The 72,089-nt window shown below is 42.6% G+C and overlaps 4 long non-coding RNA genes across 5 annotated transcripts; 2 read left to right on the plus strand and 2 right to left on the minus strand.

Annotated features, from left to right (window-relative positions):
• Positions 1-15,220: 15,220 nt before the first annotated feature.
• On the minus strand, positions 15,221-25,957 carry LOC118350472 (uncharacterized). Of its 2 annotated transcripts, none has more exons than XR_004804334.2 (3): positions 25,926-25,957; positions 16,534-16,651; positions 15,221-15,798 (listed from the first exon to the last, which is right to left on the minus strand). It is a non-coding gene; the product is annotated as an uncharacterized LOC118350472 (long non-coding RNA). The 2 variants fall into 2 exon arrangements; XR_007401510.1 differs by lacking the exon at positions 25,926-25,957 and adding an exon at positions 23,448-23,613.
• Positions 25,958-32,781: 6,824 nt separating this feature from the next.
• Positions 32,782-34,273, minus strand: LOC118350473 (uncharacterized). Its single transcript, XR_004804336.2, has 3 exons — positions 34,113-34,273; positions 33,850-34,011; positions 32,782-32,955 (listed from the first exon to the last, which is right to left on the minus strand). It is a non-coding gene; the product is annotated as an uncharacterized LOC118350473 (long non-coding RNA).
• Positions 33,493-42,525, plus strand: LOC112658625 (uncharacterized). Its single transcript, XR_004804335.2, has 3 exons — positions 33,493-33,650; positions 35,795-35,864; positions 39,994-42,525. It is a non-coding gene; the product is annotated as an uncharacterized LOC112658625 (long non-coding RNA).
• A 3,276-nt stretch (positions 42,526-45,801) lies between these two features.
• Positions 45,802-50,211, plus strand: LOC125752281 (uncharacterized). Its single transcript, XR_007401397.1, has 2 exons — positions 45,802-45,970; positions 49,355-50,211. It is a non-coding gene; the product is annotated as an uncharacterized LOC125752281 (long non-coding RNA).
• The last annotated feature ends 21,878 nt before the right edge of the window (positions 50,212-72,089 follow it).

Consider the following 72,089-nt stretch of genomic DNA (forward strand, 5'->3'; position numbering starts at 1 on the left):
AATTGTTTTCCAAGTGGGAAAATTTTGTCTCTGGGATGACTTAAATGCAAACTTTCCCAGAACCAGAGGTAGACTAGATGGCCATGAAAGATCCCTTTCTGTCCTGTGATTTCATAATTTTGAAGTGTCAGATACTCACACTTCACTCACATTGTAGCTACGATCTCAAAGTCACAAATCCTACATTTGGGCGACATGAATGTGATCAATTGTTAAGCACAGCTCTGAGCGTATTTCAGAATTTATGCATAAACTTCAGAATTAAAAAGCCAATTACGAGTCTCAGAAATAAATGTCATTCAAATAGGGGTTCTGAACTGCCATTTCCCTCCTGGTGTGTGTGCAGATTTAAGCTAGATGATCCATTTTTTAGATAGTGTTTTATATGAGGCCAATAATATACCTTCCTTTAGGGCTTCTTCTTTTTTTTTTTTTATTTTTTATTTTTTTTTTTTATTTTTTACTTTAGGGCTTCTTAGGCCTGTGTTATAAACTAAAGAACGCAGTTTGTGCCAACGAGAAGCACTACGCAAAGCTGTCCGGTATAACTGATAGGTCTCAGAAGCTGGAGTTAAAAGACCTGAGTGTGAGTCCCAGCCCGCCCCCCCCACCTTCTTGAAAGTCATGTGATAAATGTTCGCTGTAACGTCCATCCTCGTCCATCCTCGAGGATCTGCGGGAGGCGTAACCAGACTAATCTGTCAGACAGTCAGGGCCGACAGCATTCTAAGGCTGGAGTGGTTCAGTGTTACAGATTTTGAATTTCGTCCTGCTTGGGGCACAGCGGAGATGCCGGTTAAGAGTTCCCCCGACCACTGTCAGAACCCAGTAGAGCAATCACAGCTCCAGGACTGAACTCATTGTTGGCTGCAATTTCGGGGTCCCATTTTTCTGGATATAAACATCTCCGGAGTCATGATGGTTTTGAGTTCCTTGGGATAGGCACCGGGACTGATGTCCTAACGAGAAGCAAAGTTGTTAGGCTAGACCCAAACGCTCTCAGTCCTGACTGCACATGGAATCACCTGGGGAGCTTTTAAAAAAATATATTTGTGCCTGGACCCCACGCTGGATGAATTAAGTCAGAATTTCTATGTGCGGAGTCATGGTGAATCTTTCCCAAGTGATGTCACTATGCACTCGGAAATAAGGATCCTTGTAATTAGACTTCTATTCGCCTTTAGCATATGAGGCAAAGAGTACCTTCACCTGTTGTCCCTCCATCTGCAGACACTGCAGCAAGGTTGGACTTTCTAAGTGAAATATCCTCTTATAAAGGACCTACCTAAAAAAAATAAAAATAAAAATAAAAAAAAAATAAAGGACCTACCTTATATGTACTATTCATCAATCCAAGCAAGAGGGCTGACTGCTTTGTGCCCTACATTTTATAGGGTTCGGCCTGGTCTTTCAACAGTGCTTCTGTTCTTGGCAAGAAGAGTCCACAGGGCCAAAGAGATAGTCCCACACTCATACACCCTCACGATGCTCTTTGGGTTCTCAGGACCCTTTTCAACCAGCCAGAGTCCATTTCCAGGATCTGTGTAAGGTTTCTTTCCTGGGTCTGTCCACCTAAGTACAAACTGAACACCTCTCTAGGCAAAGCAGTGGCCAGGGGTTGGCAGTTGGCATCAGTGGAATTTTGACGCATGGGGGAGAGTGACCTGCATGAGTCTGAGAGGCCACACACATTGCAGGTTTGAGCCAGACTATGAAGAGAAGAGGGTGGACCTGGGACCGAGGACTGTGCGCTGAGCAGTGAGAGGCCAGGTCTCACCGGCCATTGTGTCCCGGAATGGAACTCCAAGGAGTCAGAGAACCCCAAATGTGAACACAACATCTAAATTATCAATAAAAATATCATGGAGCAAAGATAGAACACATTTTATGTTTTACTTAAGGGTTTTCAAGCTTAAATCGTAACTTTTTAAGTATTTAAGCATGTGGCATGTGGGCCTCCATCTGCATGCTTACCCTGGGCCCCACGAGTGTTAGAGGCGAACCCAAAGGACACATCTTTGCCCTGCTTCCCTCCAGGATGTTTTCTTATTTGAAATCAGCAGCCATGGAAGCTTTCCAAGGCTGTTTAAATGCAACGAGAATGTGGTCCATCAAAAATGCTGTCTGGTTTTATTGCACACAAGGGGTTGTTAACTCTGGCAATCTCACCGAACTGGGCTATGTTCTCATTGTCTCTTCAGCCTCCCCAGCCAAATCCTAATGGGGGAATGAGTCCGTGCCTATGAGATTTGAGGGAGGGGCTGTGGAATATGCAATCAAGCAGATCACCAAGTGTTGAGCTGAAACAAAGTTCCTGCTCCTTTGACTTCATTTTCAATTCACTCCATTTAGGGTTTGTGTTTGTGTTTTGGTTTGCTTTTTTGGCAGCAGGAAAGAAAAAGAATGGTCTCTTCCTCTTACGAAACCTGGAGCAGGATAACTGCTCGGGTCCCACAGGAACCCTGTAAGGAGGCTCTTGGAGGACAGGGACTGGTTTACAGCCTCCACATGAAAATGTATAAGAACTCATCACCATCCCCTTCCGCCATTCGTCAATCTGACGGGATTTACTAGGGTCGTGGAAGGGAAGGGTGGCCCCGTCTTAAGAGAAGCTACAGTAGGGAGGTGGTGGGAGTTGGGCACAGCAGGCCAAAGGCAGAGGTCAATTCACCCTTTACGGACCCGGCACCGGGGTAGGTGAACTGCTTCATGAACTGGCCTACACCAGCCAAGGAGGAAACTCAGAACAAACCGAGGGTCGTTCTCAGGCCGTCACTTCTGCCGATGCATTGACCAGGAACCATGCAGGGGTAGGAAATTCCAGAATCCAGGCAAAGTCTATGGAGACCGTATGTCTACAGCTGCTGAGGCAGCTCATGGATACTGCGTGTCAGGGGGGTGGCGTGGCCCTGGGAGGAAACAAAAGTCCCGGAGCCCAAGCCTCTGCGGAGCTATGCACAGGCCTGAGGACAGCCAGGGGGCCAGGGCCCGGGGGGTGGGGGGGAGATCCAGTGGCCCTGAAATGGGGTGGTTGCTGGTATAAAGGGCTGGGGTTTCAGCTGCTTAGGGCAGCATGGCTGTTTCTCCCACTGGGCAGAGCAGGGTGCTCGGTGCCTACTAGATGCCCCATTGGGCAGGTGGGATGCGGGCTGCAGGCCAAGCGGCTGCCCTGGAGCCTTGATGTGCACTGGCTGAGGGCCCACCTGTGCCCCGGGTCGGGGCAGGTGAGCGAGGCGCTGGGCGGCAGGGGTGGGGTGTCCCTTGGTCCCGTCGGACGGAATCACCTGCCTGGAGCTGGCACTGGGCAGCTCGACTCGCACAAGCGGCCCAGATCCCGTTCGCTGGCAGCAGGAAACCTGTCTCAGCTCCGGGTCTCATCTAGTTTGGGGACCTACCTGGGGGGCGCGAGAGGCCTCTTCACTTTCCCACCTCACTGACACGGAACTTGGGTTGGTGGCCGGCAGCCAACCTGGAAATGGACCGATTGGCAACAGACTGAAGTGGGCAGAGTGTCTGTCGGACAAGGGTAGGGGAGAGCGGGGTGCGTGGGACCCTGTGGCCCTCCCGTCTGGGCCCAGGGACCACGGTGAGCATCCTGGACCCTGGAGACACGCTGATTTCCTAAAGCCTCAGTTGACAAGCACCAATGACCATGTAACCTGAGTCCAGGGCCTGGAAGGCCCGAGAGCATCCATCCTCATTTAAAATACACCCGGACCCAGGCCAACACGCAAGAATAATCCCTCACTCCTGTAGGCACTGGAGTCCACGAGGGGTAAAATCAACGTCTCAAGCGACAATTCTCAAGACCGGGAAGACGGCCAGGGAAGCCCGGACACCACCCGAGGTGGGTGGGCATCTGAGAGCTCTCCTGCGCCTCCCCCGGCCCAGGCTCGGTAGGCCCGAGGAGGCGTCCCATGCGCTTGGGCACCTTCTATGTCGCATCATCTGCAACATGTTCATGTGGCCACAGAGTCCCGTTAAGGGTGGAGACAATCAGCTAGGCAACTAATTATCACAAATCTATAAAAGCCACCCAAATGTCACGGGAATCAATGTGCATTGATCCCAGTCCCAACATGCTTCCGAGAAAGACGGAAAACACGCCCTGCCGGGCGACACTCTCACAGGTGAGGACCTTTGGGAGGTGGCAGGATAGTCTTCACCTGAAAGTCACCATCGAGGCTGAATTCCGGCAACGAAGAGCGCCCAGCACAACGCTCTTGAGAGGAAAGGTGCATTTTGTCAGCTAAATTCTAAACACTTTATTATGTCATCAACAAATTGAAGCTTGGGAAAAGCAGAGGGGGAAAAAAAGTAAAAAAAAAAAGAATCACTGAAGATTGAGAAAAGCGTTGCCAGTTTTTTTCAGCAGAATGTTCATATTGGACACCGAAGGGAACTAGTTGGTAAGAACCTGGTATATATATAATATTTAACAAAAGATTCATTTCTCTGCAATCCCAGTGTGATGAGCATTGGACTATTTTTTTAAATATTATTTTTAAAATATATTAAATCAGGCGCTGATTCAAGTTGCTTCAGATCCTATTCGGTCCTGCTGATGTTCCTTCCAAACAACAAAAAAAATTTTTCTACAATAAATAACTGAAAATCTACTGAAATTGTTCATGGGCCAAATATAGCAGAACCACTGTCCTAAAGACAGTAAAATAGACATTTCCCCTGGAAAGTACCTACTGATAAAAAATAGACTGAATCGCCGAATATATTCCAGTTTTCCTGGTGGTCTTAATTACTAAATTAATTTGATTATATGGTTAATCAAATTGACTGGATTAGTTTAAATGGCTGGGGTGATCCTTTTTCTGGGTCGTAGTTTGTGGCCAATAATCATGGTCTTTCCAAAGTATTTCAGTTGAATGAGATTCTGTATTACCCTTGAATAAATTTTTCCAATGATTAAATGCTTTAAAACTCAACGTAATTTTGTACATCTAATCTCAACTTTCTTGGTGTAAACCTGTTGTCTCTTTGCTCAAGATCACTTTTTTTTTTTTTTTAGGATTTTATTTATTCATGAGGGACATACACAGAGAGAGAGAGAGGCAGAGACACAGGCAGAGGGAGAAGCAGGCTCCATGCAGGGAGCCCGATGCGGGACTCGATCCCAGGACCCTGGGGTCACAACCAGAGCCGAAGACAGACACTCAACCGCTGAGCCACCCAGACGTCCCGATACCCCTATATTTTAAAAGCTACTCTACAATTGTTCAATTCTGTAACTTTCTCCACTTAACCTGTTTTTCGCCTCCTTCGCATTTCTTTTTCTTTGGAGAGCGGGTGAGACTACTAGTATGAGTGTGAGTGCAAGCGAGCCTGCGCCAGGGCAGAGGGAGAGGGAGAGAGAGAGAGAGAACCTCAAGCAGGCTCCATGCCCAGCATGCAGCTGGATGTGGGGCTGGATCTCACCCGAAATAGTGCCCTGAGCCAAAATCAAGAGTTGAGTAGCTTAACCGACTGAGCCAGCCGGGCGCCCCATAGCCTTCTTGTCCTCAAATATTTATATATCTATTGTATGTCTCCAGGTATAAGGTTTGTGAGCTCAGGGACGTTGTTTTTGTTCACTGGCAAATCCCCTACACCAATTATAGCTCTTTTATAAGTATTATTGAACATGTCTATGGGACGGACGCTGAGACATACCAAAATCAAAGTGTACCAAAAAGATGCAGAACCAGATGTTTCCAGGGAGAAGAGTAGGATGTCAAGGGGCCATACACTTACTTTGTGAGCCCTTCTCTCTTTTCTATTCTCCAGCAAAGATAAACAGCATAAACCTTTTCCTTCCTTCGTCTTTTCAGCTTTTTAACTACGTAAACGTCCTATTTTGATTGCTCTCGCACTTCTTAACGGTGTTTATCTTCAGACTCATTTCTTTCATTCATAAAATATATTTTTTTAACAGACTGAATTTTCTCTCACAAAAGGGTAAATCTTATGGGTGCAAAAAGGTGTGACGCATTTTGTGAATTAGTTGTTGTTGACTCATGCCTATAACCTGAAGTCGTAGTGTTCAGCAAGGTTAATTATAGACAAATTCAGGTAGTTTTAGAGCCTCAAACTGGTCCAGGCTCAGGAAAAATACTAGGAGCTAAAATATTTCTCTGATGCTCATGCTTAAGTGGAATGGCCACTATGAGTGCAAGCCCCCCCAGATGGCAGCGTGCTGGTCTTCCTCAGCACTGCGGGAGCCACCTGCCCCCTCACCGAGTGCCAGGTAGCGGTGAACCTGCTAGCGAGAATCGGTTCACTGTCGGATTCGATGTGCTCAGTCAGTGAACTTCATCCTGAGGTTCTTGGATGTCTTACTTTGTTTTAGCAACGTATCGTCTCCACCACCTACTCCCATAAAAACTGTGGTGCCATCTCCGTAGAGAGAAGTTAACACGGTATCTTCTCCAGTTGTGCTTTCATCGTGAGCCCCCCACCCTTAGTTCTCAGTATTTCTACTTCTCTTCCCACCCAAATGAATACCTCCTACAGACCTTGAAACAGAGGATGACGCTAACTCCTTTTGATTATCCACACCAACAGTTTGGGTTTCGCTTGAGACTTTGGCCAAGATTTAGGACAGTTCCTATGTTGTCAAACACGTTTAGCCAACCCAACGGGGAACTTTATTCTCCTGCTTTCTACACAGCGAGGAGAGAGAGAGAAGTGGTGGCAGGTTATGGGAAATAGGAGAAAGGCCTTTCTCTTACCTCTGGGGATTGTCGATGGTTGATATGGAAGATTACACTGGAACAAAGATTGCATTGCCAGCTTGTGTAGTTTATGCTCTACTTGTACTACATTATTATGGACTAGTTCTATTGTCTTGGGGGACAATAGAGGGTTTTATTTCAACATTATGTACAGAATGCCTGTATGGTCTCTTTCTTCCCTCCTCCAGATGCAGGAAGATATTTAGTATCAGGTTTCTGAAGGAGCCATGTCAAAATGAGGAGGTATAAACATTTCCTTTTTTTTTTTTTTTTCTTTTTTTTTCCCCCTTCTTCCCCCCTGTCAGCTTTCAAAGCCCAGGATTCTGTTGTTTGTGAGAGAAGACTAAGTCATAACCCATTAGAGTGCGGCCTTCTCGGGCAACTCTGCACGAACAAAAACGAGTTATATATAAAATGGGATCCTGAAAGAATGATTTTTATGCCAAACACCTGAGAGAGAAGTCTTTCAGCGATGTAAGGAAAAAATGCTCTAAGAACCACTACTCAGAAAACTCTGCTTTTAGGTAAAACTTCTTATCTTTCTTTCTCCTCCCTGTTCCTACCTCATCATATACATGTACAAAACCATAAATTCTATGTTCTCAGGTAGATACACAAATGCCCAACCAATGTACACTCGCAGCAATTGTTTCCAATAAACCGTGGCTTACTGGTGTCATGTGCCAGGCAGGATGTGCAATGGGTGATATCGTCAGAATCGTCAGAACTTGCATTCCACTGATCCTTATGTTCTTTCAGATGTGTTGATCCTCTCTTCCCATTGATGAGTCCGAGATTATTGTTAAATAGACAGTTTTAGGCAACCTGTAGATTGGGACATATGCAACGCAAAGTGAAGAATTAGCAGGTCTTTTTCTTTTTTAAGTTTGAGTAAGAGGCAACAATTACTCCAAATAACCCATGACGACAATCCCATGTCATTGTCCTAAATTTTCTAAATTATCCATGCCGGTCTCAGCAATTAAGGACAGTTCCTTGTTAGATGAGAAACCCTAGTCCTCCACTTATGCTCAACCTTAATTATTCCCAATTAGGCCGTTTCATCAAAAGTGTGGTCTGGTCAAATTATTTGGCTCTAAAGTAGTTGTCACCTAAAGATAGTCTGACCTGTCTCCCGCTAAAGGAAATCGGTGTAATGAGAATATTGCTTTTGGGTCACCTTGTATACTTAAACTTTCTGGGCTACGGTTTCCCCATCTCCAAAACAGAAGTGCTACATCATTCTCAGAGGGATGGAGCCCTTGCACTTGGAGAGTGTGGGCGCTGGAGGGTTGGAAAAAGAAGTGTATTGGGCTTAAGATGTTGATAATCACTGCCTATCATGTGACGTATGTCTTTTTAAAATCACTGATTGAGTGGGTTTCGTAAATAAATCATGGGCACGATTTCTGCAAAATAACTTGCTACATCTTTTGAAGGTTTACGAGCAGCATAACTGATTTTATGGCTTCACCGACCAACACAATCTCACTTCTCTGGGGAAATACAGTAACACTCATAGGTAACGTATCTTCTCTTCCTTTTATTCATACTGCTACCACCACCGTTTACATCTTCTCCCACCACATTGAGTGTTGCCATAGTTTCCCAACTGACTTTCCTCCCTCCTGTGCTTCATCCTGCAGATTGCCCTTAATCGTTTTCTGAAAGCACAGCAAAATCACCAGGATCCTACTTAAAATTTTTGACTGCCTCTTCACCGCCGATGGAATTAAGACCAAACCATTTGACCGAAAATTCTGGCTCCCGGCTGTTCTTCCAAACTCAAGCCCTAGTCCTCCTCAAGGTCGAGCTCTAAATGCAACTATTTTAGATTATTTCCTGATCATAGAATGCCCTGTTCACCTCCCTGCTGTTTCTTCAGCTGCAGCTCTCTGCCCAGCACTGCCCTCCAATCTTGGTCAAAAGGAAGTCTATCATTCCCAGAAGAGCTGGAATCCCTTCCATTTCAGATTTCTGGGGCCCATGGTCTGCATCACAGATATGGCACGTCATCACTGCCTGGAATATTGTGCATAAGGGTACAAGTCTTAGCCATCCCACCAGAATGCAACCTGAATATCTTGCATGGCATAGTACCCGGCACAGGCCTCGTTGGAGAAGGAAGATGGTGTTGCCTTCATATCCGCTTAGTGAATGAACTAATAAAGTCAATAAACATAAAAGCAGGGCTATAAGGGAAAAAACGAAGGACAATGGTTTTTAAAAGAATGGAAAATCACTTTATCTGGCAGTGAGATGACCGCCATAGAATGAACGAACATGCTATAAGCCATTTCTTATGAAATTCCAAGTGGAAGGTGATAACTTTGTCTCAGAACTAAATGCATCTGTGTCTAGCCTGCGTCAGGAGCACGTACATTCAACCTAGCACCATGCTTTTACAGGTCAAAACAAACAAATCTTTGCCATGGGCAGATGCTCTGGTACGTCAGAAACGGACTGGCCATTTGCATCATTAAATATCCTGTAGTTAACTCTGTTTGAGGCAAGCATCCTAGGAACTTGATTAGAAGGCAAAGACTTTTGAGGAATGCATTCATCACTCCGCCTCTAGACTTTCCAGCCTGCTCTTCTAACCTGCAGGTTGTGGACTTGAGCGGCAGCCTCCAGCTGGATCTCCCACTTCCAGCCCAGTCAGCTCTGCTCGCTACAGACTGGCCAGCCTTCAGAGCCCAAAAAGGCCGAGCCAGTTCCTTTACTTCTCCTGTTGCTACTATTTCTCCTTGACTGGAGATTTAGTGCAATTCAGCGGTTTTTGTATACTGACAGACTCTATTTAGTTTGTCTGAAGTCTGAAGCCAAGGTGAGATCCTTGTTAGCAACCGAGGACCTCTCCCTTCAGTCCCAAATGGGTTTTCCCCATTGCAATGCAGTTTTACAGATTTTACTGCCCTTGGAGTTTACTCATACCACTCACCGTGTAAATGTATCAACAGAATTCACCGCCTGCTAGAGTCTCTAATTATTTAATATAAAGCCATCCATTTTATCCTTACGATTCAAACATCTGGACATGAGCCAAGGCAAGCATATACGTCAGCTCAGTATTTAATAATGAAATTCAAACGTGTACAATAAAACGTGAAAACTATACCCCTCCCCCCAAAAAATGTCTTGTAGTTAAAGCATCAGTGAACTCATGGTCAATTCAAAAAGATGACTCGGTTCATGAGATGCTGCATGTCTGGATAATGAATCCCATTAAAGCTGTGCAGAAATTCAGAGCTGAAAGTCTGAAAGCCTTTGCAAAGATAATGTTTACACTAGTCCTTAAATACTCTGGCAAGGCAAACCCTAGAAGATAATAAATCAATGATTGAGGGGTGGAAGAGAGACAATATCACAACCATTGGAAGGCTTTTGAATGATCTAATGAAATACCTTACCCTATATTTTTAAATTTTTCTGTGAGAAACAATCCACTAGAATTTATTGATATTATAAGGCTTAATTTCTCACACAACAAAAGTAAATACCATATAATTAGATTGCCAATTGTCTGCCAATTTAATTGAGAAATCGACTGAAATATGCCATGCATACATTATTCTTTTATATCAGAAGTCTTAGTGTTGCATTGATCCCAAATATTCCCTGTCTACCAACTATGAAACGATAGACACACTCTGGATGTCTGTGTGTGCCTTCCCACAAATGTCATTTTCAGAAATCTATAACTCAGCTTCCTAGACCAAGGAAAGGAAGGCACATGAGACCAACAGGCTGTTTTCGACTTTGCGTTTCAGATCATTTATACCGGAGTCCTGCTGATCACCCGGTGTCAGGTCGGCTTCACTGACGTTGAGGGCGTAGGTGAAGAGGATAAGGTTCTAAGGGTGGATGCCAGAAATTCCACCGAGAAAGCTCTCCCTGGGTCTTTCAAGTCTTTGCCCCTTTTAAAAATGCAAATAACCCTTCAAAAACCAGACTTTTAATGCACTTATCGATCATTTGTATATCGGTGATAGTGGAAGACGTGGGAGTGCCAGACCTTGGCAAGAGGACCAGCAAGAGCGATGGTGAGAAGACAAGTTCAGAGGAAAACATGTAACCCAGGGGCATGGGGCAGAGAAGACCATCCTGGAGGGACCAAGCACCATTGTGAACCTAGCCTACCTCCCAGTCTGGGCAAGGCTCCCTCCTGGATTCGCCCCTGAGAGCCCCTAACTCTACCCCGTGAAAGCCGTGGAACTTCTGCAGAGGGGCTGACCCACGTTCTCGAAGAAAACCCTCTTGCTAATACAACCACAGTCACGTGAAAAAAAACAAACAAAAAACAAAAAAAACAACCCATAGTCATATGCAACAAATTAAATTATGGAAAGACACCGAGGAAGGATGTTTTAAGCACTGAAAGACCTTGTTAGGAAGACCATGGGATTTATCATTCAAATGGGGGCCCAGAAAGGGGCTACCGTCTTGCCCAGGATGGCAGACAGACAGGTGGACGAGAGTGTCTGCCTATTCCACTCCCACATCCATTTTCAGCCGTGAAAGATTATTGCGATCTTTCTGGCATATGCTGGGTAATCAGCTTTCATCTTCCGTCGTCCCTCAGAGTTGAAGGCCTGACCCCGTAGCTACTACCCTTTGCAAGTGGGTTGTGTTCTCGATTCCTGACCTAGTTCGCCAGGAGAGTATTAGCTGCTTAGTTAACTCGGTAGCTTGTCCCTGGCAGGGGGCCCGGATTGGGGCTCCCAGAGGGGGGGATGCCTCTCCCAGGAGGCCAGTTCTCACACAGGAGGGGGCCTCAGACCAGAAGGATCTGGGCGGGAGGCGGAGTCCTTGCAGCAGGAAAGAAAAGCTTTATAAGCAGTGAAGGAAACGCTGAGCAGCTCCCCAAATCCGTGGCAAGAGGAGCGGGGGCCTCGTTTCTTTTGCAGAGACCCGCTCTAGATGCGTGTCCCTGTTTCCACGAGCTGCTTCGGGGCGACTCCCACGAGGCCAGCCGGCTTCTCCCCTCCTTGGGGTCCTCCGGAAGGCCTGGGCCACGGGAGGCCTCAGGGCCCGGGGCGGCCGTGGGAGCAGCTGGGCAGCCAGGCCGGGCCACTGTCGCGCCGCAGTTCTCGGGTGGGACGCGGGCAGGGTCGCTCGGGAGGTCCTGCGTCTGCCCTCCAAGCTCATCTGAGAACAACCACGGAGCAGGCTCGGAGAGGTGCCGGGTTTCCACACCAAGGCCTGCGAACGCTTTCCATTCCACGCTATGCTTTTTGTCAGGGAAGCGGACGGCACTTTCCGCGGCCCCACGACGCCCATCCTCGGCCGATGCTCCTGAGTCGCGGCTGCCAGGGGACCTCCCGTGCCAGAGCCCAGGCCCCTTCCCCTGAGGGCCTCGCTCGCGGGGTCAAGTCCTCCCATGAAGCCTGACTCTGTGCCGGCTCAGGCCGAGCCAAGGCTGCAGTAATTCCAGCTCTAATCACGGCCACGTGTTCATCAGGAGCTTTAAACTACTTGGTTCTGCGGATCCTAAGGGGCCAAACCACACACAGGCAGGGAACCGAAGCCTCAGCCTTTCCACCGATTACTCTGTTTATCGCTCCACTTGGATTAGAAACATCTTTGTCACCCAGCTCCTGGCGGGCCACAGAGTGCGGCCTGGCTCTGCGGCGGGCGTGGGGTGCCGACGAGGTCACGGCCACCGGGCCCACCGTGGCCTTTCCCGCCTGTCCCCTGCTGCCCAAGACTGTCAGCCTCCGTCAAGGCTTGTGCGTGAGTTTTCTCAAAAACCTCTGAGGACACTTCACTCTGAAGGCTTGACGGTGCCAGCAGCGAGTGGTGCCTCGTGCAGCCTGGCGCAGAGCGGCCCAGGTGGTCATGGGGAAGTGGGCCCGGCCACACGGCCACACCGCCACACGGCCACACGGCCACACGGCCACACCGCCACACGCCGAGCAGGCTGCTGGCGCCCGGCAGAGGCCGGATCTAGGTCACCAGGGCCCTGCGATGCTGCAGCTGCCGGGCCCTCCCAGCCCCAGCACGTTCTCAAAGCGACAGCACCCTGCCACTGGCAACTGCCCTTTCGCTCCGTCCCCTCCTTCTGTTGGCCATGTGTCATTCTCCGGATTAATTGAGGACCCCCAGCCATGGGAGCTGGAAAACATTCTCTGTGTGTGTGTGTGTGTGTGTGTGTGTGCAGGACACGGACAGACAGAGATTTTGCTCTGGAGCCTGCGTGCTGAAGTTGCTGTTTATTTTTTTTGTTTGTTTTTTTAAGAATTTTTTTTTAAAAAGATTTTACTTATTTATTCCTGAGAGACACAGAGACACAGAGACACAGGCAGAGGGAGAAGCAGGTTTCCTGTGGGGAGCCCAATGCAGGACTCCATCCCGGGACCCTGGGGTCACGCCCTGAGCCCAAGGCAGACGTTCAACCACTGAACCACCCAGGTGCCCCTGAAGTTGCCATTTAAATGCAGATTTCCACAGAGTGAGCTAAATATTAATATCACATTCCTCTGTTAACGTAAACACCAGCAGCAAGATTTGGCAGCTCATAAATCGAGGAAGAACTTAAGCTTTTCTCCATATGCAACATGTGCGTTTTCTTTTCTTTTTTTTTATTTTTTCTTTTTCCTTGCCTGAGTGCCACTGAAGTGAAGACCACATCCACAGTGTGGCAACATGACAGGGAGATTTTTTTTTTTTTTTGAAGCTCATATTCTTTAATGTTGTACAAAAAAGTAAGAGTAGAACCAAAAGTAAATTAAGCCTTATCACGTTTGTTTACACCACTATCTAGTTCTTCATATTAACTTTACTATTCAAACAATAGAAGGTAGGTAGCAATTTAGGGATTGGGAAAGAGATAAAAACCAAAAGAACTTTTCTACCATGTTTATTCTACACGGTGTTTAGCTGCGCTCACAGAGACGGCTCCTTTTACTTCTCCACCGTGCAGGAATTCCGTTGTATATAAAACTGAACCTGCTCAGAAGCTGAGGGAGACTAGAAATGATGGGTCCGTATCCTGGGGCATTGTCAGACAATTCAGACAACGGTGCAGCTACAAGCTTGTAACTTTTAGGGACTGCAAACAAGGCTTTCTCTTGAAGTTGAACCCAAAACAACTTCTTATGGTCCTTAGGTTTTGTAATATGTGCAGGAATATATGGATACTGAGGAGGTTCAAAATTTGGTCTCCACCAGTTGCCAATGCAGAGTCATCAATGACCCAGTCTTGCAGGACTCCATCTTGATGACCCAGTGTCTCTGTCATGAAGCGTTTTAGTCCTTCAACTTCATCTTCTCCTGGGTTAAGCTCACCACCAGGTAATTTGAAGAAAGTTGTTCCCAGTTGTAGCAGAACTACACAGCAGGGAGTTGAGGGGGCTGGAGATGTGGGTGTCCTCTCCGTGGTCCTTTGGTCCTTTGTCCTTCCTTGTCCAGAGCTGGATGCTATGCATTGGGGACCATTTATTTGGTGTTACCTTTTCCATTCTATGTAAGGGCAGCCATCTGCATTTTTCGTATAGACAAGCAATCTTCGTGAACATTTTTTTTTTTATGATTACTTTTCTCTATAGCTGGGCTTTCCATGTCTGAGGCATTGTTCACTTGAAGGCAGGCATTTTTGTTTTGATTGTTCATCCAAATATCAGTCAGGATTTCCTGGTTTTCTGGCTACATGCCAAGCGCACACACCTACACACACACTTGCTGCTACCTTATCTGCATTATATAAAAATCTGAAAGCATCTTCTCCACTTAACTACAGGGAAAAAAATACAAAAGCATTCTATTTCCACAATAAATGTATGAGGCAGGAAGATTTATATTTATCCACCTCTTTCCTCAAAGAAAAAAACAATGCTTGAATAAGTAAATATCCGAAAGCAACATGACCTAGAGCCCCAGATATCAAGCCACCGAAAAAGAGAGGAGGAAGCAATACTTGATGGGATGTGGGAGGTGTGTAAGGATTAACCCTGAAAAGGAAAAGGAGTGCTCTGAAAGCAAGAGGAAGAAAAGCAAGAATGATTACCATTATGCACTGAGTTGTGTCCCTTCCTAAATTTGAATGTTGAAGCCCTAAACCTCAGGACCTCAGAATGTGACTGCATTTGGAAACAGGACCTCTAAAGAGGAAATTGAGGTCAAGTGAGTTCATATGGGTGGGGCCCTCGTGCAACGTGACTGGTGCCCTATGAGATGAGGGAGAACAAAAAGGTGCACAGAGGAAAGGCCATGTGAGGACACAGGGAGAAGACACCATCTGCAAGCCACGGACTGAGGCTCAGGATAAACCAAACCTGCTGACATCTGGATCTTGAGCTTCCAGCCTCAACTATGAGAAAATAAATTTCTGTTGCTTACACCATTTAGTCTGTGGTATTTGGTTATGGCAGCCCGAGTAAACTGATATGGTTACAAACACAAATTTGGAAGGTGATGTTCATGAATTTGAGCAAATGTTTGCCTTTGCTGGGCATCTGAGACTGTTAGAATAAAGACAACTATCATTTTTATTTTTTTAGATTTTATTTGTTTATTTGGCACACGCAGAGAGAGAGAGAGAGAGAGAGAGCACATGTGGGGGGAGCAGCAGGCAGAGGGAGAGGGAGAAGCAGACTCCTGCTGAGGAGGGAGTCGAAGGGCTCGATCCCAGGACTCCGGGACCATGACCTGAGCCAAAGGCAGCCACTTAACCACCTGAGCCACACAGGTGCCCAAGACAGCTGTCATTTTAATCAGTGTGAGTTATGTGTCAGGAAGCCTGCCGTACTAGCCATGTACTGTCTCACTGACTCTTCACTGTAACCCCAGGAGATGAGCACTATCACTGCTCCTCTTTCATGGTTGGGGATTGTGTGTGCATCATCATGTACATATACATGCACACATACATGCACAGACCCAGGGAGTGAATCAGTGAACCAGAATCTCAAAGATAGGCACTGGTGGGCCATCAGATGTGGGTAGTCTCCCTCCAGACCCTGTGCTTGACCGCCTCTTGACAGCATGTTTCCAACCACATGGCCTCCCTGAGGTCCTTCCAGTAGAAAACACGTCTTCTCATTCCCTTCCCTTCTTCCTTCTTGAATCTTACCTGCCAATTCAAAGCACAAGTGAGATTTTAGCAACCAATGGAAGCCCACGTACACTCTCAGCCTCTTCTGTATCCTAGAGCATGACATTCTATTGATTCCTATAGCACTGCCTGCGTATTGCTGGGAACTATCATGAATTATCTGCCTGGGGGTATGTCCTGTATCCGTGTCCAGAGAAAAAGCTTCTTGAGGCTAGGGGCTAGACCATGGACTTCTTCCCAGCATCCATTACCAGACTAGCATATAAAGATATTTAAGGAATACTATTTGACTGAAGCTTCCAAAAATAAATTTCCGTGCAGACACTGTAAATAAACTTAAAATCTATGAAAACACCTCAACCTGAAATGTGTGATTTCAGCTGCATTAAGAGTCTGGCCTGCCTCACCACTTGGAGACTCTACATGGTTGTGGTGACCAACAAGGTTACACAAGGACAAGTGGGGAGCAAATCCAGCAGCCCTAAACTGAGTTTGGAGCTGTTTTGCATCCACTACTCAAGCATCCCCACACTCCCCTTGCATGCTCATTGCCAACATTCTCTAGTTTCTCAATTAGACAGTTTGTGTTATAGGAGATGCAAAGTCTTAAAGTCAGATAGTTAATACGTGAGAAACCTTGAGCAAGTTAATGTCTCTGAATCCCAGTCTCTTATTTGTAAAAGACAATGACTCTTACTTCAAAAACAAACAAACAAACAAACAAACAAAAAAATAAAATAAAACAATTCTTACTTCAGCATCCCCACCGCAGCCTCGTGGGGTTGTAGTAAAGTTTAAAAGCCATATAGGTAAGTGCCCAACATATAGCAGATAGTCTGCGTATGTTAAGCCTGTCTTCTCTCCCTTCTTCCTGTGCCAAATGTTTAAAAAGAAAAAAAATCAACAAACTGTCACTAGTAATTAAATTGCTCCACATAGCCACTGGAAAAGGTTCCAATCATACTGATACTTAACATTTGATTAAAGATTTGCCGTTTACAAAGGGCTTTTATGAGCCTTAACATTTGATCCTTAGAAAAAGTTCCATGAAGGAATCAAAGCAAGAATTATTACCATTTCAATTTTAGGGGAAAAAATAAAAAGCACTGTGAGTCCTCTATAGAACAAGTTACTCAATCAAACTTACTCAACTGGAAAGTCACAAAGCTCAGGTTTAAACCCAGAGAATCGGGATCTTTCTGGGAAAGCACAATGACTCCCTGAACTGGGCTCTGGGGTAAGAAGATTGTTCTGAAAAACACAATGGGAACATTTAGCACACATTCTGTGAACAATCATGACAAAGGGTTGTGCTGCTTTTTTTCTCCAATCCTTCCTTAGGTTATACTCCCTTCTAGGAGTATTCTCAGTATAAAGGAAAAAAAAATTACCCCTTGCCCATTTCCGGTAGTATAAGAACATGGTGACATCTCTCCAATTTTCTCCTAAGAGAGGCATAGTGAAAAGGCTGGGAAGGATTTTGCGCATTGCATAGCTTGATTCAAATTATTTTTCATGTGATGCCTCAGTTTGTAGTAGAAAGTAGAGTCAGTTTGTGTTTTTATGAGAAATAACTCATGTAAATGTCAGTGATATGATTTGTTAAGTTGCAAATGTATTAATCTCAAAGTACGAAAGCTAGAAATGACTTTTTAAAAACTAAAATTAGACAAAGAACTGGAAAATAAAATTTCGAAAGTATACTGTCTACAATAAGATCAAAAGACAGAACTACTTAGGAATAAATATGAAATCTGTGCAAGAGTAAGACACAGAAAAGGATTAGACATTGCTAGAGAAATATATAAAGATTTGAATAATGGAAATATATACTATGTTCATGAATTGAGATACTCAGGATTGTTCTCTATTCTCACCACATTAATCTATAGATTTTATGTAATTCCAATCAAAATCCCAGCATATCTCTTTTTTTAAGAAATTGATAAGCTGATTCAACAATATGTATGAAAATGCAAAGGATCTAAGAGAAAAAATAATTATGAAAAAGATGAAAAAACTTGGAGAACTTACGCTATTTGATTTTAAGACTTACTGTGAAAAAATCAAGGGGGTGGAATAGAATAGAGAGATCGAAAATAGATCCAAACATGTGTGATGACTGTGTCAGGCAAAGATTTCTTCACTAGGTCAAAAATAACACCAAAAATAAAATAAAATTCATTGCATTTATCAAAATTAAATCCTTCTGTTTTCTTCAAGAGAAAAATACAGGAAATGAAAAGGAAGACTGGGAGAAAATTTTTGCAACACATATAACTGATAAAGGAGAACATCCAGTATATGTAAAGCACCCAATTATAAGACAAATAATATAACTTATTTAAAAGGGTAAAAGATTTCAGTAGACTCTTCACAAAGATATATGAATATCCAGTACTCAACATGAAAAGGTACTCAACACTACTAGCTTGTAATGTAAATTAGATTGTAAATGTAATGTAAGTGTGAATTAGATTAAAATTGTAATGTGGTATTACTTTACGCCCACTAGAATGGCTAAAATTAAAATGACTGGCAATATCAAATATCGTCAAAGACTGGGGGCAAATGGAATGCTCATACGTTGCTGGTGAGAGTGTAAAGTGGTACAAAGGCTTTGAAAAGCAGTTTGGAAGTTTCTTATAGAGTTAAAAATATACTTACCATATAACCCAGCAATTCCACTTTTAAGTCTTTACTAAAGAGAAGTGAAAATGTATGGAACAGAAAGGACTTGTACACAAATGTTCACTGTTCATAGCAGTTTTATTCATAATAGTCCACACCTGGAATCCACCCCGTATCCATCGATAAGTGAATAAATAAACAAATTGTGGTATAGTCACACAATTGAATACCCTACTCAGTAATTAAAAAAAAAAATGAATTACTAGTATACACTACAGCCAGGATAAACCACACAGACATATTGAAGGAAGGGAGACAATACCAAGAATGGGTATGATTCCATTATATGAGACTTCAGAACCCACAAAATTAATCTATGATAATAGAAATTGGATTCGTGGTTTCCTAAAAATGGTGGAGGAGGAACTGACCATAAGTGTCACAAAGAAACTTTTCTAGAGAGGTGGAGGTATGCCATATTACACTGATCTGGGTATGGTTCTACGGTGTCATCAACCTGTATGTTTGAAATAGGTGAACTTGATTGCATGTAAATTATACTTCAGAAAAGTTGATATATTAAAAGGCGGACAGGGTCAAATTTCTTTAAATATTCTTTTCCTCTCACTTCATAAAAATTTGTGAAGGCTCTAAGTGAGACATGAGTCTATACCGAGGGCTATCCCCTCGATATCGATTAATTAGAGATTAATTTATATGAAGGGAACTTTGCCGAGCTTCCCGCTCAGATATTCCAAACACTAGTCTCCTCAGACCAAAAGTTCCAATATTCTTTAAATGGTGAGTTGTAAAAGAGGGTCGTATTCTAAAACCACCAACAATATTAGACAATAACGAGACCCACAAATCAGACACGTTCCACAGGCTTCTAAAAAAACACTTTAAAAAAGACTTTATTATGGAAAATTATAAACATACATAAAAGGAAGAACAGCAGAAGAAATCTTTGTGTCCTCATCACTTAGCTCCAAAAATCATCATTATCTGGCCAATCTTGTTTGTCTATAACCCTAAAGCTCCCCTTCCCCACCTGCTCAATGAATATTTTAAAGCAAATCCTAGGTGTTGTATCATTTCATCTGTAAATACAAGAAGCTCTAAAATCGTGATTTGTTTGCTCATGCTGTATTCTCTGCCTGAAATGCTTACCCCTGTGCCCTGAATATAGCTGAATCTTTCTTATCTGTCAGATGAGACCTTTCCAGAAAGACCTTCCCTGATCTCCTGATAGAAATAGCTCACCTCTACCTCGGCCCCATTATTTTTTGTCCTGGTAATTTTTGACAGTTTGTAATTATGAGTTCCTGGGTTTTGTCTGTCTTCTCAACTATATTCAAAGTGCCGCTGCGCGGGCACTAGCACAGCGCCCGAAAGGTGGTTAGTAAATGGTAGGTCCTTATTGCTAATTAATTGTTCTGACCAGAGAGCCTGCAACAACTTTTCAGAAGTCAATGATTAACATTTCTTCTAGATGGGGTGAGGTACTGGATTACCACCAAAGGTGAACTGGCATTGTGTTTTCATGATTTTTCAAAGCCTACAGTATAGGAGGTGTCGAATAGAGCCGGCGGGTGTGTTTCTTCTTTTATATATTTTTATAAGAACCAAGGAATGTTATAAATGGAAGCAGCTTGAGAAATAATCTACATTCATAGATTTGTCGACTTTTAGAATGAAAAGAATGCTTAGGTAACATTTTGTTGAAGACAGTTCAAGCTTTTTTCTGTTAACAGATAACAGAATGTCATACCCACACCTAAAGTTGCAGGATTTGTGATTTATAAATGGCCAATAATCTGAGATCTTTGTCTAGAAATATAATCCATTAACGTAAGTGAGAATTTAATTTCATGAAACATTAGAAAAATCACTCGATTTTGTATTATCTACAGCTCATTGACTCAGTTAAGCTATTCATTCAATAATTTTTTTTTTTTATATCCATCTTGTAACAAAACTCCTCTAGGTAGTTGGGGATATAATAACACTGGAAAGGGAGCAGAGATGTGCTAAGGCCCACCCTTGAATCCAGAAGTGTCCAACGCACCTAATATAGCTTTGAGTTTCAGGTAACCATTCTAGTCGATTCATACAGAAGAGTGTCTTCCATGCCATTGTCTCCATGAAGTTACGCCAAACACTCTGTCCATTTCCGTCATCACTCCTTCACTCTGGCCAGGGCGCTAGTCACAAGATAGGGTTTAAGGATATGGGTTGCCAAAGTGATAGGTTCTTCTGCATTGAGCATGGAGTCAGGGGCAACTTCAGAGGTGGAGGGACAGCAGCCAGGGAGGTGGGGCTGGCCAGCAAGAGGGACGGCACGTTTCCCCGAAGTAGAGCCGATGCAACATCCACCACTACGATCCCAGTCAGGGTGATGCCTCTATTCTGATCTCTGTCTCTCCGATGTTCTTTTCTACCACCGCCATCACCACCATTTTGTTAGCAAGGGACTTTGCTAGTTTGCTGGCAAAATTCTTCTCATTGTCTGAATATAGGCTTTCCTGGGAAATTCTAGCTAGACTCCCTGCTTCACCTGGACACCAGTCCGTGAGGCATCCACTCTGGATGACAACAGTAGAACAGCAGCAACGCTAGTCTAACGAGTGTGGATATTTGAAACGGTGGGGTACTAAGTGTACAGTGTTTCCCCGCACCCGAGAATAGAGAATACCATGTATTGCAGTTTTAGAATTATAAAATAATGCAAATTTCCTATTTTAACATCTCAAATCTCAGTTGCCAAGTAACAAAACCACAAGTTCTCCTATTTTCCATGAGCTTTCAAAGTTTATGTTTCTGGCATACTTCAGGGCACAGAGGAACTTGTTGCTAAATATATCGTATGCTCTGCCTACAAGAAATTTGGGGATTTCTCAGAACGACCTTGGGGCTGATGGGGTGATGGAAAAGTCACTGCCGGGCTTTTCTTTTCTGAGCTGCTGGTTCTATTACTATGGAGAGACAAAGACTAACTGTTCCCCTCAGGATGAATGTTTCTTTGAGAAGCCAGAGACATTTCTGGAAAGATGGAGTAATAATCCTGAAAAGGGCATGTTGGGGAGCAGGCCTGGGATTCCACCTTCCTTGTTGGAAAACTATACAATCCAAAACCTGCAGAATTCTAGTCTCTTCGCAGAGCTAGATGTCCAGCCCTTGGGCTGGTCTTGCTGGTTTTCCTTCATGGTGAAAATTAGCACATCCTTCCTCTAAATTCTTGAGTTGTAAAAGAGTTTTACAACTTATTTTCTACACAAGCCCTTGGTACTCCTCATATGTTGCCCTTGTTATTGGTGCTGCTGTGCACGTGATACATCCCTAACTAGATCACAGGCTCCCAGGGAGCAACTATGGCTTGGACTTCCTGTTTATCTCCCGCTGCCCTAGGGAAAATACTCTGTACGTAAGTTCTAAATAAGTATATGTTAAATGACTAAACATTCGTAGCTGACTGAGCGAAGGGAACAGAAGTGGTATCTGCCGACAATATTCCCCCCATTCTCTGTTTCCTCCTGTAAATACCAAACACACACACGCACACTCACAACCATAGACCCTAAAAGCAAAGTCTTCACTTCTATTGCTCCGACTCCTAACATCCCTTGGCCTGTCTTGATTTCTTATGGTAAAATATATGAATTATCGGGCCTGTGCTTAGCTTCATCTTGATTTTCTTAGATTCTGTGATTCTGCAGAATGGGCACTTCCTGGCTTTCTCCCTATTTCTCTTCATTCTCAGTCTCCTGTGTGGATTCCGGCCGATGGCCCACACCGTGGTTATTGGTGCCAGAACCCCTCTCTCAGCACTCACTCCACGTAGTACCTTTTGTTACCGTCTACATGCTGTGACTGCCAATTTGTATTCACAGATGAGCTCTCTCCTCTGAATGGTAGGGCCATGTAACTGATGGCCTACTGGACATCTCCATGTGGATGTCCCCCTAGGTGACCCAAACCAGAATTACCACCTTCCTTCTTCAAAGCTGACCCTACTCCTGTTTCTGATCTCTGAAAATTACCTAAACTGGACACTTTCCTCTTGGCTTGACTCACCACCAATCATCAGTAGCTGTAGGCTCTACCCCCATCACATACCTCTTTACTTCACTGGTTGCTGGGCTAGATCAGGTGCCAGCATCCCTCACAACAGTATGGGCCACCGGTTCTAACTGGCCTCTCCAAGTATGGTTTTAAACCCTCCAGGCCATTTAATACTGAAACCAGAGTAATCTTCCTTTCTTTTCTTTTTTTTCTTTTTTATGTAGGCCTCATGGCCAGCATGGAGCCCAGTGTGGGGCTTGAACTCCCTCCCCAGAGATCGAGACCTGAGCTGAGATCAAGAGTCAGATTGTGAACCGACTGAGCCACCTGGGTGCCCCCTTCTAAACTATAAATGTGATTATGTCACTCTGCGCCTAAAAATCTTTCAATATATCCCATTGTTCTTCATGATAAAGCAAAATTCCTTAACGTAGCTTAGAAAACTCCTGCACGACCCCAGCCCTGCCAACCCAGCCCCAGCGCTAACCTTCTTTCTAGCCCACCTAAATGCCTTTATTACCTCAAATGTGCCATACCACCTCTCATTTTTGTGTGTTTCCTCAGCATATCACACTGCCTCCCCCAACCCAGTCCCCAGTTTTGCCATAACCTCTGCTTCTGCTGCATTTTAGCTCCACCTCTGCCAAGAAGCCTTTCCCAGCCCCTCAAGTACAGCTGAAGGGTCACTCATTGGCATTCCCAGAGCATATGAGCTCTCTGTGATTTCATTTATCATACTGTGTTATCCTCGACTTTTTTTTTTTTTTTTTTTCCTGAATCTCTTACTAGCCTCACCCAGAAAGACAAAGATTCTATCCCTTTTGTTTAAAGCTTAATCTCCAGCATCTGGCCCAATGTTTGGCACATAGTTAGTGCTCGGAAAATATTTGCTAATGACTGCCCCGAATAATAAACTACATGAAATCACTTTGCCTACACGAGTGTGATATACGGTAGAGAAAAATATTTCTTACCTGGTATTTAAAGCTAGAAATGGGGATGCCTGGGTGGGCCAGTGGTTTGGCTCAGGTCGAGATCCCGGGGTCCTGGGATTGAGTCCCACATCCAGCTCCCTGTGTGGAGCCTGCTTCTCCCTCTGCCTATGTCTCTGCCTCTCTGTGTCTCTCATGAATAAATAAATAAAATCTTTAAAAAAATAAATAATAATAATAATAAAAGCTAGAAATGGATTTTCCGCTTTCCTAACCTTACTGGCTATTTTAATTATCAGGAAACGGCAACTTCCTGATGAAGTGGGGTGAGGCCGAAAATGTAGATAGAAGTTTGATATGAATGGTTCTAGCGTCCAGTGGGAGCAGATTCCCCTTTATCACGAGATACACACAGAATGGGGGTCTAGAAATCTCTAAGTTAACTCCCTGGGGATTGGTTTTTGTTTTTGTTTTTTGTTTTTTGTTTTCTAACTTATTGATCTATTGACTGATCTCAGATAGAACCGATAATAAGTACATTTCAAGCTCCTGGTATATTCTGGAAAGTTGCGTATCAGTTTTTCTATGCACATTAAATACATACCGACAGTGGTCATCCAGATCTCATACTTAGCAGAGTATTTACATTAAAAATCCATTAAAAGTATTTACACTAAAATTTCTTATTTGACTACTCAGGCCACCTGGCACTCCTAAATTCAAAGGGACTCTGGGTTTGATTCCTTTCCAATTAGACCCTGAGCAAGACAAGAAAAGAAGTAGTAAATTCAAATATTCAGTGATTAATCATGTCAAAGTTAAAGACCAGGGTGCAAAGAAATCCACTATCTTGCCCTGAGTGGATTAGGGAGAGTGTTTTTAAGGAGGTGATTAAAACTAAAGGTTTTAGCTGGGAAAGCCTACAGAATCTGTTGATTCTTTCTTAGAAAATAAACTGCCTAAATTAAATAGTAACTCCATCAAGAGGCATTTGAAAGCCACTTTTAGCAGAATGCTCTCATCAAGAACACAGGCCTAATTTTCTCACCGGGTGCTGGGGACACTAGTTAGCTTGCCACAAGGAGAAACAAAGGAAATAAACTAACACCAGTCTTTTGTCATATTCCTGGATCCAACATATCTTACATTAGAGCTAATGGGCCTTAGAAGAACACAGGGAAAGTAAGCTTTTTAAATACTGAGCTTACAAACCTAACCTTGATACGTAGGCTTCGGAACTCAGGTGGGGCCCTATTCGAGCTATCTAGGGCTCCAGCGCTCTGGTTCCCCCAACATTCAGGTGCACATGTGACAGAGTCAAACAAACACAGAACTCAAGCCAGGAGACTTTATTTATTTATTTATTTATTTATTTATTTACTTATTTTTAAGATTTCATGTATTTATTTGAGAGAGCGTCAGAGAGAGAGAGACCACAAACAGGGGGAGCAAAGACCTGACTCTAAATCCAAGCTTTTACACACACCAGCAGTGTAAGCTTGGACAAGTAAATTCCTTTCCAGAGTCTGGGAAACCTGAAGGTACAACTTGTAGATAAAAAAACTGGGTTGGGGCACCCGGGTGGCTTAGTCAGTTATGCATCTGCCTTCAGCTCAGGTCATGATCCCGGGGTCCTGGGATCCAGCCCTTGCATTGGGCTCCCTGCTCAACAGGGATTCTCTGCTCTTCCCCACTGTCCATGATCTCTCTGTCTCTCACTTTCTCTTTTAAATAAATAAATAAATAAATAAATAAATAAATAAATAAATATCTTTAAAAGTAACATGAATTAAAACAGGTTGGAGGGCCTCTTGTCTTCTTTTCTAGAAACAATCTGCTATGGAAGCAGCAAGTCGCAGCGGGCCTCCTTGGCAAAGGGTTAACATTCACCTCACATCTTTCTGTGGTGCTTTTAGCAGCAACCTGGAAAGCTCTTTCACTTATGCCCAATTACACTGCAAAATGTCAAGCTTGTGAATTTAAAAACTTACTGTCAACACTTTTGCTGCAAGTAGATATTAATTGATATTAAATCACTGTGGAATGCCTATAGAAAAGCACTGCATGCCAAAGACTTTCTGACTGAGGAAAGGTAAGCACAATGAAATAATTAGATATGACTTTCCATTTCTTTACAAATGTTGCTAAATACTTAATTCAGCAGCACTTGGGTTTTCACTGTCTTTATTATTAGCTCGCATGTATTCATTTTGTCTAGTTCTCTGTAGGTGTTTTTTTTTTTAAGCCCCTTAAAATAAAAGAATATAGTATTCAAAATAAATGTGCTCCATTAATCATAGCACTTTCTCAGCATTGACTATTAAACTGAAATCTGGGTCTGCAATAATACTGAGATGATTCAAGACTTACAAACATTTTTATTAAAGAAGACGGGTACCTTGGACTTGAGCATGGAGTTATCATTATATTTGGAAGAACAGATGAAAATTGAAAAAGTATTTAAAATTCTTCTCTACCCTAAAAATTTGGGATCATGGAGTAGATGGAAATGCTGATTACCAGTACTGCTAGCTTTCCTCTCTTCAGACTGGAGAGGATTATACTTTTGGGTCCTTGAAATTAGATACAGTCATGTGACTTGCTTTGGCCAATGAGGTAGGAGTGTCACTTCTTGGCAGAAGCATGTCATGGTTGGTGTGAAAGGCTACAGTGTTCTCCTGCCTGCCCCGGTTATAGAAGCACATAATGATAGAAGACACAGAAGAAGGTTACCCTAGGGAGTCACCCACCCATGCAGTAGACCCAGCATGAATGAGAAAGAAACTGCTATTGCTCTAAGATTTAGGGCTTTTTGTTACCACAACATGGCCTAGAGTTTATAACCAATACAGAGACACCAAGCCCTACCATCCCAAGCTCCCTGGACTCCCTCAGCATGTCCTCACAAACTGTCCATTCTCTCCTCTAAGTTGCTACTAAACTTAGAATCATACATATTTTTTTTTTAGGAAAACTAATATGATATATTGGATGCTAACACCAAGAAAACCAAACGATTGAATTGACCATATATAAGTATATGACTATATATACATATATAACATAGGCAGAAAAATTCACATATTAATATACTGGATTAAGTGTCTCCTGGGATTTCCTCTTATTGAATCAAAGGGTGTATTAGTTTCCTATTGCTGCTGTAACAAATAAAGTGACCGAAAACAATGCAAACGTATTCTTTTACAGCTCTGGAGAGCTCGATCTAAATCTGTGTTAGGAAGGCTGTGTTCTTTTTGAGGGCTCTAGGGGGTGGTCTGTTTCCTTGGCTTTTTCAACTTTAGTGTGGCCTGTATTCCGTGGCTTGTGACCCCATTTCCAAAGAGCAGCACTTCAACCTCATTTTTCATCATCACGTTTCCTACCATTCACTCTGACCTCCTGCCTCTCTGATAAGAACCCTGTACTTACATTGGGTTTATGAGGATAATCCCCCCCTCTCAAGATCCTTACCTTAAACACATCTTCGAAGACGCTTTTGCCAAATCAGGTAAAATTCACAGTGGGTGTTTGAAATCATCTAGCCCATCTTGCTTCATCATCACTCCACACCCCTTCTCACCCTTGTCTAGCACAAGGTCTTAAATAGAAATCCTTGCTGAAGAAATGAACGTTTAGCTCAAATGTGCACTGTATTATATCTTCCTTTATCAAGAGCCCAAACAATAAGGTTAATAAAGATATACACACAGAGAGAAAAAAGTAATGCCTCTCATAAAAGCAAGAACAGGGGAGCTTAAAGTAGCTGGATTTAAGCTGATCAAAATTAATGGGAAAGAAAGTAAAATATCTTCTCATATTGGCACTTAGTACTAAGTCTTAGCAATATGAAAAAATGCTTCAAGTCTATGACTATTCATATAAATACACATTATGCATACATATGTCAGCATTGGATACATCTGCATGGATTCAAATCACTAGTAACTAACCAGAATATATACTATATGTCTTTTTTTTTAATTGAAAGATTTTATTTATTCATGAGAGAGAGAGAGGCAGAGACACAGGCAGAGGGAGAAGCAGGCTCCATGCAGGGAGCCCGATGTGGGACTCCAGGGTCATGCCCTGAGCCGAAGGCAGATGCTCAAACATTGAGCCACCCAGGTGCCCCTACTATATGTCTTTTTTTTTTTTTTTTTAAAGATTTTATTTCTTTATTTGAGAGAGAGAGTGTTTGAGAGGGCACAAGCGATGGAGAAGAAGTAGACTCCCCATTGAGCAGGGAGCCTGATGTGGAGCTCCATCCCAGAATCCTGGGATCGCAACCTGGACTGAAGGCAGCCATTAAACTGACTGAGCCACCCAGGTGCCCTAAGTTATATGTCTTCTTGCTGAAAGTTGTGTATCAGCTGTCCCTCATTCTTCTCATATGAGACAATCTGCTGAAAGGAAGAGTCCGTTATTTCATTCTTCTCAGTTTGGAGTCTGTGTAGGACAACTCCCTCTGTTTCTGTTCTTTTTGTGCCTTTGTATTACCCAATTCACATGGGCTCTAAGTTTTTTTTTTTTTTTTTTTTTTAAAGAGTAAAAATTCTTAAAATGTGTGATCTCACTAGGTGCCTGGAGGACTCAGCCCGTTAAGTGTTGAACTCTTTATTTCTGCTCAGGTCATGATCTCAGAGTCTGTAGATCAAGCCCTGTGTTGGGCTCCATGCTGGATGTGGAGCCTACTTGGAATTCTCTCTCTTTCTCTCTCTCTCACTCACTCTCTCTTTTTCTGCCTCCCCCCCCCCGCCCCGCCCACCCACTGACTTGCACGTTCTCTCTCTCTCAAAAAAAAAAAAAAAAAAAAAAAAGTGTGATCTCCCAATTCCACTTAACCCTGTGACTCCATGATAATTTTTTCTAGCGCTTTCCTCCGCTCACCCAGTACTTACAGCTTGAGGAAATTCACTCTTACGGGCTGTCCAATTTGCTATCACTCTAACTACTGACCTATAGCTTGTGTCATTCTTTCTGACAAACAACTTGAGGTGACAAACCTCAAGGGATTGGGATTTTCCAATGGTGAATATACAATTACCGATGGGTTTCCTAAATACCCAGTGAATGAATCCCAATAACTAGATTGCAAATATATCTCAACCATTTTTTTTTTAAAAAGGTTTTGTTTGACTGCAGGTTCTAAAGTGAAAGCTAAAAATATGAAAGACCCAAGTGTTATTTTAAAAGGCTATTAGAAAGAAAATATAGTAAGTACTTTTTGGTCCTGACAAGTGGTAGCCAGGGGTCAGGAGACACAGAGTGGCCTGGGAATGCCTTGAAGGTGGTGGCCCCATGGCTGTGGCTGGGAACTAGGACCAGCTGATGCACAACAGTGAATCCAACAACATTCCTTGACACCCCAGACCAATACCCTGCTCATGTAGGCTTCCTCCCCTTGAATGTCAGATCTTCTTTCCATGCTTGTCAATTCTAGGTGTTCAGCTCACTTTATTCCTAGTTTAGCTTCAGTTTCCTCATCCACAAAATAATGTTAGAAGAATGAATGAGGACAATATATATAAAACACCTAACACTGCAGCACAAGAGATCACCTAAAAGTGCTATTTGATTGATTGCTAGGTTGGTTGATTCATTGATTGACTCATTCATTCAATGTATCCAATATGTACAAGGGTGTCTACTAGGTGTGGGAAGTAATCCTGTCCAAAAAGTCAGGGTGCTGGCTTGGTCCATTACTTCACAGTGCAGAGGCCTATGGAACTCTCAGGTAAAGATATGTAACTTCAGACGTTCTGTGATGTTATGCAGTTATAAGCAGAATTATATTGTGTTCCTAAGTGCTTATGAAAAATTTTATAGACATAGAAGATTTTATCAAATACTTGAAGGAATCTGTGTTGTGGTCATCTTTGCCACCTCGTGGAGTAGCCTACCTCAATGGAAGCCAACAAGGAAAAAAACTAAATAGAAATCTGGAAAAAAAGACAAAATCACAACAACTTTGGTTTGCTATAAATTTCTCTCCTTTTAGTGAAAGGCCATCTGGCTAATTCAGGGCAACTACTCTTTACAAACAAACAAAGCCACTAGTTTATTGCTCCTAGACACTAAACTATTTTGTGGTCATTGAGTCAACTTAGTTCTCTTATTTTTGGGGTCCATTACTTTACCCATCTCCAAGTTCAAATTCAATCCCACCATCAGCCCATGACTTGCCATGCCTTCTCATTTTATTATATCACTTCCACATTCACTTCTTCCCTTGTTTCAGAACATGACTGTAGAGATTACTTTTCCATTCTGATTGGCCCTGAGCCACTTGCAGAATTACCAAACCAACAATTGAGTTTCCTTCATCACTTTCACTCCCATATTCACCAAGCCAGAGTGATGGTATAAACTCTGTCCCAATCAACATAGTTATACTCCATACTCACTGGACATTTGTGAAATAAACAAAATAAAGATTTCCCTGTGTCTTTGGAATCTTTCTCTTTCATTCTTAAAAGGAAGAGAAGCACCAAAAATGGAGTTTGATTCCAGGGCCTCACAGGGGAGCAATCCCCAGGACAGGAGAATCTTATCTTCATCCTAACTTGGTGTGTTATAGGTCTGAGAGGAGAGTGTACATAAAGTTAGAGAAGTGGGCAGACCTGTTGCAATAAATTTGAGGCAACATCTAGTTTCACTTTTATAGCACAAATTTTTAAAGCCTACCCTAAGCAATCATAACACATAAATAGTAAGTGAATAAGAAAACGAAAGTTAATATTTGAAAATGAAATCAGTCATTAGATGAAAAGGACGAGATTAGAGCCCATTATTTTCTCTTTTCAAAAAATTCATGTATCATGTTTACTGTTATTTAAAGTATTTTCAAAATATTGGCATAAATTGCTATTTTTTTTAAACTACTGCAGATAATTCACTTGTGTTGCAACATATCCTCAAGTGGGAAAATTGGTGACAAAATAGAAAGTAGGCCACTGGGGAGAAAATACACACACACACACACACACACACACACACACTTGGGGTAAAAAGACAAATCCATCTGATTAAATACACTCTGTTTTATCACCATATGTACATAATACTTAAAATAAAGAATGGCCGGAGATTCTTTTTTTCCACTGCAAGACCTGCATGAACATAAGGCATGTATTTCCGGAGCTATGTTTAAAAAAGAAGAAGAGGGCCTTTGCCCCTAAGTGGCAATCCCCCGTCAGGGTGGGGGGCGGGGAGCTGGCCCAAACTACTGGGCAGAGAAGGAAGAGGCTTCTTAGGAAATCCCTGTGAGCTATAAAGGAAGTGAGGACACAGAAAATGCAGAGATCCAATAACCCCCTAAGAACCACAGAAGCCTCTAAATTTCCATTGGAGGTTTTGAGAGTTGGCCCTGGTGGGAGGAGAAAGGTGACACAGAGACCAAAGGCAAGAGAAGCAACAACAAAAGCCTTTCGGGGGAAGCCAGAGGAATTTGGAGACACCGTGACAGTGGAGACCCTGGGAGCAGAGGTGGCCAGGCCCTCCCTTCGCCACTGTCCTCAGACTGCCCGCAGGACACTTGGGGAAGGTCCTTGTCTTGGCCAGACACTTGGCTGACGGGCTGACTGTGCCATTTGAAAGGGACGTGGGAAGCCCAAGGGGGGGTAGGAGCCTCTTCGGGAGGGGACTTTCCCTGGCCCGTGAGGTTTCAGATCATGTTCTGCAACAGCCTCCTGGCTTGTGACAGCGTTTCAGGGAAATGAGACAACTCAAATGCAAATCACAAAGGAAAAGAAATTCAGCCTGGCTTGAGAAAACAAACTGGGCCCTGCCGAGCCTGACAGGCCCGCCCCAAAGCTCGCTGGAAGGGGGACACGGAGGGCAAGGGCCACAGCGCTGGGGGGTAAACACGAAGCAGGGCCTGGGTGTCCGGCGGCCTGCTCTGTGCTTGGGCCCTGCGTGCATTGCCCCTTGTTCATCCAGAAGGAAACGTCACAGAGACATTATTAACCCTATTCTCATCTGTAAGGGTGAGAAAACACACTCAGGGGAATTAAGTGGGAAATTAGCCACCATCACCAGGTCCAGGGCCAAGATTCAAACCGAGGCCCATCTGATCCCAGGGATCATGCTTCTCCCCTTGACTCTTCTGCCACTAATTGAGGTGACTCACCGCACAAGTCACAGTTTTCTTTATACCTAGACTTTTCCTTGGAGATGTGGTACAGGTAATCTTAACGTCAGATAAGGTAGCAGCTTAAAACTAGCCAATTGCAGCCCTGATATGTCCGTCCCTAAGCCGTTTTGTGGAAAGGGGTAAGTCAGGCAACTTCCCCGAGTCTCTGCATTCTCCTCTATAAAATGGGTCGGGCCTGGGCGCTTCTCCAATTCTCAACTTCTGTGAGGCTTTCCTAGTCCTCATGTGCCGAAGGGAAAACATTTCAAAGTTGTATTTGTTTTTTTTTAACAGCGCATATGATGGGATTATCACATTCCAGTTCTCTGTGGATACCGTATGTGTAAGGACCCCACGCTCAGAAAGTGAAAATATTCTTAAGACAGTGTTTTAGATGGCCTTGCGAGTGGAGCCAGAGCATTCCCAGCCAACCCTCTGTTAGCACAAAGGCTGGATGGAAAAAAAAAAAAAAAAGCCACTCAACATTCTTTGCCCCTTCCCAGCATAAATCATCACTTGCTGTGGGAAAATGATTACTTGCCAGGATGTAGGGCCTATGACTCATGAACCGTTGTCCTCGGCCCCCAGTTGAGCAAGAACTAAAGGTGAAAAGACTGAGAAGCTGGGCTGAGGACTCTGGATTGCCGACTGTTCCACCTATGACACCGTAAGAGAGGAAAACCGAAAGCTAGGTGAGAGGCTGGGCCAATGGAGTCACACGCTGCTGTGCTGTGGGGCCAAGTCCAGGGCAGAACGACGTGGGCCCCTGGCTTTCTGAGTCATTCCTTGGGTCTGAGTCGTTATAACCCCAAAGAGGCATTGATTGACAAAATGCAAATAATACCACCCCTGGGCTTGTCCTGACAGGCAACCAGCGTGCTAATTAATGCTTGTGTAAGATACTCTCCACATCCGGAAACACCAGCAAACTTCACAGAGAAGGGGTTAAAACTGCTCAACATCGGCATTCTTATTCTAGCCTAGAAGTACATGAGGTCTTAGACACCACAAACACCTCCCCTTGTGGTTTCAGCAAATACTGTGCTATGCTTTCTCCTTTGTTGCTCTAAGCTTATGGAATATCTGCTGTAAACACACTTCCTATTATATTGCTCTACGTGGTCTTTGGTGTCTTTAAAGAAGGTTTGGTTAGAACAAAGAGCCATCTTGTGATCAAAAGAATAAAAAGCTAAAATTACATACTGCGTATATAGTGTCCTAGGAACTTATGAAATGCAATAAAAATTTTTTTTAAAGATTTTATTTATTTATTCATGAGAGACACAGAGAGAGGCAGAGACACAGGCAGAGGGAGAAGTAGGCTCCCTGCAGGGACCCCCATATGGGACTCGACCCCAGGACCCCGGGGTCACGACCTGAGCCAAGGCGGACACTCAACTGCTGAGCCACCCAGGTGCCCTGCAATAGGAAAAATTGATGTTATCTACTCTGAGCATTGTTCTTTACTTTCTTCTTTACTGTCTTAAAGATAGTGAAAGTAGAAGCTCATTATGGAGATGATGTAGAAGGGAAGATTTTTTTTTTTTTTTTAATTCTCCTAGTTTGGGGAGGGCCGTTAGATACGGTCTTAGGGTGGTGGTTTGTGATTAAGGAACTAGAGTAGAGTTACTTGGGATAATGAAATGAAACCAGAATTAGCTCGTCTTCAACTGATGTCAGGAAACAGTAGGTCTTTGGATATGAAAACCTCAGAGAATGGAAGGCTCTTCCTAATGCTAGCAGGATAAATGAAGAATAGTAGTTCTTCAAGTATGTTCCACAGAACTCTAGACCCATGAGGCACCTGCATAAAGAAGGTTTTGTACTCCAAAGTAAGCAGATGGGCTAAGTCTGCAGAGTGGTGTCTCTGCACCACAGCCGCCCTGTTAGGGAAGCCGGGCACCTTTGTCACACCCAGCATATCCCCAAGGCACTGAGGCCCTTGGAACCACGCCCTCCCCTTTTTATGTTTCATGTGACACTTTTTAATCCTGTACAACTAGTGCTTCATGACCAATTCTTGGTGAAATGCTGGTGAGGAAGGAAAATATAAGGGGAAGAATTTACACGGAAAGGGATCCGCAGAAGGTTCCTGATCAGTGAGGCCCCAAAAGGTAAGATCCTAACGTGAAGAGAGGTAGACAAGGGACACCATGCAGATGAGCGATGGGTTGGACTGACCAGGAGAGGGGATCAAAACTTAGAAAAGGAAGCCAGCACTTAGAATACTTAAATTATATGGCACACAGTGTACCCAGCTTTGTGAGGAGGAATTATTACTCTATTTACCATTAGGAAGAATAAGCAACTCACCCAAGACCACATACCAAGCAATTTAGAGCATGAAGGCTCAGGCAGGCCCGTCCAGCCAGACAGTCACGCAGAGCACGGCTGCCAGGGCTGTGGGCCACCGAGACCGGGACGGGATTGGTACGTGTGGAGCTGTGAGGTAGCGGTGACACGGCCTCCTGGGATCTGAAAACAGATATGACGGTTTTCAAAGCTGGAGTGCGCTTTCCTCTGCAGGCAGAAGCAGGCTGATACAGTGGGAGAAAAACAAAAAACAAAAAACCCACACTTCTGTTTCTTTCCTTCCTTCCATCTTGGGTCCCTTAGTTATCAAACTTCTGGAGAAACAGGCAGGAATCGGGCCTTTAAAACTTTCTCTTGGGGCCCCTGGGTGGCTCAGTGGTTGGGCGTCTGCCTTTAGCACAGGGTGTGACCCCGGGGTCCTGGGACCGAGTCCTGCATGGGGCTCCCTGCATGGAGCCTGCTTCTCCCTCTGCCTGTGTCTCTGCCCCTCTGTGTCTCTCATGAATAGATAACTAAATCTTTTTTAAAAAATAAAGAAAGAAAAATAAATAAAAGAAAACGTTCTCTTGCCAATTCAAAGCAGGCAGCATTTTCTCTCATAGGAGGTCCTCTCTTCTGATGTCCAGAGGAAAACAGGCTCCAATTTGTCTCCCCCAGAGGGGACAGGCCACAGGCACTCCACCTGGGCACCCACACGCGTCCCGTTCCTCTGGCTTCCTCGAAGCCCTGCTCTGTGAGCACTGCCGCTGTGTCCAGGAGGGACGTCTGACGGCCGTGACACTGAAGGATCATGCGAAAAGACAGGTGCTCTGGCCTAAAAATAAATGTTCTCTTTAAAGAGCTGCCATCGACTTTATCTAAACTAATACTAAAAAAAAAAAACAAAATACACTACTACTAGATTCTCTAGGTGGTTGGAATTCAGGGAAAAGCTTCACATTTTCTTGGGTATATTGTTTACATGGGAGACGGCGTCTCAGAGAGCCCATCTTCGTACAGTGCGTGGATTGGAGGAGCTAGGCATTATAGGCAAGGTGTTCCTTCATCAGTAAGCCTTCACCTTATTTAATCTCCCCTGTTTAACAGTTTAAAACGAGATTACCCCAATATATCTGTTTTTACCTACGAACGACCTAACTCTGCTGCCCGGTAATGTATTATGAATGATATAAAGCACTCACAAAAAAAGGTTTTTAAAAAATATTTAAAGATACATTTATTTATGTTCACTATTTCCCCCATACCTCGATAAATCAAGGGATCGGCGCACCTCACTCTGTGATCACTGACCTTACAGTTTGCCTGTCATGAGAGAACTCATCTATTAAATGAGCTCAGAAAGCTTTCAAGTCTCTAAATAATCTCGTTAAAAACCTAAACAGCCCATTAATAACCTGATTGGTCTTAAGGCAATTGAACTATGCCCTCATAAAAAACCATTAAGCAAAAGAATGTAGGCCACTGGTTAGCTGGCTCGCAAGGAGTTACTTCTGTTTCCCCAAATGCTTTTGGTTCACTGCCCACTGGATTTTAAGGGAACAGCTAAATATCGTCTCCTCGGTAATGTTATTCTCCCTCAAGTGCGTGTAATCTTGCAGAGCTGTTTCTCCAGAAAAGAACAAGGTTATGTGAAGGGGAGAGAACATCTCTCCCTCCAGGGCAGTTGTGCAATGCAGGGTCAAGGGCTCTGTCTACAGAACTCAAAACCAGATCTTCAGGGAGTGCTAGGAGAAGAGAAGGAGCTGAACAGAGTGATCGTGCCCCTGCTTGGGCACGGCAATTACTTGAGTTTTCAGATGAAGAGTGCTGTCGGAGGCCCAACAGAGTATTTGGCACAACCAATAAAAAAATTTTAAAAAGACAAAAAGGTACCAGAGCGGGTGTGGAATATTTGCTGGGTACGGAACAGCACTAACTAATGCCCTCACACGCTCTCTCCATCTAGATGCCCCATGCACAAAATTCTCCTACTTAGAAGGAGAGTATTGGTCGTTCACCTCACTCTTCCTTTAAAGGTATGTTCATGTCTCTTTCCATTTAAAAAAAGTGTATATTTGCTTTTTAAAAGACTCCTTGGCAGAAAAACCGACCAAACCACTATTAACGTCTTAGTGTGACCTTGGGGATAGGTCTCATGACTGATAAAAGCGCTAAGAGGATTGACAATTTGGTGATCCGTGACTCTGTAAAGAAGGAAGATGCAAAGGGAAAGGGCTTGGAAGGGCTACGGATCTCCAAGGGGGAGACACTTGGGGAAAATGGAGAATAGGAGGATCTCGGAAGGGCAAACAGCATCGTTCAGACTCTGGTTTAGAAACCATTCTAACGGCAGCCACTCGAAATTTGGGTTCTTTGCTGGGCTAGTTCAGCGACCACTGAAATGAGGAAGTAAGCCCAACTGCTTTTGTAAGCCTCGGAGTCCATAGAAGTTATGGAAATTCCTGGTGGGCTCACAAGAGACTCTACACGGAGGCAAGGAAAGGCAGGGAGATTCCACCAGTGAGTCAGACCAAAGGGCCAAGGAAGGCCTACAAAAGCTTTTCTCAGACAAAACGAATCACTGAGAAATTTGGGAGAATGAAATCAAGTTAACAGATTTGGGAGAAATGGGTGTATTTCCTACAGGACCCGGGAAAGAACATTAAACAACAAACCTTTGGACTTAAAGACTGAGCGAGAAGGTTGCTTGGGTGGAAGAGAGACAACAGAGCGCCAGGCGCCGGCCCCGGAGGCTGGTGACAGTGTTGGGGGAGGCCCTGTGGGCAGTGGGTACCAGGAAAGCCCCCAGCATACCTGGAGGGGCTCCGGGGAGCTGAAGGCAAGTCCATAGTCTGTGAGGGGAGGTGACTAGTGAGGCTGAGCCTCTGTAAGGCCTAATCCTCGACGCAATGGGCCTGGCGATGACCTTGCCCGAGGCTCTCTAACTCCACAGCCCCAAGGACGTGGAGATGAACTGCATCAGGAGGGAGCACATTGATGGGAGATGACTAATATATGGACGAGAATTTCTCGTAAGCTTTTTCTTATTGAACACATCTGTGATAGAGGCTCTGGCATCGCATTTTATACGACACAAACTCTGTAAAAACTCTGAAGTGACTATTAAGTGCGTGATGTCAGGTCTAATGTGGGCCTAAATAACACCGGACGCCACAGACGGTAATTTAGAAGGTTCTAATCACATCTTGACAACAAAAACATTAGAGTCTATATAATAATGTCAAAGCATCTGAATGAAAAGAGAAAAGCACAAGCAATATTTTTTTTTTCTGCAAAAGCCAAACATCTGGATATTTTGGAAGACTGAACAGATATTTCATAAAACCACAGTTTTTAAAGTTAAAGTGTTCTGTGATCTGCTTGGATCTAATTATTTTCCATGGTTTTGCGTGAATATGGAAAAGAGTATTGGTTCAATAACTAATAACTGAATATAATAATGATAATTCATAGGTAGTGGTGGTTGAGCTTCAAAATTCCTATCCGATGTATGTATTTTTAGCGCCTGTGTTTTACACGTAGTGAACCTTTCACACATCGTTAGCTCAGCTGCGGAGGGCAGGGTCCTTCAGAACTCACCACTATGGTCAGCTGATGAACCCGCGTTGGCCTTGTGGTCACTCATATCTTTTAAATTAGATTTAAATAAGAATTTTGTTCTTCATTAACCATCATTTCTCTTACATGTTTTTATCTTATAACACCCTGTTCTACCGTAGCCGAAGTACCTGCTGGCTTGTCACCTTCCCGACTAGGCTGTAATTCCTCCGCTGCTTACACGGGGTGGCCGGTTCCTGGCTGTGCTGGGACACAGCAGGTGCTCAACTAATATTTATTAAACTAAACAAGAGCCAAAACCCATGTAAAATGAAGACTTCAGCTAGCGTTCAGAGAGCACGGCAGATCATTTGCACCTTAGCTAATTTCCATACTTAGGCCAAGGTAGGCCTGCAACTTTGATTTCATCAGGTTGCTCAGTATTCACGTCAACTTGGATGCAGTTTTATTACTTTAATTTGTTAGTTCAGTGTGTTCACCATGACTTTCCTTTTGGTTTTCCCTTTTGCTGATCCCTCGCCAGCGTTTCTACGCTTCCTTCTCACTCCCCGCTTGGTCACTGCCTCTGGACAAATTCAGGCAGTCATTTGTTAGATTTAAGATAGAAGTTAGAGACACAGGAAGAAAAAACAAACAGAAACCTTGGGCATCACGTTTTTGCTTTTAGTTTTATTTCCCAAATCACTGTAAAAACAACTTGGAGCTATTTTCTTTCCTTTTCCCTTTTTAGCACGTTGTACACCCTGGACAGGCAGCTATGGTTTCTTAATGATTCTACATGATTTTTAATGCCTGGCCTTTAAATATTCAAAACAGTTTGTTAAGTCCATAATTAAATTTTAACTTGTTTTTCAAAGTCTGTGTCTCTGCAGAACCACTGAGAAACACGAAAGACAAATGTTGGCACTTGTTTTTGTAGCATAATCAGAATCCATTTCCTAGGGGGAAGAAATGTTTCTGTGGCTTGCACTTGTATGCACAGTGACCCACCTCCCTGCAGACCCAGGCTGGAGTACACTACAGGCCACGCAGGGCACAAATGCAACCTTTAAATGCTACCAATTCCCCAATAGAGGGCAAGGTCAGGAGCGAAGCCCATAGCTATCCTCCAGTGTGGATCTCCAACTCTACCTCTAGCCTCTTGCTAACCTGCAGCTTAAATAATTTTTTGAAATTGTAAATTTTGGATGAAATTTTTTTTAAATCAATTTCAGCTGCACAAGAATAGAGATGGGAGCATAATAAGCCCTCCCACCTCCCCAACTCATTAATCAAATATTAATTCTGATATGTTCTCTTCTAAATTTTGTTTAAAGATTTTATTTATTTATTCATGAGAGACACAGCGAGAGAGGCAGAGACACAGGCAGAGGGAGAAGCGGGCTCCATGCAGGGAGCCCGATGCGGGACTGGATCCCGAGACTCCAAGATCACTCCCTGGGCCGAAGGCAGATGCTCAACTGCTGAGCCACCCACCCTGCTGGGGATCCCCCAAATATGTTCTCTTCTAAAGGATCTCAGTCCATGATTTCTAGAACATGCCAGGTCAAAATGTTACACACATCAAAGTCAAATGATATACAAAATATTCGTCTAGTGTTTTTCCTGAAGCATAGTCTAAGCTGGCTTCCAAATAGACTGTAGAATTGATTAATCTTATTTATTAAACTTTCTGGCCTATCCCTCAGCTTTCTAATTCCCTGGGGAATCTACACTTGCAGACATACTTCAACACCTAAGTATGAACTAGACTTGATCATGTCTACCCAAGTCTTGGCCCTCACTGTTTCCATGCTGCAAGAATCACGCTACTTAAATGGAATTTGGTTGTTTCAAATGTATTTAGTTCAGTGTTTGTTTTGTTTATTAGTTTGTTTTAGGGCTTTGCTCTCCCTATTTTGCCTCACATGGATATTTTGCCCAAATTTCCCTACTTTATCTTCCTTCTTCACTCCCCACCTTGCTACTGCCTCTCAACAAACCCATTTCCAGATCTAAGTATTAAGGCTGTACCTACACGGGCAAAGTGGGGAGCTAAGGCAACTCTGGAGAAGAGGTCAGCACAAAATAGCAACCTCCTGATCCAGGGGAAGGCAGGTGGAGCTCTGTAAGGGCTGAGTCTCTCCACCCTGATGCAAACTGATATGAGATAATTTCTATATCTTTCCATCCACTCTCAAAAAGCACATGTATTTTTACTACATTTAACCAGCACATTTAGATGGCTCTTGTGTGCTAAGTATAAGCATAGAGCGCTGGGGCCAAGGAAGGTCAAAGACGTGCAAGGGAAGGGAAGAACTATTTTTTTTTAATTTTTATTTATTTATGATAGTCACACACACAGAGAGAGAGGCAGAGACATAGGCAGAGGGAGAAGCAGGCTCCATGCACCGGGAGCCCGACGTGGGATTCGATCCCAGGTCTCCAGGATCGCGCCCTGGGCCAAAGGCAGGCGCTAAACCGCTGCACCACCCAGGGATCCTTTTTTTTTTTTTTTTTTTTTTTTTTTTGGGAAGAACTATTATGAAGGAACTAGATCTGGGCTGTGGTCTTTATATTCACTCTCTTTTGTAATACCTAACACAGGACAGATCACCTCTGAGAGATGCAGAAAGAGAGACTTGGAGAAGTTAATGAACTGGCCTGTGCTTTCACAGTCAGTGGGTAAAAGAACCAGCATCTGAAAGCAGCCGGCCTGATCCCACAGCCCATCATCTTTCTACTTGCTGCCCTCTGCCTTCACACCAAATGCGTCTACCCTGAAGATGTTTTAAAAACCATAAGGAGAGGCAAGATTTACACAGATCGGAAAAGCAAAAAAATAAAAATAAATTGAAAAAGAACACGAGATGGAAAAAAAAAAAAAAGAACACGAGATAGGATTCAACAAAATCCAACAAGGAAGGTGGTCAAAAACCACAATGTGTGGTCGTGAACAAAAAGTAAAGATGGGAGGGACAGTCTGTGTGGAAAGGAGGTTGGCCTTGATGTCCACCCCATTAAGTTCAGGAATTATCACCTTTTCCTGTGCTGATGTGAACTTTGGATTCTTTGGGTGACTGTTCCTTGCTCTACCATGGCGTCTGAATTCAAGGCAGAGCCCTGGAATCCATTTGTACTGTTGACTCTTCTCATTCTTTAGCCCCCTACTCACCTACCTTCACCGAACCCCTTCCCTAAAATACCGGTGAGGCCAGTAATCTTTCAGAAATAACAAGAAAGCGGGATTTACAATTATTTTGATAATGTCTGTGCAAACAGCCATAAATTCTATACTTTACATCATGCAAAGGGCTGCAGTGTTGACAGTAAGAAAGGGTCAAACCAAATATTTGCATCTGGGGCCTCACCTGTTAGACCGGCAGTGAAGAGTCCAAAGTACAGCCCCAAGGCACCCACCGAAGCCCAGCAGTGCACTTGCGACTATTTTCCTGAAAGTTCCTGCTAGCCAACCCTTGCGGGCCCACTGCCGGCTCCTTTGAAATGGGGATCTCACCTCTCCCCATTCACTTACCGAAAATATGTCCATTATAGGATCAGATAAAGTCATTTGTATACTTATTTGAAATTCTTAGCAGCCCTGCCTGCTTTGGACCAGGAAGACAGTCATTTAAAGCTACAGTCTGATAAAAGAAGAAAAAAAAAGAATCACTGGGGAACTGTCTCCTCACCCTCGACACCTCCTGTCTCCTTCCTAAGGTTTGACCTGAAATCCTGGTGTGCAGCAGTGAAGGGGAAAATATCTATTCATGTTACTGGGAACCCCTAACACTGTCTTCCTTTTGCTCCTCAGATCATAGGAAATCAAGAATTTTTTGAGGAAGCAATTTCATGTTGGTTTTGGTGGATTGAAACAAATTCAGGCCACCAGATAAAAGAAAGAAGAGGAATGGAAATAAGATCACCCTGCCCCACCTCAAGCCTGGAGACCTTACTGTCTCGAAGCAGCATTTTTTTAAATATAAACTTAGCATAAATAATTACCAGGAAGAAGTGAACCCATATTTCTTACAATAAAGAATATTCTAACTAACGAGCTCCAACTACGCTGAAGTCTCATGTCACGCCCTCATGGACAGTGGGTATCATACAAGGCACTTCCCAGAGCCCCCTTGTGCCATACTGATAGACAGAAGCACTGTACAGACAGCAACCAACCTGTACAGTCAGGATTTTCTGGATATTCTTGATGTAAATATATTGTCCCACTGCTGGAATAGAAAAACGTGTGTCTCAAAAAAAAAAAAAAAAAAAGAAAGAAAGAAAAAAAGAAAAACGTGTGTCTCTACGTCCATCTGCATTAAGCTCAAGCGTGTGTGTTCTCTGTTATAGGACGACTCTGTCCTCATTGAATACGGTCTAACAAAGCAGGGGCATCGGTCATATTCAAAATCTTTCTGCGTAACATATTCATCACATCTTGTTAATTATAGACTAAATAGAGTCTGAGCCCAGTTTTGAGGGCTAATAACAGGGGAAATATTATTTACTAACCTGATTTTACTTCTCGATGAACAGATATACCAACGTTCTGGGTTCAGAAATGATTTTTCCTATTATTTTGGTTCTTCCATGAGCAGCCCCAGAATAATACAAGCTGAAATACAATCCTATTCCTTGGATGCTGGCTTTGCTGTTTTTCTCAAAGAACCAAGGCCTCTTGTGGTCCTCAAGCGTATCCACACAGCCACCTGCTGATGGGCTAGTAGTTTTGGTGTGAAAGCATCAGGGTGGGGGCTCAGCTGTGGAACCCAGAAAGCTGGAGGATGGCCACCGAACACTCAGCATGTAAGAATAATGGAACTGCCTTAGCTCAGAAAAAAAAAAAAAAAAAATCCTAAATTACATTTTCCTGATGCATCCAGCAGAGTAGATGCAAGCCCCCGAAGCCTGGAGTCGTCCACAGGGTGCTGCCCCAGTCATGCCCTAGTGGATGCTCTGGGAGGTTCCATAAACCCCAGAGAATATGCTCATGTGTGGAAATGTTGCCAGAGAATTGTGGTGGGTGTATATTGTGGTTTGAGTTCCTTTATGACTAAATGGTTTATTTACCTCTTTCTTTCTTTCTTTCTTTCTTTCTTTCTTTCTTTCTTTCTTTCTTTCTTTCTCTCTCTCTCTTTCTTTGGGTCTGAGTGGCTATGAACCATCACCGTGAGGACAGTTTGCTGGGTTTGGGTTTGTTTTTAACGAGTGCACCAGTCCTTTTCGAGATGCAGCTGCCACAGAAAAGGAAGAAAGAAACCATGAGGTGAGTGGGGGAGGAGAGAGGGGAGCACCAGGAGAGAGAATGCACCAAGTCTGACCACTTGCGAATCTAGGCTCTGCCCGGTGGGGGGAATCACCGGCCAATAATAAAAGTGTGGTGGAGTCTAGGTCCTTTATTTAGCTTGGCTCCTTCCAAGGACAGCCGAGCGGGATGCAGGGGGGTGACTGCTACAGCACCCACCCGTGCCACCCCCCCCGCCGGGGCGCAACCGTGTGGCCTTGGGGAGCAATGAATGCCAAGGTGTGTCAGGCCCGCCCGCTGACCAGCCTGGTGCTTGCAACAACTAATGGCTCCTCGTTTTCATGCTGAAAATATGCGCCCCTTGGAACCTCTTGTCTCCTGGTCAGATGTGCGTGATGTGATCTACACTGTGGAATGCAGCCCGGGCATGTGCTTGCAAGCGCTCGGATCCAAGAATCAGGTTTCTATTATATACATGGTCTGCATTGCCTTCTGCAGTGACCTCCGTGCATTTTTTTTTTCTTCATTTAAATGTGGGCTTATTTTTAAATGATCCGTGTTCCATCAATCCCTTAGCCCCAAATGTCTGGCTGATAGGTAAGTGTGCTACAGTTATCAAAACGTCCCAGAGACGGATTTCACAAGCTCCTTTTTCCCTCCTCTGGTCCTATACCTGGGAAGTGCTGTGGTGTGGGTAACAGAGAGGTGGGGGTACAGCTGCCCTGGGCTGGCTCTCTGGGCTGGCACCTCTGCTGCGTGGTGCGTGAGTAGACGTGGCCGGGATTGCAGGCTTCTCAAAGAGACACCACGGGTCCCATGGACACAGCATTAATACATTTGCCAAACTATTTACATATTATTGTTTACTTCCTCGTGAAGCTGGCTGTGTTCACTGAAGCTTATCTCGCAGGCACGTAGGGCGTGAGGAACATGCTTCACGTTTCTGGAAGGTAGAAAGCCTAAGGATCTTAGTTTTAGGCCTTCCTTCTCCACTAGCCCTCTAGTAGGCTTTCGTGACTTATTTAATTTTTCTGGGGCTTGGTTTAGGAACCCTTCTTTGGATCCAGAGAAGTTTTTGGGTGTTTGTTTTTCCCTGTAGGATCTCCCTGAGTCTTTGCTATGCTAATGAGGGCTATGAGTTCCAGGAGTGTGCAGTGAATCCCAAGCTGACAGGACTATTGAACACTTTTTCCCCTCAAAAAAGTGCTCACATCCTGGACTTTATTGCAAGTGTTCCATAGAATATAGTTGGGGGGATGCCTGAGTGGCTCAGTGGTTGAGCATCTGCCTTCAGCCCAGGACGTGACCCTGGGGTCCTGGGATCGAGTCCCACGTCGGGCTCCCTGCATGGAGCCTGCTTCTCCCTCTGCCTGTCTCTGCCTCTCTCTCTCTCTCTCATTCTGTCTTTCATGAATAAATAAATACAATCTTAATATATATATATATATAGTTGGAAAAAGCCATGGAACTAGAAGTGCTCTTCTTGCTTTGACATACTATGAATCTATAAAGACAACGCAGAATTACACACATTTAATGGATATATAGAGAGGTCGTTTATGATCCTGTTGTCTCAATCAAGGCTTTATGTCCCAGGTAACAGTCCTCACTGCTTTTGGTTACTTGTCCCTCGCCACGGTATGGGTGGCAGGCAGCGTCCTGAGATGGCCCCCAAGATTCCTGCTCCCCGATGTAAATACGCACCACAATACCCTTTCTTTGAGTGTGAGCAGAACTTGTGAATATGATGGGATATCATTTCCATGATTATATTCCTTTATACAACAAAAAGGGGTCTTGTGAATGTAACTAAAGTCTCCCGTCAATTGGCTGGGAATTAATCCAAGGAGAGTTACCCTGCGTGGATCTGACCCAATTAAATGAGTCCTTAAAAGAAGTCAGAGATTTGAAGCCAGAGACACTCTCCTCTTGGCCTTGAAGGAGCAAACTGCCATGTGTAGACGGCACCACAGGGCAGAGAATGTCAAGAAGGCTCGGCCTGCGGGGAATGACCCCAGCAAGAGAGCAGGGAGCTTACTCCTACGACCGTACGCAACTCAATTCTGCCAGCGACCAGGCCGTGAGCTTGGAAGAGAAGCCTGATGAAAGCCTAGGCCTGGCCAGCATCTTGTGGAAGAAGCCCTGAGCAGAGGGTCCAGCTACCCTGTGCCCATACCTCCGATCTGTAGAAACTGAGCCAACAAATGATGTTATTTTAAGCCACTAAATCCATGTAATTTGTTACACAGCAATAACAAACGCACACTTGCATGTGCATGATGGAGCCATGTGGGTCCTCAGAATTAAACTGGAAAGGCTTTTCACTTTCTGCCCTCTAAACTTTAGTTAAAAAAAAAAAAAAAAAAAAACAGAAGTGGCTGGTCTTGGTACTGAGTGAATCGATCTCAGCAACCATCTTCCTTGGGGAATTCTTTTCCAAAAGTCCACGTCTTTCAGAGGACATCTGATCAGTATTAAAAAGTCCCTTAGTCTTTTGTCTGGTTTTGGTTTTGTTTTAAGATGGCAAAGATCAACCTAACATACAAGTACTCAAGAGAAAGTAATTAACATTTTTGCCAGCAAATCCCTTTTTTAAATCAACCAGTTGTCTAAACGGATACACCAATAGTTCTAGACTGATTCCTCTATAAAATTTTTTGTTCTTCATGGAATAGATAACTATTTATTTATTTATTTATTTATTTATTTATTAAGATTTTATTTATTCATGAGAGAGACAGAGACAGAGACACAGGCAGAAGGAGAAGTGGGCTCCATGCAGGGACCCCGACAGGGGATTCAATCCCGGGTCTCTAGGATCAGGCCCTGGGCTGAAGGCAGCACTAAACCGCTGAGCCACCCAGGCTGCCCAATAGGTAACTTTTTAAAGAAAACAATGCTATTCTAAGAATAGTCTCTATCATGGGATTTTTTTTTTTTTTTGGAGATTTTCCATATCTTTATATGTGTACTGATAATGTATGTATAAGGCCTGGCCTCTGGGTCTCACCAACATTGAGTATATTGATTATATTTTTAGTAGCTTCTTCCCTGAGAATTGAACAAATCATCATCAAAACCAAGCTAATAAAGGAAGGATTTTTTTTTCCAGATGAGGAGTTAAAGGGCAAATATTATTTATCTGATAATATATACTATTTCTCCCTAGGAATATGAGAAGACAGGGATTCCCATAGTACTCCTGAAGAGTTGGAAAGTTTCCTGGTAAAGCTGAACTTGTTTCTCATCCTTATACGAAAGCCCACTCACATGCCCGATGTCTAGCCTACCACCTTCCCCACATTAAAGTGGCTCAGTTTCTATTTGTTACATCCAGTAAGTTGAACCATCTCCTCTGCCTCATTAGTAGTACTCCCTGACCCGACCAAACTTCCTCTCATTTCAGAACGACCCAAGGTGAGGAAGGGTAAACAATGAGAATGACAATTAAGAACTGGTGATTTCCAGAAGCAAAACAGAAGCCCCATTTGCTTTACTTCATGTCGTAATTTCCCAGATCTGTTCCTCTTGGCCAATGTTGAGCCAGGCATTTTCTCCCTTGAAGGCTGAGCAACTTCTTACAAAACCACACTCTGTGGGTTTTCCCAGGTGCTGTTATTTCCTGAGCAGTACATGATAACAGTCCCTTACTTTTCACAGACTGAAAGTTTACAAAAAGTCTTGTCTCAGCTCATTTGATCCTCACAATAGTTCCATAGGGGTCAAGCCAAGTGTCATTATTTCCCACTTCTAAATAACAGAAATGTCTGTTTTCTGGAATTATGTGACTGGTCTAACTATGGTGAGCTGTGATGCTGAGTTTGGAATCCACATCTTTTGGATGTAAGTCAGTCTTTCCCCAGGATTCCTATCCTCCTACAAAAATGTCAGTGAATGGATGGAAATAAATATTCAATAGGCAATGGCTTCCTACTGTTCCCTGGTCTTACCCACCCAAGTCCTCTGCCCCACTTGTAAAGGGCACCTGTGACCATGGCTAACACCATCGAGTACAAGTTCCCAAGCATAAATCTGGATCTTGCCTACCTCTAAGTCTGACCCTTTATCTTCCAGGAATGCTCCATTTCTTATAGTCCGTTCCTCATACTTTCTTTCTGCCTAGACTTGCTCTGACTGCATTTTTCTGTCTGAGTAAGTTGTATTTGTCCTTGAGGACTCTGCTCAGACTTTGCCCAGGCTGGCCAAGCTAGTCCCCCATCTGTGTCCAGTCTAGTCTTCTATTTATCACATTATTAAAATTTCTGCTAATACATATGCACCTCTCTAGGATATGGGTCTGTTGATGTGTCTGATTTATCTTCTGTCCTCTGTATTTACCCCAGTGCTAGGAATTTCATCCCTAAATGTTTGTGGAATTAGGATTTTTTTTTTTTAAGGAGTGATTTTATCGGCTAGGAAATAAAAAGCCAAACACAGTGAGCCTCCAGAGGTGTAGCTTCTCTACCTAAACTGGTTCTGAGGGAACTGAGAGTCTAAGAATGGACTGAATTGCTATACATTAGGCTGGAGATGGGCGTGGAGAAAAGAGGGGGGAAATGCCCATAAGCTTTGGAAAGTTCTGCTGAGGATCCTGAGGATTTCAGGTCACATGCTTAGGCACTTGGGTGGCCATGAAGTTACCCTCTTTGAACTCTCCCTTCCAGAGCACCTGCAGCAGGGAACATAGCTGTCTGACAGCCTCAAACTGACATAACTTTGGATCCACTGCAGCATTAGAGTTAGGTCTCCTTCCCATCGGCTGCTCCCAGACAAGGAGAACACAGTGGGGGTAGGAAACCTGGGCCATTTCTGCCTGGTCAGGTCTCCTCTGATAGGATGTGAGCTCAGGGAGCTCAGGGATCCCTACTGGCATAGCTGAGGCTTTCTCAGAACTGGACTGTGGTCTGCAGCTGCTTCCAACCAGATCATCTCTTCTCTCCTGAAGCTTGCTCTTGCCTACTCATACTCCCCACCCCTTTTTCTCCTTCACAAGCATTTCCCCCAATTACTCTCTTGCCCAGGTAATCTTTTCTTGACATCTGCTCTTCAGAAGACTTGGACTTCTAAACTAAGAGAGTTAGTACTCTAAGTACTCAAGATTTAGGTCCAAAAGTCAAATTTTAGACTTGCTACTCTAAATGCATAAACTCTGCTTACAATTTAACAACGCCCTTAGTCTAAAGCTATGTAGTAGTTTCGAATCTGAGCTAAAAATACCATAAAACAGGACAAATGGGTTCTGCTTCTGTATATCTGATATACACAGAGGCAAAATAGACAGTAAAAGTAGCCCACGTTGGCCTATAAGTAGTATGAAAAATATCATGGTTCACTTGATTCATGGGACAACAGGAGTGTGATCAAGTCATCGAGGTACCAGAGGGGTTGAAGAGCATGGACCAGGTGTCCAACAGTTACAGAGTATAAACAGCCCAGCTGTCCCCAACACTAACCAGCTGAGGAAAGCCCCAGGAAGAGGATATTGCAAGAAGTCAATTGTGTATCAACTGCTATAATAGGGTGACCTTTCGGTCTTTTTTTTTTTTTTTAATTTGTATGGCATTTCCAATCATTTTATACTTTTGTTGTGGCTATGGATACTCATGACAGGAAAAGTGTATGAGAATTGTGCAGATCTGGAAGTATTTCATCGTATGGAGAAGTCATTCAGACACCAAACAGCAGAGTTACCCTTAAAGAAATCCTTCAAGTAGGGTCTCCAAGCACCATGAGAACACAGCCTCTGGTTCTTCAAAAAGGCAGCAACCAGTCACCCAAACATGCTATGCTGTGTTTCAACTCTTTTCAGGATCTTTTAAGCTACAATTAAATTAAGCTATTGCCCGACCCTTAAGGATGTGGGCAAGTCCATGAAGTAACAACAGTTCTACACATTGATACTTCAGTAACTCAGTCTGACTGGTTTTCTTATCTTCTTTATTTTTCTGAGCTTTGTCTTAATGTGATCTACAGTTTTGCCTTTCTTCAAAATGACATAAGTTAAAAAAAAAAAAAAAAGAAAGTAAGTGAACTTTTCAATAAATCCAAAGAAAAAACAAGGTATATGTCAGCCATGATGAAATCGTAGGTGATTAGAGCTTCTTCTTAATTAATGCAGTATCTCTCACATTTGTTGAACTCATTGAAAAACATAAAATAATGTAAATTATGGTCCCTCCCACACCTGTGCTAGAGATTCTAATACAACCTCCCAAAAAGAGTCGGCTCCCAACCTCTGTGAAACCTAGGAGTCAACATTTTCCAGAACTTGTTTTTTCCTACTGTTTAATATTATAGAAATAATACCTTTCATTTCCTTTTCCAAATATAAAATTATACAATGATATGGAGAATGGTTTTCCAAACCACAAATATCCTAATAAATATCCTGATATATCCTACCCCATCTCTGAATATCAGGATAGGTCTCACAAACATCACTGAGAATTATTGATCTAGTCTAACACTTTTACTTTGCAGAAAACCTGAGGTTGTAGATTAAATAATTTGTCCAAGTTTGCAAAATTAATAAAGACTGAAATGTATTAATGTAATATAAATTTATTTAATCAATTTGAAGAGTATAACCCCCTATTGTTGAGAGGCAGTGAATATAACCACCAAAACACAATTACTACTCCAAAATGATAAACTCTGATGCTATGTTTCCTATATTATAATTTGATTTTATCTACCAAGTTCCCACCATCTCTCTTCTAGGCAGCCTTTCCAGGTGAACACAGTGCACAGCAAAACACAATTCCTGCCCTCCGGAAGCTCACTGTCCAACAAGCACAACAGACAGGTGAATCAGTGACTTCGATTTATGATGCAGGTTTGATGACGAGAGCAGAGCAGGATTGAAGCACAGAAGAGAACAAGTGAATCAAGTCAAGGCTCGTGGGGACGCCTGAGTGGCTCAGTGGTTGAGCGTCTGCCTTTGGCTCAGGGCATGATCCTGGAGTCCTAGGATCGAGTCCCACGTCGGGCTCCCTGCATGGAGCCTGCTTCTCCCTCTGCCTGTGTCTCTGCCTCTCTCTCTCTCTATCCCTCTGTGTGTGTGTCTCATGAATAAATAAATAAAATCTTTAAAAAAAAAAAAAGACTCGTGGTCAGGAAGGCTTCCTGGAGCACTCCTCTGGCCACCACACAACGAGACACCCCCAAAGACAGAGCCTGTACCTGGTTATCGCCCTGACTCCACACCACCTACTACCACCACTGGCTTATCAGCCCTTCGTATCACTTGCACCTTCGCACAACCGTTTCCTACATGATTCTTTAGCCAAATAGTTTCTACAACTTTGCAAACACATGATTGAACTCGTTATTGTTTTTTTTTTTTCTTTCTTGAAATTTGAGTTAAATTTACCCAACCATATAATACCAAAGGGGGAAAAAAATCTCACTTTTACATCTTTCTATCCAAAAGGCAATCTCTTTTACCACCTCTTTTTGTTGTTTCACTCACGAGAACTTGGATACTTGAGTGTTTGTGTAAATGAAAACAAAAATAGAATTCTGTTTGTATGAATCTTACAATAAAACAAAATAAACCCACCAATTAAAAATCTTCAGATCAGATGGATGGCCTGCATTATTTCAACCACAATATAGGGCAAGACTCAAAAAGTTTCAGGGCCATCTTACAAGGCCTGTAAGTTGGTGACCCTCAACTGCTTCTTTCCTCCTCCCTTTTCTATTGGCTTCAGTGCTGGCCTGGACAAGCACTGTGATAGCATAGCCTCTTATTCAGAGCTCCAGAATTGTGCCACCCACAGTCCAATGGCTGGAGGCCAGAGCACTGCCAGTCACACAGACATGAGTCAGGCTGTGACATGCAAGAATTCCCACTCAGGTTCTTTCCTGATGGTTTTCTTGGAATTGCCACCATCAACAGCAAGATGGTGAGAAATGTGTGATATAAAAGAAATGTGTGGTAGGGCTGGTCAGAAACCTTGACTCCCACTCTTGTGACTTTCTCAATGTGTGACCATTAGCAGTTTTTCTAATCTGTTCTGCTATCTCACAGTTACTGTAAAAATCAGAATGAGATGATGAAAATTAATAGTTTAATTTTTGTTAGTGAGAGAAGAGAGACATTCTCACATTTATTTGGTCACAGGGTAAATTATAAGACCTTCTGGAGAACAATTTAGCTGATAATTATCAGACTTTTAAATGCCCAGGACTTTGGCCTAGTGATTCCTCTGGAAATTTAGCCTCGGGAAATAATGAAGAAAGTGCAAAAAGATATATGTGAAAGTAGGTATATTACTGTGCTGATTGTAATAACAAAATGTTAGAAACAATCGAGTGTCCAATAATAGAAAGTGGTCAAATAGAGTAGAATGTACCTGCATAATAGTATAGTGTACAGCTACTAAAAATAATGTTGCAAAAATATAAAATACAGCTATCGGTACATAATGGCATGTAAAGGTTATTATTATTAACTATACGGGCAAGTTAAAAAATGTATATATGGTGTTAAAGATATGTGTATGTGTATATATAAAGATATGTGTGTGTGTGTATATATATATCCATAAACATCTACATAGAGAAGTGGGATGGGTATGGAACTAAACTCACCAAAGTGCCAAAGAGTTTAACTCAGAGTAGTATTTTTTTATTTTCCTTCTATTTATGTGTCTGTTTTCTAATTTTTCTATAATATGCATATATTTCTATTATAACAAGAAAAAATAACCTTACATTTGGAAAGTAAAATAGCATGTATGAAAACCTACACTCCACTGTTATGGTATATCAGAGTATTATATACACCTATGAATTACAAAGGTTTTGTCATCTCAATGATATATGTCACTGTACATTTGTAATAGAAATGGAATAGAAGAAGCCCCCCTTTTCCATAGTAAGAGATTGCTGAGCCCTCAAAATACTGAAATATTTTGTAAATTTTCCCTAAAATCAACACTCCTTTAGTAAACTTAATTGAGGTTAGTGAAGAAACCAAAGATCTCCATGAAGAAGGTGATGTTGTGAAAAGGCTCTGATCCATTCATCTTGTATAACAAGTTTGACCATCTTTACCCACTAAACATACAGCAGAGAGTGTTCTAAAATAGTTACCTCATTTGCAAATAGGAAACTCCAGTTCTATTGCTGGTTCCGGCAAAAACTTTCTGCAGAAACTCAGACAAGTATAACTTGTCTGTGCTTGAATTAATTTGTCTGTGAAATGAACATCATGTTGGCAAATCCTTTAAGTGAAGTTTAGCTTTTGAATGTAAAAATATTATAAACCTCCTTAAAATGAAGTAGGAGGAGAATTTGGAAGAGGACGAGAAGAAAGTTTTGATGATTCATTAAAGAAAAATTCATAGCCATTTCTCAACGAGATGCTACAAAATAGCTTTAATGAGCCAATTCCAGTGATTTAACTCCAAAACATTACTCTGTTGTTGCTAAAATTTGAACTATTGGCATTGATATCTGACTTATAAACACCACTATATTTTATATGGGTCAAGTCTTTTAAACTTTTAGCTAACTTTAATTTAAATACTATTTTTCTCAACAATACTAACCTTTTTAATGCAAAACTACCCAAATTATACAGTATTTATTTTTTGAAATAAATTACTGAACTATATTTTACTGAATTGTCAACTATAAAATATGGAAACACAACTAATAAAAAGAAATCCATGTCTCTATCCATTGTTGACTGCTTTTCAAGTGAGAGTCATGTAGAATTGAAGATGTTCCATAACAAATATATCAAGTCTGAGTCTATTGAATCAGCAGTAAATTACTTGCCTTTAGAAGATATGTTAATGATTTTGTAACACTAGGACAATAATTTTCAAATTTTCCCAATCCCTAGCACCTACAAAGAATGACGGTTGGCACTCACACTTCTCCTTTTTTCCATACTCTTCAGTCTATTATGTGTATTTTCACATTCTTAATTTATGAACTATGTCTCTATGCCCAATCCATTCTGAAAGATGCTACAGAAGACACAACATAATTAACCCAGAAAAAAAAAAAAAAAAAAGATGGGACACCTGGGTGGCTCAGTGGTTGAGCATCTGCCTTCGGCTCAGGGAGTGATCCCGGGGTCCTGGGATCGTTCCCACATCAGGCTTTCTGCTCAGCAGGGAGTCTGCTTCTCCCTCTTACTCTCCCTTTGTGTTCTTCCCTTCTCTCTTTCAAATAAATAAAATCTTAAAAAAAAAAAAAAAAACTCTTGATACAAGTAAACCATACCATGCCATAGAGTGCTAAAGACAATAAGGACAATTCACTTTCAAAGGGAAGATGAGTGCTCCAATGCCCAAATTGAATCAGAACTGCATGTGATCAGTACATGTCCTGGAACATAATAGGTGCTCAGTAAATGTCCGAGGATTTTGTTTTTCCCTTGTGCTATTTCTGAGCCACAAGTTTTGTGAAAGTCAGACCTGAACATTAAAATATGAGTAAGATTTGAATAGGCAAAAGGGAATGGAATAGGCATTAGCACAGGATATTATTAGGACAAAATGTTCAAAGGCAGGATGACATACTCCGATTCAATGAATGAACCCCTCAGTTGGAGCAGAGGTGTTGGTAATGGAGAGAGAGCTATTCGGATGAGAGTCCAGTGATCTTTGGTGCTTGCACGTGGAAATGGGCCTCTATCCCATGCTATCAATTGAGTATTCATCAAATATATACTGGATCTAAAATGAGTGCTTGGAGCTCATCAGGACCTCTGGTCCTCTTCTACTCTTCCCTTGCCTAACAGCCCTGTCCTCTCTTTAGTCCCATAATTACCCTGCTTAGATTTTGTGGTTAAACATTCTGCCTCCTCTCTTACCAACGCTCTGGGCTCCCCGGCCCCACTGTCTTTCCATAGCGTCTCCTTGGCCAAACCCCAAAACCGGTGACCTCACCTGTTTACTTTCTCCATGCAGCTTACCAGGTTTGGTTCAGTGTTGCATGGTGCAAGTGAAAAGTAATATTTGGGGAAGAAGGCAAGACGGTGGAAGAGTAGGGTCCTCGTTTCATCTGGTCCCCCAAATTTAGCTGGATAACTTTCAACCCATCCTGAGCACCTATGAATTCCACCTGAGATGTAAAGAAAGAGTAGCTGGAACACTACAAAGGGAAAGGTGTCTGCTCCTTGCAAGGTGCAAGGAGAAGAGAAGCAGAGGGGATATATCTGAAGATAAACGCGAGGGGGAGGGAGCCTTTGTCAGGCCTCTGCGGGAAAGTGATACAGCGCACAATCGGGACCTTTAGGAATCTGCTCCAGAGAGAGTTTTCCCTGCCTGAGAAGTGCTCGCAGGACGGGCAGTGCGGTCTCAATACTCCCGGAGGCACAGAATAGTATGCAGAGGCCTACACTGCCAAAATCCCCAAGCGTTGGAGTGGCAAACGGGTTTGGGTGAGCGAGCCCAGGAGAGAGCTCAGTTTGTGCCATAAACTGTAAACCATGGTTAGGTTGGGGGACCGCTGCCGCACTAGGTCCCAGTAAAGGACTGGAATGCAACAGCCCGCTGCGGGCATCTGGAAGAGGTGGAGCAGGTGCACACTCGAGCGGGTGAATGCTGTCTGCCCCAGGGCCTGGCAGGGGACAGAAGTGGACTATCCCCCGTTCCCACCAGGAGGGGCAGAGCCAGTGAATGCACAAGCCCATGAAAGCTCTCCCAGTGCCCTTCAAACTGTAGAAATCAGTGTCCCCTTGCCTGCCCCCAGCGGGATCTCCGCCAGTGCACATAAGAGTCTGCAGGTTGGTACCTGCTGGGAGCTCTTGGTTCTAGGGCTGGAGATCTGGCTGCAGCTATTTATTTTTTTTTTCTCTCTTTTCACCTGGGTGAGGCATGGCCTCCAGGGAACAAAGTCCTACCAGGGCAGACAGCTCACACTGAGCCCAGCCACCTGGCAAGGGGTGAGGCACCTCCGCCCAGACACAGACACCTGGGAATGAGCACAGCGGGCCCCTTCCCCAGAACTGCTGGAAAAACAGGGGAACAGCAAGTTTACTGACCAAGCAGTTCTGGAAAGCTCCAGGTCTGAGGGAAAATAGTATATAGAACTCGAGGTTTTTTTCCTTATGATTTGTTCATCTTTCAGGTTAAAAATATCAAATATTCTTTCTTTTTTCCTGCCTCAACTACAATATTTTATCCACTCTTCATTTTTCAGTTTTTTCCTTTTTGACTTGCATTTTTTTACAATGATATGTCATAGATACATTCTTCATTTTTGGCTTCCTTTCAACATATTTTTGTAAATATGTAAGTTTTGGGTATTTGAGAGGACTTTTTTATTTGTTTTCTTTTATGATTTTAAGATTTAGTACCTTCTAACATACAGACCAAAATACACTCAGAACCAAGTGGAGCACCATGTTAGTCTATTCTGTGAGACTATATTCTCTCTTTCTTCCCATTCTACCCCTCTCTTTTTTCTTCTCGTTTTTGTTTTTGCTGTTGTTACTGTTGTTTCTCTATATAAATTTTGCTTTTTTATATCAATTTGGAACTTAGTACCTTCTAACATACAGACCAAAACACACTCAGAACCAAGAGGATCATTGTCTTGGTCCATTCTGTGAGTATATTCTCTCTCTCCCATCATTTCCTTCCCTCCACACTTTTTAAATGTTTTACTATTTTTTAAAAAATTTGTTTTTCACTTTCATTGGTTTTTTTTGTTTTTTGTTTGTTTGTTTGTTTTTTTCCTTTTATTCTCTGGTCCCTGACTTCCTTGGAATTGTTTGGGGTGTATTTTGCTTAAGTGTTGGTTGATATTTTTGCCTCGGCTCACTCATACAGCCATTCTGCACTGGAAAAAAAAATGACTAGAAGGAAGAATTCATCACAAAAGAAAGAACCAGAATACTCTCTACCACAGATCTAATGGATATGGATTTAAGTAAGATGTCAAAGACAGAATTCAGGATTACAGTTATAAAATTACTGGTGGTTCTTGGAAAAAGCATAAAAGACTCTAGAGATTCTCTTACTGCAGAAATGAGATCTAATCAGACCAAAATTAAAAATACTTTAACTGAGATGCAGTCTGAACTGGATGCTCTAACAACTAGAGTTACTGAGGCAGAAGAGAGAGTGAGTGACATAGAAGACAAGTTGATGAAAGGAAGGAAGCTAAGGAAAAGAGAGAAAAACAACGAATAGCTCATGAAGAGAGATTCCAAGAATTAAGTGAGTTTGAGAAAGAATAGCATTCATCTTATTGGGATTCCAGAGGGCATGGAGAGAGAGAGGACCAGAAAGTATGTTGAACAAATCATAACTGAGAACTTTCCTAAACTGGGGAAGAAAACAAGCATTCATATGTAAGAGTTAGAGGACCTCTCCCAAATCAACAAAAACTGGTCAACACCCCAACATATAATAGTGAAGCTTGCAAATTTCAGAGATAAAGAGAAAATCCTAAAAGCAGGTCAAGATAAGAGATTCCTAACTTATATGGGGAGAAATATCAGATTGATAGCAGACGTCTCCACAGAGACTTGTCAGGCCAGAAAGGGCTGGCAGGATATATTCAGGGTCCTAAATGAGAAAGGTGAAGAATACTTTATCCAGCAAGGCTCTCATTCAGAATAGAAGGAGAGATAAAGAACTTCCAGGATAGGCAGAAACTGAAAGAATATGTGACCACCAAACCAGCTCCTCAAGAAATATTAAGGGGGGACTCTAAGCAAAGAAGGAGCCCAAAGAAAACAATCTGCAGAAACAGGGATTGTATAGGTAATACAATGACACTAAATTCCTATCTTTCAATAGTTACTCTGAATTTGAATGGGCTAAATGATAGTCAAAAGACACAGGATATCAGACTGGACAAGAAAGCAAGGCCAATCTACATGCTGTCTCCAAGAGATTCATTGAAGTACACTGAAAATGAGAGGGTGGAGAGCCATTTACCATTCAAATGGCCCTCAAAAGAAAGCTGGGGTAACAATCCTCATATCAGATAAATTAGATTTTAAACCAAAGGCTGTACTAAGAGATGAAGAGGGACCCTATATCATACTTAAAGGGTCTATCCAACAAGAAAACCCAACAATTATGAATATTTATGGCCTAATGTGGGAGCAGCCAATTATATCAAACACGTAATAACCAAAGTAAAGAGACACATAGATAATAATACGTTAATAGTAGGAGATTTCAATATGGCACTCTCAGCTAATGACAGATCTTTTAAGCAGAAGATCACCAAGAAACAAGGGCTTTGAATGACACACTGGACCAAATGGATTTCACAGATATATACAGAACATTCCATCCTAATGCAACTGAATAGATATTCTTTTCAAGTGCATTTGGAACTTTCTCCAGAATAGACCACATACTGGGTCACAAATCTCAACCAAAAGATTGGGATTATTCTCTGCTAAGACTATAATGCTTTGAAACTAAAACTAAAACTCAATCACAAGAAGAAATTTGGAAGGAACTCAAACACTTGGAGGTTAAAGAGCATCCTACTAAAAGATGAATGGATCAACCAGGAAATTAGTGAAGAATTAAAAAGATTCATGCAGACCAATGAAAATGAAAGCACAGTTGTTCAAAACCTCTGGGATACAGCAATGGTGGTCCTAAGAGGGAAATACATTTCAATACAAGCCTTCCTGAAATTTTTGGAAAAATCTCAACTACCCAAGGTAACTTTACATCTAAAGGAACTGGAGAAAGAACCAGCAAATAAAGCCTAGCAGGAGAAGAGAAATAATAGATTAGAGCAGAATTCAATGAAATAGAGACCAGAAGAACTGTAGAACAGATCAACGAAACCAGGAGCTGAATCTTTGAAAACATTAATAAGATAGACAAACCCCTAGTGAGATTTTTTAAAAAGAAAAGAGAAAAGACTCAAATTAATAAAATCATGAATGAAAGAGAAGAAATCACAACCAATGCCAAGGAACTACAAATGATTTTTTAAAATGTATTATGAGCAGCTATATGCCAACAAATTAGACAATCTGCAAGAAATGGCTGCATTCCTGGAAACCTACAAATTACCAAAACTGAAACAGGAAGAAATAGAAAATCTGAACAGGCCAATAACCAGAGAGGAAATTGCAGTCATCAAAAACCTCCCAAGAAACAAAAATCCAGGGCCAGATGGCTTCCCAGGGGAATTCTAGCAAACATTTAAAGAAGAAATAATACCTATTCTACTAAAGCTGTTTCAAAGGATAGAAATAGAAAGAATACTTCTAAACTCATTCTATGCGACCAGCATTACCTTGATCCCCAAACCAGAGAAAGACCCCACCCAAAACCCTAAGATACCTAGGAATAAGCCTAATCAAAGAGGTAAAGGATCTATACTCTAGAAACTACAGAAAACTCATGAAAGAAATTGAGGAAGACATGAAGAGATGGAAAAACATCATGCTCATGGATTGGAAGAATAAATATTATGAAAATGTCTATGTTACTCAGGGCAATGTACACATTCAATGCAATCTCCATCAAAATACCATGGTCTTTCTTCACAGAGTTGTAACAAATAATCCTAAGATTTGTATGGAACCGGAAAGACTCCGAATAGCCAAAAGAATGTTGAAAAAGGAAACCAAATCTGGGAGCATCTCAATGCTGGGCTTCAAGCTGTATTACAAAGCTGTGGTCATCAAGACAGCATGGTACTGGCACAAAAACAGACACATAGATCAACGGAACAGAATAGAGAATCCAGAAATGGACCCTAAACTCTATGGGCAACTAATATTTGCTAAAGCAGGAAAGAGTATCCACTGGAAAAAGGATAGTCTCTTCAACAAATGGTGCTGGGAAAATTGGACAGCTGCTTGCAGAAGAATGAAATTAGACCATTCTCCTAGACCAGACACAAAGATAAACTCAAAATGGTTGAATGATCTAAGTGTGAGACAAAAATCCATCAAAATCCTAGAGGAGAACACAGGAAACAACCTCTTTGAACTTGGCCTCAGTAACTTCTTGTAAGACACACTATGAAGGCAAAGGAAATAAAAGTGAGAATGAACTATTGGGATTTCATCAGGATAAAGAGCTTCTGCACAGCAAAGAAACAGTCAACAAAACGAAAAGACACCCTACAGAATGGGAGAAGAGATTTGCAAATGACCTATCTGATAAAGGGCTAGTATCCAAGATCTATAAAGAACTAATTAGGGGATCCCTGGGTGGCTCAGCGGTTTAGTGCCTGCCTTTGGGCCAGGGCGTGATGCTGGAGACCCGGGATCGAGTCCCACATCAGGCTCCTGCATGGAGCCTGCTTCTCCCTCCGCCTGTGTCTCTGCCTCTCTCTCTCTGTGTGTGTCTGTCATGATAAATAAATAAAATCTTTAAAAAAAAAAAAAAGAACTAATTAAAGTCAACACCCAAGAAACAAACAATCCAATCATGAAATGGGCAAAAGACATGAACAGAAATTTCACCAAAGACGACATAGACATGGCCAACAAGCACATGAGAAAATGCTCTGCGTCACCTGCCATCAGGGAAACACAAATCAAAACCACAATGAGATTCCACCTCACACCAGTGAGAATGGGGAAAATTAACAAGACAGGAAACCACAAATGTTGGAGAGGATGTGGAGAAAGGGGAACCCTCCTGCACTGTGGGTGGGAATGTGACCTGGGGCAGTCACTCTGGAAAACTGTGTGGAGGTTCCTCAGAGAGTTAAAAATAGACCTGCCCTATGACCCAGCAATTGCACTGCTGGGGATTTACCCTAAAGATACTGATGCAGTGAAAAGGCAGGACACCTGCACCCCGATGTTTATAGCAGCAATGTCCACAAGACCTAAACTGTGGAAGGAGCCTCGGTGTCCATCAACAGATGATGGTTAAAGAAGATGTGGTCTGTGTGTACAATGGAATATTCCTCAGCCATTAGAAACGACAAATACCCACCATTTGCTTCAATGTGGATGGAACTGGAGGGTATGATGCTGAGTGAAGTAAGTCAATGGTAAAAGGACAATCATCATATGGTCTCACTGATACGGGGAATATAAGAAATAGTAAAGGGATTATAGAGGAGAGGAGGGGAACTGAGTGGGGAAAGTCAGAGAGGGTGACAAAGCATGAGAGACCCCTAAGTCTGGGAAGCAGACAAAGGGTTGCAGAAGAGGAGGTGGGCGGGGGATTGTGGTAACTGGGTGACAGGCCTTAAGAAGGACACTTAATAGGAAGAGCACTGGGTGTTATTATGTCAGCAAACTGAATTTAAATTTTTTTTTTTAAAAAAAAGGAAAGAAAACTAATACTGAGCAATTCGCCATCATAAATCTGTGATCACCCCTCTCAGCGGAGCTCTCCAACCTGGCCATCAAGGAGCTGACCAAAATTCCTTAGCCAGCTTCCATTTTTCATGCTGCTTCAAACTCTCACCACCTCACCCCTCTCAAGTCTCTCAAAGCTGCTCTTTGCTTTGCATTTCCATCTGAGAACCTTTCCTCCTACTCCACTGAGAAAATAGAAGTCATCATAAGAGAACTTCTGACTATCAAATCTACTTTCGTTTTTAACCCTCATTTTCTTTTCTCATACTGGAAAAATAGCAGAATCTATCATTTTAAATAAAGCCGATCCCTCAACACACACTGTAAATTTCATTCCTGGTGTTTTGGACACTGATCTGTAATTAATTCCCCTCTGACATATCAACCTTCTCTCTTTCTTACTCCTTCTCATCAGCACTTAAACAAACTCAAATCTTATGACTGCGAAGGAATGACCTTCCCTTTTCCAACATCCTTTTGATCAAACATCCTACTCTTCTACTTTTCATTGTCAATCTTCTTGAAAAACCTGACTATCCTCATTTTGCACTCTCACTTGCCATTCATACTCCTTCATCCACTGTCATCTAATTTTCTCTGCCGTGATTCTACCAGAATTGCTTTTATCAGGCTCACCAAAGTCGACATATAAATAAATTCAGTGGATATTTTCAGTTGTTGTAACACCTGCCTTTTTTTCAGCATTTAAAACTGTTGATCACTCTTGAAAACATCCTTTGTGGCCTCTATGGCTCCCCACACTAGTGTTTTACTATTTACCTTCTGCTTCTTTGTTTGCAGTCTTCTTTCCAAGTTTCTCTTCTTATCCTTATCCCTTAGAAAGTAAATATTAGCCTTTTTCACTCTTTGCATTTTCTCTGGGCTATCTTATTTATTCCCAAGATTCCAAAATCCTCCTAAATCTTCAAGGTTCATCTCTTCTATGAGCACCCAGTCCATATCTCCAACTCTTTCTTGACTGTCTTTAAGTGAAGACAATGAGCAACTCAGACTCAATGTAGGTCCCAAACTAGGGTCATTCCCTTAATCATCCCTTCCCTTTCAGGGTTTCTGATCTCCAAAATGCTGTAATCACCCAGCCAACTGCTCAAGTCAAGACTCAAGAGTCACGTGTGTGTGTGTGTGTGTGTGTGTGTGTTTCTCACACACACTCAGCCCACCACCAAGTCCTACTGAGTCTCATACTGTTTACTGCAACCTTCCCATCACCCAGTTCATTTCATCTTTTCAACCATCTCAGTGATTGAAACTATTTAAAGTCATGTCGTCTTCCTAAGTCATCCGTGTAGCTAGAAGGATAATCCGTGCACAAGTTTAAAGTTCTGGTTTCCTTTTTATAGGAGATTGAATAAAAATCTAGGAAAGGTCTTTATGTTCCTTCATCCCATCTTTTTTAATGATAGTGTTGGTAAGATGACATCCTCAATTTTTGCACAAAAATTTTTGGCAGGTACACATCATCAGTGTTTGGTCATGCTAATAAAACTGGAAGGAATGTGTTTTCTTTCTGCAAACATAACATTTCTACAACCTAAGAAAATACAGGCTACTGCTATTTGGCTGGGTACCTCAACTATATATGTGTAACAGGCTGAACTGAAATAAATGAATCCGTGTTACAGGTATCTGTTGGAATTAAGAGCAATTGAGAGAATGTCGCAAGGAAATCTGATTATTCATTGCCCTAGTATCTACAAATGAACAACAGATCACCTAGGTAAGGCAAAGGTCACAGGTAGTGCTAGGCTGGTCTTCCATGGTCACTTGCACCTTTTCCACAGTCTCTGTAGAAAGATGTCCACACAGAGACTTCAGTCTAAAGCTTTCCATCTGTCCTTTAGTTAATATGCCTTTGTGGATAATGTCAACCATTTTCTAATTCAGGAAAGACAGGAAAGGAAAGAAATTAGTAAAAGACTAAGTATGCTTCTAGTAGAAAATACGTGTTTACTCATGGGACAGAAAGTCTTTCTTATTTATTTATTTATTTAGATTTTATTTATTTATTCATGAGAGACACAGAGAGAGAGAGAGAGAGGCAGAGACATAGGCAGAGGGAGAAGCAGGCTCCATGCAGGGAGCCCGACGTGGGACTCGATCCCGGGGCCTCCAGGATCACGCCCTGGGCTGAAGGCAGCACTAAACCGCTGAGCCACCTGGGCTGCCCGGGACAGAAAGTCTTATTTGAGACATAGTTCATATATTTCAAGGGTTTGGAGTATAATATCATTAGGAAGTGGCCGATTTAGCCAAAAACCCAAGTGTAATCCACGATGATTTTTCTCTTTCCTTTGCCTTCCCCACAGCAGCCTTGACAGTTCACCTCCAATCTACATTCTAAATCTCTCCAATTTCTCCCATCTCTCTGGCTGCCCCTCTCATGCAAGCCACCCTCAGCTCTCACTGGGTTGACAGCAACACGCCCTAACTGTCGCATCCGTTTTGACTAACATTAGAATCTCTTTTCCATACAATTGTCAAATTGTCTTTCTAAAATTCATTCAGATCGTATCATCCCTGGGCATAAAACCTCTCAGGTAATTCTCTTTGCCCATAAAGAAAAATACACACTTGCCTCATCCGAAGGGGCCTTCTGTGACCAGGCTCCAGCCAGATTCTAACGCCCCGTCTGATCTCCCCTCCTGCTACTGCCTCATCCGTCTATGATACAACCTTGCTTCCTTGAAGCTCAGACCCTCCTCTTGCTGTTCTCGCTGACTGGGATTTTCTGTTTCCAGATTCTTCATGGCTGACTACTTGTCATTCAGCTCTCAGACCCACTGCCACAGAGACCTCCTAAACTAACCACCTTCACCCTCTATCACCTTGTTCTGTTACATTTCCTTTGTAATACATTCAAAGACCTGAAATTATCTTGTTTATTTTTTTAAGATTTTATTTATTTATTCGTGGGAGACACAGAGAGAGAGGCAGAGACATAGGCAGAGGGAGAAGCAGGCTCCACGCAGGGAGCCCGATGTGGGGGACTCGATCCCAGAACCCTGGGATCAGGCCCTGAGCCAAAGGCAGACGCTCAACCGCTGAGCCACCCAGGCGTCCCCTTGTTTATTTTTCTTAAGTTCCTGTTAGAATGCAATTTCATAAGTACAGAATTATTTTCCCTATCGTTCTCATTGTTGAATTCCCAGTGTCTACAACAGTGATCAGCAAACATTTTCTGTAAAAGGCCAGATAGTAAATGTTTTAGACTTTGCAGGCCATATAGTATGTGTTGCAACTACCCAGCTCTGGTTTGGAAGCCTGAAGGCAGTCATAGACAACAGGTAATTGGTGCATGTGTATGTTTCATTAAAATTCCATTTCTGAACACTAACATTTGAATTTCATATAATTTTGATGTTTCATAAAATATTATTCTTCTTTTGATTTTTTTTTACCCATTTAAAAATGTTAAAACCATTCTTATCTCATGAGCCATCCAGACTTGGCCTGTAGGTCACTGTTTAACAACCCCTGATCTGGAATGATTATTGCTATCCAAAAGAAGCTTGCAAAAAAATTCTTAACTGAATGAATGAATGAATGAATGAATAAGGAAATGGATTTTCCTTGTAAACTTTCATAGACTTGCCATGGGCCAAGAGTTAATATGATTACCCACTCTACTATTTCAGTCCTCAAGATGGATTTATTCTATCTGCTTGGCTGTTATTTGTTTATGGGAATCCCTGATTATTAGCCTGAATCACCAGGACCAATGTAAGATGGGGGGTTCTTAAAATGTAAGACGAAAGTTAAGACCTTGTCAGTACTTTGGGTATAAAGGCCAACTAAATCGTATTGGGTTCTACATTCAAGATTAAAACTTATATATTTGGCTTTCAAAAGCTTAAACACCAAAATGACAAAAATGAATAATATATTGCTCTTAAAAAGTATACCTATGGGACACCAGGGTGGCTCAGCAGTTGAGCGTCTGCCTTTAGCTCAGGGTGTGACCCAGGGTCTTGGGATCGAGTCCCACGTCAGGCTCCCTGCATGGAGCTCTGCCTGTGTCTCTGCCTCTCTCTCTCTGTCTCTCATGAATAAATAAATAAAATCTTTTTTTTAAAGTATATCTATAAGTCATGCATGAAATAAAAAGACTCTTGAAGGTAATTTTAGAAAGATTATTTTTATTTACCTTTTCCTCAACTCCTTACTTCATATAATTAGAGAGGTTTCCTTAAAAAAGTAAAATTTGAAGAGTTTTAAATAAGGGCTTTGATGGGCAATGCTCTCAGGTCCCCTCCCTCTTTGGAAGCTTTGTACTATAGCTCAATAAACTTTTACTATCGCTCAAAAAACTTTGCCTTGCTGCTCACATAAATAAATAAATAAATAAATAAATAAATAAATAAATAAATAAATAAATAAATAAATACTTTGAAATGGTTCAAGTCATATTTATTCTCATTAGGACTGTTTTCCTAATGAGACCGTGTTTCATGAAACTCTTCACTTTTAACCATACCACCCACCCCCAAAAGTTCAAATAAATGGAAGAGATTGAACTTCTGTCCCTAAGTTAAGATTAGGACAAGTAGTAAGTTTAAACAATAAAACAGAAATTACAATAAAGGTAAAATCCTTTCATTTAAAAGGCAAGTGAAAATGGCAAAGGATTACTGTTAAGATACTAAAACGTTCTCAAAGAATGATTTCCTCTAAAAAATCAGGTTAAATCACTCATCAAGGGGAAAACACACATCATGCCTTGAAGAAAGTTCTAGCAAAATCTTCAACAGCTCCTGGCAGCAGAAACTTGGTAGGAAAGTTTGGAATGACTGCATGAGCTTGCAAGAGTGCTCAACTGATAGCTGTAAAGAGAGCATTGAGGGCTTGTTAGAAATAACTGCTAGACTGGGGACAGTACCCTACTTTAGAGGAGCCTGGAATTGTCTGCTTCTAAATTGTCACTTGTAAAAGTAAATCACAAGGTGGAGAAGTTTTGAGTGATTTCTGTCTCTAAGAAGTATTTCACACTTCATAGTCTCACCCTGATTAATAAAGAAAGTGCTCAATATCGGGGGCAGGGGTTATTCTTCTGGAAATTCCAACAGATTATACTATTTATGGCCTTTATAAGAAAGGAAGGAAAGAAGGGAGGCGGAGAGGGAGGGAGGGAGGAAAAGGGGAAAGGTTTTCTTTTGATCACTTTCAGTTTGGAGACTGATGTGAAGTGTTCTCACTAGACAGGCCTCGTCTGGGGGTCCCTTTCATTACTTTTCGAAGCTCAGGCTTGAAATGCTGAGAGCATCCCCAAGGCTTACTCACCTTTCATTGAGCCTGGAACTTGAGGTATCTGTATGAAAGCCAAGTTCTGAGTAAACCTAAGACTATTTACGGTTTCAAGTGGGAATCAGGTGCTGGTCAAGACTAAACTTGGCAAGTTTTGCCTGGATTATGCATTTAATGGTACTTGAATTATGAGGCATGTGGGAGTGGGGGAAGCCCCATCGCTAAGAAACTGAGTTTAAAAAGCATCTCACCTAGCTTTGTACATCTCCCACCTACGACCCAGCCCCCTGACTTAACACACAGCGGACACTCAATAAATATCTGTGGGCCATGTGCAAATATAACTGATCAGACCTGGAGACATACTTTCAGGCTTCTGGAGTTAAGAATTGGCAGTCTCACCTGAAAAGCCACAGCAATCTTGAGAAAGAAAAATGAAGCTAGAGACACATCACACTCCCTGATTTCAAACTATATCATAAAGCTATAGTAACCAAAATGGGATGGTATTGGCATAAAAACAGACACATAGATCAATGGAACAGAAGAGAGCTCAGAAATAGATTAATGCACATATAGTCAATTAATTTACAACAATCGAATGCACATCTCTCTGTGTCTCTCCTGAATGAATAAATAAAATCTTTAAAAAAAGAAAATGAAAACACAATTTGGAAAGATATATACACCCTCATGTTCGCTGAAGCATTATTTACAATTGCAATATATGGGAACAACCTAAGTGTCCACTGACAGATGAATGAATAAAGAATATGTGAATATTTTTCATCCATAAAAAAGAAAAAATCTTGCCATTTACAGCAACATGGATGGGCTTCAGGGACGTTCTGCTAAGAGGAAACTGAAATAAGTCAGGCAGAAAAAGACAAGTTCTGTATGATCTCTCTTGTATGTAGAATGAAAAAATAAAAATAAAACACAAGCTCACAGATACAGAAAACAGATGAGGGTAGTAAGCAGCCAGGAATAGGGGTGGGAGAAACGGGTAAACTGGTGTGCTTTTTTAGTTTAAATAAACTGAATAAAAATGAAAAAATAAAGACCCTATGTAGTAGAAATAAAGTAAAATAGTCATAAGGACGTAATGCAGAGCTTGACAACTACAGTTAATAAGGTGGTATTGCATATTTGAAAGTTGCTGAGAGAAGAAATCTTAAAAGTTCCCACCACAAGAAGAAAAAAAAATTGTAACTATGATTGTGATGGATGTTAACTAGATTTGTTGTGGTGATCACCTACAGATGTTAAATCACTATGTTTTACACCTGAACCTAATATAATAGGTATATGTGTAATATAATATGTCCATTATACCTCAGCTATATAAAAATTTTTTTTTAAGATTTTATTTATTTACTCATGAGAGACACAGAGAGAGAGGCAGAGACACAGGCAGAGGGAGAAGCAGGCTCCATGCAGGGAGCCCGATGTGGGACTCGATCCCAGGACCCCAGGGTCACGCTCAACCACCGAGCCACCCGGGTGCCCCTATAAAAAATTTTGACAGTCTCCTCCTTGTCCCCTCTTCTTCCAAACGCATCCTAGTATTTTACTCTGCCAGGAGAAACTTCTCGAATTCCGTATGTGTGCGCGTGTGTGTATTTAGGTATGTGTTTCCTTCACTGCACGAAAGCTGTTGCTGGACACAAACTGAGGGAGACAGAGTCAGCTGAGATTTCCTGAGATTAAGACCAGAAGGCCTATGACGGTGCGCCCAGAAGTCAGGCCTGGCCTTGCTCCCCCTCAAGCTAAGTATCTCTCCCTTACAACAGGCTCTCGAGCTCAGGATGTTATGAAAAAGTAGGAAAAATGACTGTACTCCTACTGCCTGGCTTAAAAAAAAAAAAAAAAGTAAGACTTGATCAAACTGGGGTTAGCTCGTCTCAACTATTGGCAGCCTCAGCCCACTGGTGGAGGCAGAGACGTGGCGAAGGTGCAGAGTCGGAAACAGAGAGGGGAGGTCAAGTGGAGGCTCAGAAGGTCTCTGAGTCCTTCTAGAGAAAGGTTATCACAGATTCGCACAGGGAACAATTCCTCGATAAGAAAGTGCTCAAGGGCAATCGTAGCCAATTGGACTGTTTTTCTAAGATTAGAGTCTGACATTTGGATTCTGGTATAATTAAAATGATCTAGGATAGCCTGCGAGTTGAGTACAGGAAAACCCTGAACGCCAAACACGAAAGTAGGTCCTTGGGGGACAGAAGGAGAGGAACCTGGAGAAACAGACCACAGGAAGCTGAGTGTCTCCCACCCCTCAATTTACAACTGAGGAAATCGAGGCTAAAACAGAGAAATTCGCTAAGCAAGTTAGCATCTGGGATCAGACGGATCACAAAGGAAAGGAAGTTCCAACCGAGGTGACGGGAGGTCCAGCAGAGGTATTTTGGGCACGCAGAGCTTCCAGGGTCCCTCGTCGCACACCGTGTTTCTGCACACGTGGGGTTGTTTTTAGAGATACACGCAGTATGCAACTCTATCTGAAGATCCCCAAGCCCCCCCTGCGCATAACACGGGGAGAGTTGATGCTCCCATTCACAGCACTCCTTACGTTTGCTAAGGTTATTCGTGTTTCGGGGACACGTTGCCTTGGCCAAAATAAGGCAATTGTCTGACAAATACATAAATTGTTTGTACAGTTCAAAAAAAGGTTGACCCAAACTATCTTAATACAGTAATTGCCTCTATTTTCCATTTTATTGCCATATATTCTTTTTTTTTTTAAGATTTTATTCATTTATTCATGAGAGACCCAGAGAGGGGCAGAGGGAGAAGTAGGCTCCCTGTAAGGAGCCTGATACAGGACTCGATCCTAGGACCCCAGGGGTCACGACCTGAGCCGAAGGCAGACCTCAACCTCTGAGCCACCCCAGGGGCCCATTGCCATATATTTTTTAAAAATTCTTCAAACAGGGATCCCTGTTCGAGGCATCGAAATGGAGTGTCTCCATTTCCATCAAGATCTTTGGGTGGCGCAGTGGTTTGGCGCCTGCCTTTGGCCCAGGGTGCAATCCTGGAGACCCGGGATCGAATCCCACATCAGGCTCCCGGTGCATGGAGCCTGCTTCTCCCTCTGCCTGTGTCTCTGCCTCTCTCTCTCTCTCTGTGACTATCATAAATAAATTAAAAAAAAAAAAAAAAAAAAAGATCTTTCTGTTGCTGCTTCCCAGAGCGTCGAGCTTCCAGTCTACCATGTGCTGGCACAAGTCAAGCTGCCCCTCCCACTAAGAGGAAAGTCAACCCGAAGTATGAAGAGGGAACAAGGAGCCAGAGGTGGGGAGGTAGAGTCAGGATGCTGTCGAAGGTACCGTAATTAGTGCTGTGAGCTGAAGCCGCTTTCCCACGAGTGATGATCAGCTCAATATGGTTTGTTTTGAGACGTAATTAAGATACTATTTACGTAGGCCACTGAAGCTTGTGTGGCTCTCTTGGTCCCTTGAGTATAAAGAAGTTTCTGTGTTTTCTTCCCAATAAAACTCTATTGCCACTAAACAATTTATCATGTCTTGTCTCCCAGCAAAGTCTCTGAATCTAATTCCTGTGATATCTTCCTAAAATATGGTGAACTAACCACAAGGAGGGAAAACCTCAACGATCTCCACGTGCCTGAACTCAGTTTGGGCTGTTACATTATTAATTAATCTAACTAGGAGTATGAAGCAGGGGAATGAGCTAGCTCTTTGATATTTAAACTCTGGATGATTTCTGACTCAGCTGTATTTATACGCATCAACGAGTCAGCTCGGTGAGGTCGTAAGTGCCTCTCTAGGAAAGTGATGCTCTCTCCATTCCCTTCATGGGGGATGGAAAGTATCAGAACCTCCAGTGGGGAATCTGTGCGTATTACTGGCGGTAACCGGTGTGTTGAGGATCTCCTTAGGGGAGGTTAGCTGGGTACTTACATAAGAACCCAAAGAGATATACAGCTATAAAATGCGTTCTCTCCCTCAATTTAATTGGGAGAGCAAGGCATGTCCATAAAAAAGATAAGAACAGTAATAACACAGTGCAAGGTAACAGACCTCAAGGAAAGTGCTACGGACCATAAAAGTTACAGATGTCCACAAGGCAATGAGTCAGAAGTTACCAAGGGCTGAAGAGGTGACTGGTTTTTATTTGCCTTCATCAAGGGAACCCTACGTAAGGTTTCCCAGATCTCTTCCAAACATTTGTTCCAGCTCCCACAACATTCGATTCCCATCACCTAAGTGACTCAATTGATCCAGGCCACGTAGGGGTCCGGGGGGAGGGGGCGGGAGAACGCATAAAGATAGAAAAAAATTACTCTTGGTTTCTGAATATCATCTCAAACGTACATGATAATTTTTTTTTAAAGGATCGGTTGGCCTTGGGTAAGAAAGCAGCCGCCTTGATGTTGCTTCTTTTTCCCCAGGGTAGCTTTCAGCGGATCCTATAGACGGGTCCTCTCTAGGAATGAGTAAAAGTCACACAAGCTGGTGAGTAAGGGGCAGGTGACGCTCGGCAGGGAGAGGCAGGTAGGGGGCTATGTGACCAGGCTCACAGAAATCCCAGATGCCAAGAAGCGCCATAGGTGAGATATCAGCAAGAAAGAAGGGAGCACAGCACATCCGCCTTGTCTTTTTCTAGATACAGATGAGAGAGTCGCCTGATACTTGCAAATCCACCTTGTTTGTTCTAAATATATGTGGGATCGTTTCATGGTATTTACAGATCCACCTTGTTTGTCTCTAATGTCAGAGGCAAGACATAGGACAAGTTCCCTGGTCAGTTTCCTATGAAAGACGGGCCATCAAAACCCTCAGTGGCAACCCATTTGGGGCTCCTCTGACTCTACGCAGATGTTCTTCTTTCCTTTCTGTTCTCACCTTCACTTAATAAGCTTTCACTTCACCCTTTTGTGTCTTCACCCCTTTTGCAAGATTCATTCTCCGACTCCGCAAGACAAGGACCTGGCAACCCCGCAGCACTGGGACCCCACGAGGAGAGCAGATGAGGATCTGTCCCCAGCAGGTCCCCAGCCATGGTGAGACTCTGAAAAGTGAAAGTTTCCTCAAAAAGAAGCCTGTGAAAACATCCCAAACCACCAGGCGCTTGATGTGGTACTGAGAAGCATTCCCCGAACTTTCCTCACCAGAGTCCTGTCTGCACGAAACCGTTTGTCTGTGTGAACAATTTTAAGCATATATTTCAATCATTTGGGGTTTATAGATTCCTAGATGACTAAAGTTTTCAGTTTTCACTGAAATGTGAAGTTGGAGTTTATATTATCTACCCAACTAGTAAATTTGGACACTTTGGGGGTTTGTCTTCAATTTAATGGTAAAAACTATCCATTAGAAAGAGTATCCAGGCAGGGCATCTGGGTGGCTCAGATGGCTAAGCATCTGTCTCTGGCTCAGGTCATGATCCCAGGGTCCTGGGATCGAGCCCTGCGTCGGGCTCCCTGCTCAGCTGGGAGTCTGCTTCCCCCCTCCCTCTGCCTGCTGCTCCCCCTGCTTGTTCTCTGTCTTTTCTTCTGTCAAATAAATAAATAAAATTAAAAAAAAAAAAAAAAAGGATTCCAGTGCTACAAAATCAGATTGAAGACTAAGATACCATTTTTCAAAAAACGAAACAAAAAAACCAATATAATTTATCCAGAACTATAACAGCTTGTATGATTAAGTGGGAAGATCCATTTGTTGAGGTTAAGGAGTAAAATGGATTTTATAGATACTGTGCCTTCCGTCTGGGATTGCTGAGCAGATCAATTGAAAGTAGTTGTTTCAGGGACACCTGGGAGGCTCAGTCAATTGAACCTCCAATTCTTGATTTCAGCTCAGGTCATGATCTCAGCTGGGGAGATGGAGCCACCCGTGGGGCTCTGTGCTGGGCGTGGAGCCTGCACATGATTGTCCCTCCCCTGTCCCTCCGCCCCTCCCTGCCCTCCCCATGGGTGCATGTGCCGTCTCTAGCTCTCCCTGAAATAAATAAATGACTAAAATCTTCAAACTCTTTCAAACTATAAATATCCAGACAAATTTAAGTTCTGAAAGTAAGAATTATTGAATGCCAACCCCAGCCCTTGCTAGCTGAGTCCTTCAACCTTTTTTCCTGTTTCTGATTTGAAGAACATAAAACATGGCCCCACACTTGTTCTGACCACCTTACAATGTTGTTCTGAGGATCAAATTATTAAAAGACTGTAAAAGTCCGTCCAAAAACTTTTAGAGCATTTTGCAAGTGCTAGAGTTAAAATAAAATATAAGGCAATTAGCTATTTAGCTTTAAAATTAAAAAAAAAATGAGGGTAGTATCAGTAAAAAAAAAAAAATGTAGCTTAATTATAATAATATCTTAGTTTACCCCAAATTATTAAGTAGTAAAAAAAAAGTAATAAGGATATTGAGTTCTCCACTTAGTACTCATAAAATCTCCATCTACTCGGAGAAGTTAAAAAGGAAAATGCTTTCTCATATTCATGATTGCTACGTATTTTATAATACAGTCACTCTCATACGCTATTTCCTTTCTAATTTCCACATTTCCTTAGAATCTTGAAAATAAAATGACTTCGTGTGTGGAGCTATCTTTTAAGAAAGTAAAACTAAACACAGGCATTGTTCTTTAAAGGTGCTAATCAAAATCGTGAGTGAATTCCATGTGTGAGGTTGGGCATCCCAGGCGTACGTACCTCTTAATAGAGTCTATGTACCTCTTTTTTCTTTTCTGTTCTCAAAGTTGCTTTTTCATGCTCGATGTTATTCTTGAAGCGCCGATAAAATCATAAAGGATGCTGTTAACAGTTCTTGAGTGTTTGCCATGTGCCAGGCCCTGGGCTGAGTCCTCTTATCATTTATCTCACAGTAACCTCATGTGTGTGTCCCACGGTGCAGTGAGTGAGAATAAGAGGCCAGAGAGGTTAAGCGACGAGAC

This window comes from Canis lupus, chromosome 12 (genome assembly GCF_003254725.2).
Source record: "Canis lupus dingo isolate Sandy chromosome 12, ASM325472v2, whole genome shotgun sequence".
In the NCBI taxonomy this organism is placed as follows: domain Eukaryota; kingdom Metazoa; phylum Chordata; class Mammalia; order Carnivora; family Canidae; genus Canis; species Canis lupus.